We start from the raw sequence: 72,089 nt of genomic DNA, 5'->3' as shown, positions 1-72,089 counted from the left end.
TTTGTTCTATGATGGAGATATTCTTGATGTGCTCAAGTATGTCTTTATTACATGGGCAAGAGTCAATCTTTTCAGATAACTCTTTAGTAATGTCTGCAATAATTTTTGCAGATGCTACTTCCAACTGGGTAATGGTTACGTATTTATTGAATGTTAAGTCCAAGTTTATAATCAGCCCATCTATTTTTTCATTAAGGAGATTGATTGATCTATTGAGCTCGGGTATCGAGGTGATTGATCTATTGAGCTCGGGTATCGAGGTCATCCTATTAGTTGTTTTAACTGATCATGTATATTAGTGATCTTAATGTTGGTTTCCTTAAGAGTGCCCTCAATATTTGCCTTTTTGGCGACTTCTTCAACAAATTGGTTATTTTTTAAAGAGTTTTCTAAAAGAATAGAATGTTTGTCAATAGACTGGGTTAACTTGATAGTTAATTTATTTTGTCTTTCAATAACTTCGAAGAATTTTTCAAAATCTTTTTTATCAAGATTGTTTTTAACCATAAAGGCTAAATCGTTTTTAAATTGGTTAAAAGGTATTTTATTTTTTGAAATATCTGTAGAAATATCTTTTGAAATACCAAGATAATGGCTTATTTTTGAAGTTTTTAAAAGACATCTTGCAATGATTTGGTTGAGATTATTGCAATGATTTACGATTGTTTGAACACCAGCTTTACCAGAAGTAGAGAAAACGTATTCTTTCTTTTCAGTATTATCGTCAAGAGTTTTAATTTTGACTGTTTTACCTTTTTTATAGAAATGAGGAAAATCAATTTTATTATTCATTTATAATGTCAGTGATTTGTTTGATATTCTGGCGTAGACTATCAATTTTTAAAGACATGTTTCTTATTAAGTTATTATCTTTTCTCTCCGAGCTTTCTCCTATGTGGAGTGAATCCATAGAAATTCTTGGTCTAAGAGTTTCTCCTAGAGCTTTTTTATTTCTAGCTATATTTAAAACCCAAGAGTTTTCTTGAGGATTTATGTCGCAGAATTGTTTATCTTTGACATGGCCTATTTCTGAAAAGACATCATCAAGTTCGATGTACTCGTCTTTCTTATAGTCTATGCTATGGTGACTGTTGGTCAGGGCATATCCTATGAGATATGTTATGGTGAAAGGTTTATCACCTGGACTCATTAGGTCACTTCTTTCAAAGTGATGTATAAAAGATAAGGTTTTATCTATATTTGCAGATTTTAAATCCAGAGCAAACTTTGGATAGACTGAAAACATAAACTTTTGGTAAGCAAGGTTTCCCTTTGCAGCACCTAAGATGCAGTCCTGTCTGTCAGTAATTCTGTTGTCAATTAAGGCCATTTTTATGGGAGAATTTATTCCTGCTTGGAATTGGGATTTTAACAAAATTTTTACAGCTCCGATATGGACCATTCTAATTTTTGATCTAATCTCAACTGGAATACTTTTTAAGTTATTATGTATTTGTTCCTTAGTTAAAAGGGGTAGAAAGACAGCTCCTATTGTATCTTTTATGTCTACGGACATTTCTTTAGTACTAACAAAGTAGAAGATTTCATTTTTCCTTTTAAGGGGATTTAGAATACTAAGTTTAGAAGGAACATTTTTGAAAATGTTTTCTTTCTTTATTTTTAAATCAATTTTCTTAACTCGAGAGAGAAGGTCTTGTTTTATTAAAAGATTTGCATGAAAGCCGTCTTCATCTTCAACATAAGTTAAGATTTGTTTTTCTTCTGAATTATTTTCTTCAGTGTTGTTGAAAATTTCATTATTCATTTTAAGAAAAGCTAACAAGTTAAAATATTGTACACATCCACACACCCCAACTGGTATCAGAGCCTTGATAAATATGGCATTACATTATAATAAAACACTTTACAGAGTAAAGTTTGAACATATTCATAATAAAGAGATTGAAATCTCTCAACATAAAAAAATACTTTTTAATAATAAAAAAGACTTGGTGCATATAGATTTCAAAATTCTACAAGCACAAAATAAACCCTTTTGTCCCTAATTGGTGGTTTTCAAGCCCTAAAACCTCAAACTCCATGTGTTATGCTCTATGTTCTGACAGGACTTTAGATCTGGACCTTATGGACATCTTAGAAGTGTAAAGTTTATGTGGTTGAAGTGATTGAGGTCCCTATTGAGTGTATGACCTCATAAAGAGCTTGGAATTGCCTTTTGGAGCTCATAGGGCCATGCATGCACGTAAAGTTTGCAACTTTACGTGATAAGCAAGCCCTAGGATCTTAGATCTATGGTTTGGAACTGTTGCATGTCTCAAATTTGGTCTGTATGGGAGGAGGGTTGAAGGGACTCGGCGAGTTCCAAAGTGGACTCGACGAGTTTTATGAAGATGGTCTTAGACTCGACGAGTTAGATGAACGACTCAGCGATTCCTATGAAAATAGCCTAGAACTCGACGAGTTGTTCTTCAAACTCGGCGATTCATATGAACTGTTACTGAGTTAAGAAGAGTTTAAGTGTAGAAGGTCCAACCCTTCGTAGCTGCACGCAGAGTTAGCAATTTAACATGTAGCAATAGTCCCAGAAACCCAAATCCTCAAGATGGATGCTCTGGTGAGGATTTGGAGGCGAGTAGGAGATCTGCTCGTGGGACTCAACGAGTTGTTCTCGGAATCGGCGAGTCGGATCGCGAGTCGGTCTAATCTTCCCAAGAAGTGAGTTAATGGTGACTCAGTGAGTGGGAAGAGGGACTTGATGAGTTAGTACTGGGATAGTAGGAGAGGGACTCGACGAGTCTGTGCCATGACTCGACGAGTCCAGTCAACTGGAAGTTGACTTTGACCAAGGAGTTGACCTTGGACCAGGGGCAGGTCAGTCATTTGACCTAAGGGTATTTATGAGTGACTAATCTATGTTTATGGATTTATAGCCGGAGGATTACAGGTGCAACAGTCAGATGTCTAGCAAGCAGACTTTCAGCAGCTACTTTTCGAGGTGAGTTACCTTCCAATAGCAGTGGGTCTACGGCCACAATGTCGGCCCATCAGTAGGAGTTGTATGATTAGATGATTGTCTATGTGATATTCATCCGGGTTTGCTACTACCTGATATGTTTATCTACTAGTATGATATGATGCTATGTGCTAGTGACAGTAGGGGAGATAGTCCCCAGAGTATCGGTCGATAGGGCTGAAGGGGTAGTTATGCCCACCCATGCTAGATAGATTATGTGATATGTGTTAGGTGGTAGTAGTAGGGGTGAAATAGTCCCCAGTATCCGGTCAAGAGGACCGAAGGGTAGACTAGCACCCAGATATGCTAGTCAGCATCCGGTCGAGAGGACCGAAGGGGAGGCCAACACCTATATATGCTAGCCAATATCCGGTCGAGAGGACCAAAGGGGTAGGTCGGGCACCCAGATTTGCCTGAAAATATATGTATGTTATGTGGTTGTATGGTATGTGGTACGATGGGGGAACTCACTAAGCTTCGTGCTTACAGTTTTCAGTTTTGGTTTCAGTTACCTCTTCATCGAAGGGGAAGGAGCTGGCACGGTAGCGACACATCATACACACACACTGTTTTCCGCTTTACGAAATTGTTCTGGGATTGGTACTCTGATATTGGGTTGTTTTCATATTTTGGTTTTCCGACACGATGTATGTTATGAAATGGCTTGATTAGACAATGTTTTATTTACAAATGTTTTCCAAAGTATTGATTTTAAAAACGAAATTTTGGGCGTGAAATTTGGGTTGTTACAATATATATATATATATATATATATATATATATATATATATATAGAGAGAGAGAGAGAGAGAGAGAGTTAGGTTCAAATGTTTTCACTATCTATTGTGTGCATGTATGATTAATTCTGGACCAATCATTTTAGTTATTTTAAGAAAGTAATTAATGCATATTAAATGTTGAAGATGTAATTAATATTCATTATATCTTCAACATGTAATATGCATTAATTACTTTCTTAAAATAACTAAAATGATTGGTCTAGAATCAATCATACATGCACACAATAAGATAGTGAAAACAAAATAACCTAACCCTCTCTTTCTCTCTCTCTCTCTCTCTCTCATATATATATATATATATATATATATATATATATATATATATATATATATATACACAGAGAGAGAGAGAGAGAGAAAGAGCTAGGTTCAGGTGTTTAAAGTAATTATTGTGTTATTGTATGCATAAATGTGGTTTAATCAAAATTTAAATCAAAAATAAATAAATAAGGGTAAATAGGTAATTTGATAATTAGTTTCCACAAATAATATCATATAATTATGGTAACCATTGACATCAGAATTTAACCTATATATATTAGAAATCTACATTTTTTGGGTCCTAACATGATTTGGAATAGAAATCTGCCCTCGTTAATCCAAAAACCAAAATCAGAATTTAATTGATTGGAAACTGATTTCAGAATTTGAGGTTTAAGAAAGGAAAATCAAAGCATCAGCGGGTGAAAGATTCGTCGTTGTCTCTGATTCCTCTTCCATAATGCGCATCGGTAACCTTCTCTATCCATATCTTGCTATCTTCCTTAAATCTCCTGTAAGTTTGTTTTCAAGCCTGCAAGCACAAGGAGATGGTTGCGTGAAAAGGAAGAACGGAGTAGGTCTGCGACGATTCCAGACGGCGATTCGGACCAGAAGTGGGTCGATTGATGATGGTTGCGTGAAAATGGGTAGTGGTATTAAAGGACAACGTCTTCACCCCAATCGGATGTCTCCGCCTCCGAAAATTAATCCCGATGCATCGGTTACACCATCAGGTAGTGATCCTGATTCTTCTTTTAATCCGATGGGTTTACGATTTGGGTTTAACGAATCGACACAGACCCCTAGTTTAAACCCTAATTTTGATGATGAATCGTTGGATGATTATACAGTTGAGCAACTCATAGAGAATGAAGAACCAAAGAAACGTTTTTCCGTCGAGGAGATCCAAATCAAATCGTTGCCCTCCTGTAGCAACAACAAAAGCGATGCCGACTGACATAGAAGATGAGATTAGGGACGAGAAGAATCCTCCCCCTCTTGATGAAGACGATATCGCTCTTCTCAAGACTTATGTGAGTTAAACCGCGATTCTTACAAACTAAAGACCTAATAATTGTTCCACTCGATGCCCTTATTTAATTGGATCTTGTTCTTTTTAACTTGTTAAACCATCGAGCAACACTACGGATCGGGTGAAAGATTAGCTTTGTGCGCTGATGAATTGCTGTGATTTAATACAATTTGATTTAAAATCGATTTTTAAATGCCTTCAGCTGTTAGGAACTTAGGATAGTTTGATCTTTATCTTGCATTTTACTAGAGTTCATGGGCATTATAGAGAAACGTTTGAGTTGATAGTTTGTGTTGGTTGAAATGTTTTGTTTATCGCAACTAAATTGATGAAGACTTATGCAGGGATTGGGGCCATATTCCACAAGCATCAAGAAAAATGAAAAAGATGTAAAGGAAATGGCCAAAAGGATCAACGATTTATGTGGAAAGCTTATTTTTGTGAGGTTTCTGACTCAAATAAGCTTGTATGAAGACTCTGCTTTTTTTGCCTGTTTTACTACTTAGAACATTCTTCTTTGTAGACTACCTGTACATATATAGATAATTAGAATTTTCTTTATACAATTCCAATTCAAGTTGAATTTGGGGTTTTTGAGTGATATGGAGATCATTTGTGTTTCTTTCAAATGGTCTGATTGATGCAACAAAGGGACTGATTCATATTTCAATTTATGTTTTTTTTTTTCTGATTTAACACTTCATTTAAGTGGACAGTGCAGGATCTTGACAATGTTGAATTCTGAAAAGGTATCAAGTATGTTTATGTAGATGATTCAATGGATGATATTGGTGAGATTCCAATTCTATTGGAATGAAATCACGTATTCCAATTTTTTTGGAATGGAATCATGAATTCCATTTCTGTTGGAATCACAGAAGTTGATGCTTGAAAAACGGACCACAAAATTGAAACGGACCACATTATTCTTTTAGAATGTATTAGTCGTTGTTAGATTTTGATGTTTTCTTTCCCGTTTTGAAAGTTTTTTTAGTTTTATTCTTTAAAAATAAATGTAATTCTTAACAATTGTTATCCGTATTCTATAAGAAATAATGTATTTTTTGTTTTTATTCTTCAATTGATTGTTCAAGAATTTATAATTCTACAAGCAGTTCTTAAAGTCATGATCAAGAAATAGATTCAAGAATATTTTTATTATTTATTGTTCAAGAATATTTTTATTTTTGAGTAAATAATTAAATAAATAAACATATTTTGTCAGAATGTTCGAATTAAAATAGTTATAATTCGTAAAATCGGATTTCTAAAATTAATAAAATCTATGATCCCTTAAAATATGCAATTTTCCTTTACTAAATCTATATTAATTGACTAAAATACTCTTGTAATTAAATTAGATGATATTTTTCAGTTACATTTAATTGAATAATATATATTAATCAATTTCTTAAAATAAGTAAAATTGATTGGCCCAACAGTTATGCATACAATATATATATATATATATATATATATATATATATATATATATATATATATATATATATATATATATATATATATATATATATATATATATATATATATCATACTATATTTTAAAGGAAGCATTTTTCCTTTCACTACATTGATTTGAAACTCTCATGCATTTTTTTTCTTTCACCACATTCATTTGAAACTCCTATGACTTTTCAATTTCATTCTAATAATAATTATAAGTTGGTTAATCAGGTTAAATAAATATCAAACCTCAAGTGTAATCATATATATATATATATATATATATATATATATATATATATATATATATATATATATATATATATATATATAAAGAGAGATAGATATATAGAGAGAGAGAGAGGAAAGAGTTATATGGAAAACAAAAAAAAAACCCTAAAAAAACTCTAAAAATCATAAAAATGCATAAAAAAAAACCTAGATATCACAAAACTTTTTTTTTTTTGACTTTACACATCAAAAAATTGCAGCTTTTTTTAAAATTTCGCTGAAAATAAAATAAAAAATCATTTTTTTAATAAAAAAAATGTTCAAATTTTTTTTCAGCGATTTTGTGTTAAAAGGTGTGTATTTTTTTGAATTTTTTTTTATGATTTCTAAGTAATTTTTTATGCATTTTTATGATTATATATATATATATATATATATATATATATATATATATACACACACACACACACACACTTGTGGTGTATCCGCGCAAAGCGACGGTTACGAATAGTTTCAGACAGTTATTAATTCACTGCATGATTAAAGGATGCAACGATGAATAGTAAATTTTAACAAATAGTTTTTAGAGATAATTTGTTTTATTTCAACATGTTATTTTGGATTAAAACAAAAATATGTTATGATTGACAATTGTAAAATGGTATAACCGACAAGTATTTGAGAAAATTGATTTTTGAGAAAACATGAAAGAATCGAACATATACATGACTCACCACCTAATGGTCTTTATGCATATTTTGATTTGGATCTGTTTTTTGTTAATATATACATATATAACTTTTATTGTATTTGGGTTTTGTATTTGGAAACAAATTGGTTGCCGGGAAAAAATTATGGTAGCCAACATTATTCGTTGTAGTGAAACAAAAGATATAGTTAAAAATTAAAAAGAGAAGTAAAATATATTAAAAAATAAATTACTATCTTTTAGTAATTAAGTTTTAAAACACTATCATTTGATAGATACATTTTAAAAGTACTATACATCGATATAAAAAAGTTGATTACAAGTAGTTAATTATTCTTTATAAAAATGTCAATATGGTGTCTTATTAGCAACACCATTTTCTTGTTTTTGATCATGCCTCAATTTTGATCTAACTAAGCGGAGGGTGTCTAAAGGTCATTTTCTCACAAAAATTCAACCCCCCCCCCCCCCCCTAAAAAAAATAAAAAATAAAAATAACATATTAAAACTTTTTCAATTATGGATTCTACGTGTTTGTCAAAAATAGATATACAAAAACATACATCACACAAATAAATAAAAATTGACTTTGTTGGAATACACTTAAATAAATAAATAAACTTCCTTGATATTTACATCAACTCACAAAAGAAGGAATAACAACAAAAATATAGTTCATTGCTATATTTGAAAAAAAAAGGAGTGTAGTACTTAAAAATGATATAAAATCAATAATCACAAAACAAATACAAAAAAAAAAAATTGAATTTATAACCTAGCTAGCTGATTCCTTAACTTTTAGGAATCGTAACCTGAAAGAGTAATTGACCACCATTACGAAGTTTCGTAAGATTAATCTAAAAATGCAATTTTCAATTTTATTTTTGGAAAGTTGTTTAGGTTTAGTCCTTAAAGTTAATTTTATATTATTATTTAAAATTTTCAACACCAGTTAACAGTTATCATTAAAAATTCACAATTATCATTATCATCATATTTTCTTACATACATATGGGAAGCTAATACAAATTACAGGTTTCATTTGCAGTTAACTATACAACAAATTATTAAGAATGTATTTCTCAGATGTTAAAAAATCGTTTTCATATTGAATATGATTTTGATTGGTCAAAATTCTATAACTACAATTCTATAAACACATAATATCATACAAGTCATAATAAATCGCTAAAATCATAGTCATATTAAAAATAATACAAGTCAAGTAACACACATGGATAAAAAAATTAAAAATAATAATAATATGTCAAATAAAAATGAGGATTGCATTGAGTTTCAAAAAAGCATTATCCATCAAAATAAAAGTCATAGATTCAGTCCATCTACTCTGTCAAATTTTATTGCTAATATTTCTTTCTTAACTTCCGTTTAACACAAAAACTCTCGATAATTCATAAGATTGATGTCAATTCCCTGAAATAACACATAAGGCACACAAAGATACATTATCAAACAAATGCATAGAATTTATTAGTTTCTTCATAATATTTGATTTAACTAATGGTTAAAACCTATAACTGGGTAGATTATTTTAAAAAGTTCATATATAAAAAAATCAAGTAGAATGCTATAATGATAATATCAATGAAAGTACAACTTTATCTTGCATTTACCCTTTTCCTGTATAACTGTTAAATTTGTTTAACATCATACAATGGGTTAGCCATGATATTAAATTAAATTTGCTCAAATTAAAAAGATTCACCATGTTCCATAGAGCCAAACTCCATATCCAGAATAAAGAGTTTGAACATTTGAAGGTTCGGTCAAAGCTAAATGATTTTGGTTTTGCTGGTATGCAAAATAAAACATCAATAGGAAATGATTTTGGCATGCCATTCACGTCATCTTCTGGTGGTGATACTTTCCAGAAATATACATTCATACAACCAAAAACACATTTTAATTTTAGACCAACCTACTTATTTTTTTTTACTTTATATTGCAACATTTTAATTGTAAAAAAACCATATACCATAAGCCTTGCTGTCCAGCATAACTTATTTTACCAGATGCCGAAGCAATTTTCCTACAAAAACGATAAGATGGTACTAAGAGGGTTATAAATGCACATATTTCTACAAAAATATGAAATTACCTACAGATGCTACATATGAATTGAATATGTAATTACCTGTGGCATATGGAATTACAAGTATAATGCCCTAGTAGCAAAAAAATTAATAGTTAAACCGTTTAATAAGATAAAATGAAATTACAATGATGTAATAGCATTGTAATGCCTGTTTAAAAAATGTTTTTTAGGCCACCTAATTAAAAATGCAATTTAAGCACCACAATCAATGTGCGTTGTCTACATCATAAACAAATACATAGACACTCACACACATACAACATAACACACATTATGTTTGCTACTGTTTGTGTGCGTGTGTGGTTGCAACAGTGATAGTGACATATAAATTAGAAACCAAAATTATAATGCATTTTTAGCAATTTTCAGAATATATTACCAGATCGTGTGTAATAGTAGAAAACAAAGTGAAGTAGTTCAAATTTAATATTTTATAAGCTTAATATACTAAAATACTTTCATCAAATGCTTGAAATATAAAAAAAATGTTGAGTGGAATATTCATATGGTGTATATGAGATAATAGAGACTATTTCAGTTTTTTTTCTTCAGAAAACAATGGAAAAATGACACATATACCCCCTTTAGTAGTTAAACTTAAAAATAGAATATCCATATGCGACCACTTTCACCTTTGCAAAAGACAGTTAAATTGAAAGGATATGTGTGCATAATTCGACCATGTTTTGTATCAGTTATGACATCCCAAGTTTTGAAAATATATCAATATCGAAATTTTTTTCAGAAATGTTTAGTGTTAATATTATCTCACATTGAAATAATATTTTTGGGACCAATTCTACAACAAAATAAATACTCTGTTCTAAAATAAGCATAAATACAAATTTTAAAATAAACGTAAATTTGGGGATGTCACAGTTTAGTATACATAGTATACTGTTTGGGAATCTCACTTTAAACACCTCACCAAATCTAACATGGACATCATCAGGACTTCACAGAACTCCGACCTGATAGCTACTAGATGTCGGGCTCTCAGGGACCTCAGGGCTTCGCCAGATGCTTAAAACTAAGGGAAAATGGGGCTAAGGTTGAAAGAAACTCGAGAGAGGATGTTTGGGTTGGTGTGGAAATCAAATGATCTTTGAACACTATATATAGGTTGTCCATGGGCTCTTCATGTCGTGACACATGGTGTGTCATGTCATGATATGTGGCATTCGTTGGCTGAAGCAGCATGGAGGCTTCTAGAAGCGCACTCCGTGCATACCTATTATGCGCGAGGCGCACTCGGGAAAACTTCAAAAAACCGTATATTCTTCATATGAATTCTGTTTTTGACGTAATTTATATCCACGCGTAGCTATCGACAATATCTACAACTTTCATATAGACTTTGTAGGCTAATTCTCTCTTTATTTTTATTTTTATTATTTTAGAAGGCTTAGAATGCTAATCTCCTTTTAAAATTCATATCTTTTGCATACGACGTGTGTTCTCGTATGTCTTTTTATCGACGTACTCCCTTTAACGAGATCTTCAACTCTCTTTTAGATTGTTTCGACTAACAATCAACCAATCTACAATTCGATTTATGTGCTAAAACTGTTGCGCTGAAACTTCAAAAAATCGTAACTTCCTCATACGAAGTCAGATTTGGACGTTCTCTATATGATCGCTCTCAGTTTTATGGTTATTACGACTTGTGTTTAGATTTCTTACGATAAAACATAATTTATCAAAATTTCACTTTTTACGATACGCAAATCCATGTCGGTTTAATCATGAAACTTAAAGAAGCATAACTCCTTCATACGTAGTCGGATTTCAGCGTTCTTTATATGTACGTAATCATTGTCACATATACTATAACTTTAGTTGATATTATTTATCATAAATAATCTTCTATAAAAAAGTCATTTTTAATGCTTAATATATCTTAATTGACTAGCCTGAATCTGCGAGTGTTACATGATATCGCTCTTCTTCCTTTTCATCATGGATTTTGAGTCTATCTTCATAGGCTTTTAACCTTCCTACCACTTCTTCCAACGACATACTTTCAAGGTCAGAATATTGCTCAATAGAAGTTATAATTAGCAAATACTTCTTTGGAATAGAATTAAGAAACTTGCTAACAGTTACTTCTTTATCAAGACAAGACATGAACGAAGAATTTTCAACTTCTCAGCTATACCACTTATCTTTCCTGAAAATTCATTAATTTTCTCGTCATTCTTCATCTTTAGCCTCTCCAACTCACCCCGTAATGTTTGCAACCTCGCCTTTTGCACTCGTTCAGTACCTAAGTATCGAATCTTAATGGGGTCCCAAACATCTTGTGCATCCTTGTGTTTAGCAACCTACAAAAGAACATCTTCTGGGGGAGTGGCATAAATTATAGCTTTTGTAGTATAGTTCATTTGCTCATCTTCATCTTCTCCAAGTATGGTCTTCCAAAGGTCATGTGCTCTCAACACAGTTTCAACTAAGATTGACCATGAAGTGTTGTTGGTTTCCGTCAGTTTAGGACACTCGAGTGTGACGTTACCTTGCTCACGAACAGTTGATGCAGCTGCATTTTCTGACATTTCTTGCAAAACTTTCGAGTTTCAACACCGGTCCTGATGTCGTTTTTTTCGCCTCTTGCAACCTTATTAATAAACAAAAGGGCTATATATATTGTCTGCAAATACCTAATGGATGCAAAGAAAAACAATCTAGAAACTAACTAACTACTCCTTAAGACTAGGATGATTTAGAGACCAAGTACACCCACGATGCATTTCCATACCTAACCGATGCAAAGAAAAACAATCTAAAAACTAGCTAACTACTCCTTAATTAAGATGATTTAGAGACCAAGTACACCCACAATGCATTTCCAATGAACTGGTCAATTGTCATCTTTATTTAAAATGTAAGTAAATCAAACTAATACTAACTATTAATCCATACCCATATCCTGACTTTACCCATCAAGATTACCCAACATAATCATTAGTTTTTTGTTGATTTCAAGAATATGGAAGTTAGGGTTTGAGTTATACTTTGGAGTATGATGAGAATATTAATGCATATTGGTAGTTGTTGAAAACATGATTATTATTTCTTGTTTGGAAACTGACTTAGCATTTTAATGATAATAAACTAGAGTACTAGACATAAATAACACTTTGATTATTCCATCGTTATAACTTAGTCTTTCATATAATTGATATTGAAGATATTTTGGTATCAATTGGATTTTTATTGAAGATTATTTCGGTGCAGAAGCCCTATGGTTCAACATTAAAACTAGCACTAAAGACACATCAATGACAACAAAATTTAAATCAAGTTTAAAAGTCATACATACCATAAATACAAAATATGAAGATACGAATACTAAGAGCATACTAGGGGTTGAAATTATAAATCAACCAAAAAGAATTGTTTTTTGACTTATGATATGTTTATCTACAAAAGACATCCATGCATTGTCAATATTGACTAAAAAAATTTCAAAAAATAAACTCATCTTACTTTTCTGTTTAATTTATGAAATTAGTTTTAATTTGTATTGGAAGCTTTTAAGTGACCCCGTAGGAAAAAAAAAGTGGTAATTTAGACAAAGTTGTCTATTTTTAGGAATTATATGCAAGTATCTAAAATGGTGTAAAGTGTAGAAATCTGATATATGTCCAGGTATAACCTTAAAAACTTGTCATGATATGAAAGTTACTTGGAAAGAACTTATAAGATGCATAATATCACCTTAAGTAAAGTATGTTGCCTAAATTAAAAAAAAAATGTCAAAGCAGAAACCGGATGAAAAGATATTAACAAAGAAGCACTAATAGAAGAACAATGACACCAGCATATTTAGGACATATTAATTGCAAATTAATATTTTTGATCTTATTTTGGGTTGATCTTTATGATCTTATCCAACAATAAGATCATAGAGATCAACTTGTAATAAGGACACAAACATAATTTGCAATTATCACGTCCTGAATAGGGTTTAGAAACCCATTTTAACTTAATAGTTATATTTCATTCTTATACTCATGTGTCATAATTAATTGTTATTCTAAATACTGCTCATCAACCTCTTTTCATCCAATACATATAATTACAATATGGGTACTTATAACCCAATATGCTCATAATCACACAATCACACCTCAAGTGCAAAGAGGATAAGGGGCTGATGGGGAATACTTACAGATTTACCAAAAAATATCACAAGTTATAATCTTATATTTTACGAAAATTTTCAAACTAATGACGTCTTAATTACAGAAGGGTAGCTGTGACAACCCCAAATCTATTCCCGTTACAAATCCCGTTTTCACTAACGGAACGTGTCACTATACGTTATTTTATGTAATAATTGAGACCGTCAATATCTGAATATCTAAATTTATGCATGGCTTGATATTATCATAAGAAATATAACTCGTATGTGTTAACCCCGTTTAACCTAATAGAGTTGTATTACCTTTCCAACCACTTCACCCTGGTAAAAAGTTTTAACCCAGTTAACTTTAAACATCGGGTAGCCGTGTATCGGGTGCGATACCCGAGACATATGAAATGAGTGTACACAACATTTGAATACTCTTTTACCACACACCCACTCTCTCTCTCTCTACTTTCTCTCTCTAGACTCGAAATCGACCCCGATTCCGCTAATTTCCGACTTCCAAACGTAAGTACTCATCCTCTATTTTAATCTAGTCATGCTTCATTGAATTTAGGGGCCAAAATCATAGAAATCAAGGACCAAAGAGGAGTTTACGGCCTAAGAAGCTCCTTAGGCCGTAAACCCCCAAAATCATGCCAAAGATCAAGTTTTTCCTTCTTCTAAGCTAGTATACTAATTAAGGCATATATCTAGAAGAGTTTGGACACTAAAACACAAGGATTTGATGCTTAAAAAGGAGTTTACGACCCTAGCTTGTGCTTAGGCCATAAACACCTTAAACACCCCAAAAATCTTGGATTTAAGTCCCAAAAACTCATCTAGGGTGTTTAGTATTTTAGCCTTGACACTAGTAAATGTTTAAATACATCAAACAACACCATTTGAGGACAAAATGAGGAGTTTACGGCCTAGCTTAAGCTTGGGCTGTAAACACCCAAAAAGTTGTGTCAAACAAGTCCCTAAACCACTCAAATGCATGTAAGGAATTTAGCTAAGGCCTTTGGAGGTGTGTTGTACCATTAAACTTCACATTTGGAGGCAAAATGAAGAGTTTACGGCCAAGGATGTTCTTGGGCCGTAAACTCCCCAAAAGTTCATGCCAAATTGTCCCAAACCTCATTATAGGGCCTTCTAGGATTTATCTAAGGTGTATGAGACCATGTTGTACCATTAAAACATACATCTTGAAGGATTTATTGGAGTTTACGGCCCAAGAACAAGTCTTGGCCATAAACTCCCCAAAAATGTCACACATTTAGAGTTTAATCCCTCCCTCTTAGTCCAAAACACATACCATTAAATTAAGGAAGTGATATAAGGCCCTAAACATACCTTTTGGAGTGTCACAAGAGTTTACGGCCAAGCCTAGGGGGCTTACGGCCGTAAACTCCCAAAGGATGGCCTTTGGGCCATAAACTCCAAGGGAGTGAGCTCATGGACCCTCCCGTAAATCATTCATGGCCTTGTACCACTCCCGGGAACCCTTTCTAGGCCTTAAAACCCCGAAAACGATGCTAGAATGTCCAAATACTATAATGAAAAGCATAAGATGATTAACTTCTTGTAAAATACATATTTCATATGACATTAGGGTCCTAAAAGGTGCTCAAGTGGTTATTTGGTACCAAACGCTCAATCGACACTTTTACCCGATTTACCCGATTCACCCGATTTCCGCGATTTCAGGTGAGTTCATACCCCTTTAATGAACCTTTCAAATATTTTAAATGTTTTAGGGGGGAGATACAAGTTGCTTATAAATGTTTATGTAAAGTTTTACAGAACGGTTTCCGCGTTACAAGGATTAATCACATGCGATTCACTACCTTTAGTTCAAATCACATGTGATTTGTCCCTATGCCTTATAAACAGGTTTTACTCTTTTCAAACTATTTTTAAACAGTGAGTCAGAGTTTAAATGTTCTTTTGGAAAAATACTTTTATTTAATCAATTTACTTATAAAATGTAACCACTCTGATATATTTATATAAGTAAGACTTGGAGGACTTAGGACCGAAATCTCGCCTTATTTCCTGTTCTTGTTTGATTGTGGGCTTAGGGTAGTAGTTATCCGTCCGAATGTCATTGATTTCTTAGTTATATAATATGTATATCAGTGTGGGATACGAATGTTACTGCTTTCACTTAATACTAAGGTCACTAACATGCCAAGAACCATCCTCACTAAGATAACTATAATAGGTATAGTTACGGTTGCTACAGCTACTACTCGCTAAAGTCATTTCTATCTACACTATATTACTCACTATTACTAGACAATACACTAGTAAGAGAATACACTATGATCAATACTAAAAGATTACTACACTATAACAATAGAGAAAACACTAAACAAACAATAATACACTAACCCACTACGAGATACTCTATTCGCTATCCACTACGCCCGAAGTTTTCCAGCAGGGAGACGACTCTACATGTATAGATCTATACGGGGCAGACGCTATCACATCCCGACTGTTAATTTCAGTCCGCGCCGTTCAGGCCCAGGGATGCCACTACTTCACTATACTGTGCATGACTGGGAAGGTCATGGGATCCTCTATTATCCTCACTATTAGTAATATACAAGGAATACTCTACAACTACTCTAAAATACTACACTAAATGCTAAACTACATCCCGAAGTAAGTAAGTATCTATCACTAAAGGAAGCTTGCACCTCTATCACTGATTTCAGGCTTAACCTATTTTATCACATTTATTATTTGGAGTTTTGCCAATATACTTTACAATAAACTGTTTCAAAGAAATGAAGAATGCATACTTTTCACAGATTGTCACTAAATATGTATTTTCTGGAAAAATATGGGATTTTTCTAAGTTTCTACTACTTATGAATAATGATACATTTTTCGCACCAATGCTTTGTATACAAAAACTCACACTAAACTCTTATGAACTCACCAGCTTTATGCTGATATTCGTTTTCAAAATAACTTGTATCTTCAGGTCAAAGATAGACATGTACAGACGCGGCATTTTTTTTGGAGAAGGTGGAGCACACAAGACCCATCTCTTATTTTTGATTTACTTTTGGGTGATTGTTAAACATTACAAAACACACTTGTAATTAAATTCACTATGTAATGCTATGGTTGTATGTTTCTTGTTTCTACTATTATGCAATTGTGATGATACTGTTCACTACGTCATCCACCCCGAAACGTATTCCGCCGTTATCGGTTTTGGGGTGTGACAGATTGGTGTCAGAGAATTGTTTATAGTGAATCAAGTATATCAACCTATAAAAGATATACGAACTATAAACACTTCGGGACTAAAACACTCTGACCAAGAATATATACTGTTAAGTATCTAAAAGATCTAACTAAGTAGATATATACACACATCACTATAAAACACAAGAATCAGTATTGTCCTAGAACAAAACGAAAGTATTAAGATTGTTGGGCAGCGCAATTGGGTTTAGAGACATATAGTCCCATTCAGGATGATGTAGCCTGATCAACTACGTTTTCCTGAGAGTGACTAGTATGTGCCTAAGTTCGATTGTGATGTTCCAACAAGTCTAAAACTTACCAACAATACCACAATAACGCTAACATAAGAATACTATAGGAGTATTCTGTATCTCTAGATTATACGTATGTGTTAACAAAAAGGGTCGTTACTAGTAGAACAATAGTTGCTAAGTGGATACACCACGATTACATGTGATTAGGGCGCTATAGACTCAGAATCTGCAACCTTTGCTTCATTCCCTGTTCTTGTTTGATTGGGGGTCTGGAGTTAGGGTGGTTTATTCGAAGGACTATCTTGCTTCGGTTACATGTAATCGGTATGCACTATGCAAGTATTGGGTCAACTAGTAATGATTCTTCCTATAAGTACCTTAGAATAGTACGTCTATTAATCTTCTTTTCCCCCTTTCTCGCGTAGATAGCATGGCTGGCTTCCACCTACCCGGTGATTCGTACTTTCCGAACCAGGGCAATGGAGGATGGCTCGAAGAGGAGTCGGACGACGATCACCCTATTCCTTTGGATGATCATCATGCTGAAGGCTTCTCGGATAGCTCGAGCTCCGAGCCAGAAGTCAACAACCAACCTCCTGAAGCCCCGAACCCTAACCCCCGACCGGCATTTCAGGGCCCCACTCCTATGTGGGCAATATCCTTGCGTCGATGGAGCGAGGAACAGGGTCAGCCTTTGCCTTACAATGGAGACCGAAGTTTCTACAACATAAGCGAAGGAGGATCGGCGGATCGGGTTCTGCCCATCATGATCCGAAGGATTGCCAGGAATGTTGAGCAAAGTCAAGCTGCCATTGGTCGAGTTGTAGAAGTGGATGCCAACTCGAACCTCAATACTGTTCGCATCCGCCAACTCGAGGAAGCCATGGACAGGACAAGGAGGACCAACGAGGCTCTGCAGCATCAGCTGGTTGCATCCCGAGCTGAAGTTAGGGAACTCCGAGCACGCCAAAGGACTCATGATCGACACCTTCAAGAAGTTATGCGTCAACTAGCGGATCTGAGGATTCGCCCAACAAGCAACCGTCGCCAGTAGGAGACAACTAGTTACTTCACTCTTTTGTTTAAAGGAATAGCCTTTTATCTCTATGTTCCGTAGGTCTCTTGTCTGTAAACATTCCTAGTTTAAAAGTGCTCTAGCTGAACCCCTAAACTGCCAACATTTTCTCTATGGTATGATGTAAGACCTACTGCTAGGTCAATTTTCATGAATGTGTGTTGCATCATTAATACCAGTATATTGGCAGTTGATTTCTCTATTACTATAACTCTTACCCTGATCTTGGATTATGTTGATTTAAATCCACGAAACACTCTATTCATATTCGCAATAGGCTCTTACTATTGCTATCATTTCTATGATCTTCCAGTAAAGGATGCCTCCACGAAACCGTCTCAGCAGAGGAAGACCCGAAACTCAAACCCCTCCTCCACCACCTCCTCCTCCTCAGTTCGATCCGGTGTTGTTCCAAACGGCTGTGACTGCGGCTGTAACAGCAGCCATGGCCCAAATGAACTCGGGTGATGCGAGCGGTGGGAATTCTAGATTTGGTGAAGTCCACCAACGAGTGCAGGGATGCACTTATAAGGACTTCATGAATTGTAAACCTGCTTTCTTTGATGGTACCGGAGGAATTCTGGCATTGTCCCAATGGTTCGAAAGAACCGAAGCTGTATTCGAGATGTGCTCATGTCCCGAAGAGAGCAAAATCAAGTTCGCTACTGCTACCCTCACTAACAGGGCTTTGTCATGGTGGAATGGCCATGTCAATGCACTCTCCTTGGTCACAGCCAATGCCATGGGCTGGGATACTCTAAAAGATCTTATGAGAGGAGAGTACTGCCCTAGGGGCGAAGTTCAGAAGCTTGAGGAAGAACTCTGGAACCTCAAGATGAAGGGGACCGACATAATGGCTTATACGGCCAGGTTTTGCGACTTGGCGGCTATGTGTCCCAACATGATCCCCTCTGAAAGCAAGAAGATTGAACGTTACATCTGGGGTTTAGTGCCCCCGTATCGAGGAAATGTTCTGGCCTCACGCCCTACCACTTTCGACAGCGCCAAGGAATTGGCCCAGAGTCTGATCAACCACGAAATCTCCTCCACTCCAGCAACAACAACCACAACAACCACTGCACCATCCGGATCATCTGATAGAAAGAGGAAACGATGGGGTAAGAAGAAAGGCAAGAAAACTCAAACCAACTCCAAGGATCAGCAAATTGTGGCGGTCCATGCTGCCACCATCCCAGCCACACCAGCTGCTCCAGCCCCACCGAAGGCTTACAGTGGAAACTTGCCTAAGTGTCCTAAGTGCCCTTTTCACCACAACGGTCCTTGCCATGAATTGTAGTGTTCCAACTGCGGACGAAAGGGCCATACTGTCCGGTTTTGCAAGGCCCCTCCCAAACCTATCACACAGGTTCCTGGTACGGGAGTGACCCCGACTTGTTATGGCTGCGGTGAAGCGGGCCATTTTAAGAAGAACTGTCCGAAGGCTGCAAATGTTGGGGGAACTGGAAGGTTACTTGCTATCGGTCACAATGAAGCGGTAGCCGATCCCACGGTGGTCACGGGTACGTTTCTTCTCAACAACTCTTATGCCTGTGTCTTATTCGATAGTGGTGCAGAAAGAAGCTTCATAAATCAAAACTTTAAACACTTACTCAAACAAACCCCCCAACCACTAAAAGAAACATTCGTCGTAGAAATGGCTAATGGGAAGACAGAAAGCTCTAATGAAATCTATATAGGTTGTACTCTCACGTTAGATGATCACCCCTTTTTAATCGATCTTATACCAGTCTCAATCAAAAATTTCGATGTTATTGTTGGTATGGATTGGCTAAGCCTTCACTACGCCGATATCCTATGCTCCGAGAAAGCCATTCGCCTGAACTTTCTGAATCGAGAGACCCTATTGATATACGGAGATAAGCCAAGTACAAACCTTCATATCATCTCTAGTATCCAGGCTCAGAAATACTTGCGCAAGGAATATCGCGCCTTTCTTGCTCACGTTGTCGACACTAACCAGAAATCGAAAGATCCAAAAGACATTCCTGTAGTATGCGATTTTCCTGATGTCTTTCCGGAGGATCTTCCAGGCCTACCTCCCAAATGACAGGTTGAATTCAGAATCGACCTAATCCCAGGAGCTACCCCCGTAGCTAAGTCGCCCTACCGTCTAGCGCCCGCCGAAATGCAAGAACTATCCGGTCAACTCAACGAACTGCTCAGCAAGGGCTTTATAAGACCGAGCTTCTCACCTTGGGGAGCTCCGGTCTTGTTCGTGAAGAAAAAGGATGGGTCGTTTCGGATGTGCATCGATTATAGGGAACTCAATAAACTCACGATCAAAAATCGCTATCCTCTCCCTCGTATCGACGACCTATTCGACCAACTCCAAGGAGCAAGTTAATTCTCCAAGATTGATCTTAGATCGGGGTATCATCAGTTACGGGTGCTTGAAGAAGATGTTCCAAAGACAGCCTTCCGAACCCGCTACAGGCATTTTGAGTTCGTAGTGATGCCCTTTGGACTGACTAACGCCCCCGCAGTATTCATGGACTTGATGAATAGGGTATGTCGTCCATATCTAGATCAGTTCGTCATCGTCTTTATTGACGACATACTCGTCTACTCTCAAAGCGAGGAAGAGCACAGAAATCATTTACGATTAGTCCTGGAAACCCTGCGATCCGAGAAGTTGTATGCGAAGTTCTCTAAGTGCGAGTTTTGGATCCGGAGAGTTGAATTCTTAGGGCACGTGGTCAGTGAAGACGGAATCCACGTGGACCCCTCCAAAATCAAAGCTATTGAGAACTGGTCAGCACCAAAGACGCCTACGGAAATTCGTCAATTTCTAGGCCTCGCTGGCTACTACCGTCGGTTCATCCAAAATTTCTCTCGGATTGCGAAGCCTCTCACCACGTTAACACAGAAAGGGGTAACATTCGACTGGGAAGAGAAACAGGAGAAGGCATTTCAGACCCTGAAGCGAGCCCTATGCACCGCACCAGTATTATCCCTTCCCGAAGGGACAGAAGATTTCGTCGTATACTGTGATGCATCCAATCAGGGGCTCGGTTGTGTCTTGATGCAACGAGGCAAGGTTATTGCCTATGCCTCAAGACAGCTAAAGAACCATGAAGTGAACTACACTACTCACGACCTCGAGTTAGGAGCGGTCGTCTTCGCACTAAAAATCTGGAGACACTATTTGTATGGGACGAAGAGCGTGGTGTACACTGATCATAAAAGCATCCAACATATACTAAACCAAAAAGAACTCAACATGAGACAGCGTCGATGGGTCGAGTTACTTAACGATTACGACTGTGAAATTAGGTATCATCCGGGGAAAGCTAACGTAGTAGCTGACGCCCTGAGCAGAAAGGAATATTCCGGACGAAGGACCAAGTCGTTGACAATGACTATACATTCACATCTATCCACGCAGATCAAAGAGGCTCAGGTGGAAGCTTTAAAGCCTGGAAACGTGATGGGAGAATCCCTGCGCGGAATGGATAAAAATCTGGAGGTTAAGGGTGACGGAACCTATTACTTTATGGACCGAATCTGGACCCCACGCCATGGAGGTTTCAGAGAGTTGGTTATGAGGGAAGCACACAACACTCATTACTCCATCCACCCGGGTTCAGATAAGATGTATCTGGATCTCAAAAAGCTATACTGGTGGCCGAACATGAAAGCGGAAATCGCTACCTTTGTAAGTAAGTGCCTTACTTGCGCAAAGGTCAAGGTCGAATGTCAAAAGCCATCAGGACTCCTCCAACAACCGGAAATACCAGAATGGAAGTGGGAGCGAATCACAATGGACTTTATCACCAAGCTACCCAAGACAGCAGGTGGATTAGATACCATTTGGGTCATCGTTGACAGGTTGACCAAGTCTGCCCACTTTCTACCCATCAAGGAGACGGACAAGATGGAAAAGCTTACTAGGACTTATATAAGAGAAATAGTGCGATTGCATGGCGTCCCTATATCTATTATATCAGACAGAGATAGTAGATTCACCTCTAGATTTTGGCAATCATTACAAAAGGCACTAGGGACGAGGCTGGACATGAGTACAGCCTACCATCCGCAGACTGACGGGCAAAGTGAGAGGACGATCCAAACATTAGAAGACATGTTGCGAGCTTGTGTGATCGACTTCGGGAAATCGTGGGATACACACTTACCTCTTGTGGAGTTTTCCTACAACAATAGTTATCATACGAGCATCAAGGCAGCTCCATTCGAAGCCCTCTACGGCCGGAAGTGCAAATCCCCTTTGTGCTGGGCCGAGGTGGGAGACACGCAGTTAGCTAAAGGACGAGTTCCTGACAGCGCCCTCACTGGTCCAGAGATCATTCGAGAGACGACCGAGAAGATTGTATAGATACGTGAACGACTAAAAGCCGCTAGGGATCGACAGAAAAGCTACGCCGACAAACGAAGAAAACCCTTGGAATTCCAGGTGGGAGACCGGGTTCTTCTGAAGGTCTCGCCCTGGAAAGGCACGATACGCTTCGGGAAGCGTGGAAAGTTAAACCCAAGGTACATAGGGCCTTTTGAGATTCTTGCTAGAATCGGCCCTGTAGCTTACAAACTAAACTTACCCCGCGAGCTAAGTAACATACATCCTACTTTCCACGTCTCAAACTTGAAGAAATGTCTGTCTGATGAGACTCTCGTGATCCCCCTCGACGAGATCGAGATCAATGAGAGCCTCAACTTCGTGGAAGAACCTGCGGAGGTTTTGGATCGTGAAGTAAAACGGACGAAACAAAGCCGCATCCCAATTGTGAAGGTTCGGTGGAACGCCAAGCGAGGACCGGAATTCACTTGGGAGCGCGAGGATCAAATGAAACTCAAATATCCTCATCTCTTTGCTTAGTAATATTGTAGTAGCGTATCTGTTGTATTCTAAATTTCGGGACGAAATTCCCCTAACGGGGGGATGATGTGACAACCCCAAATCTATTCCCGTTACAAATCCCGTTTTCACTAACGGAACGTGTCACTATACGTTATTTTATGTAATAATTGAGATCGTCAATATCCGAATATCTAAATTTATGCATGGCTTGATATTATCATAAGAAATATAACTCGTATGTGTTAACCCCGTTTAACCTAATAGAGTTGTATTACCTTTCTAACCACTTCACCCGGGTAAAAAGTTTTAACCCAGTTAACTTTAAACATCGGGTAGCCGTGTATCGGGTGCGATACCCGAGACATATGAAATGAGTGTACACAACATTTGAATACTCTTTTACCACACACCCACTCTCTCTCTCTACTTTCTCTCTCTAGACTCGAAATCGACCCCGATTCCGCTAATTTCCGACTTCCAAACGTAAGTACTCATCCTCTATTTTAATCTAGTCATGCTTCATTGAATTTAGGGGCCAAAATCATAGAAATCAAGGACCAAAGAGGAGTTTACGGCCTAAGAAGCTCCTTAGGCCGTAAACCCCCAAAATCATGCCAAAGATCAAGTTTTTCCTTCTTCTAAGCTAGTATACTAATTAAGGCATATATCTAGAAGATTTTGGACACTAAAACACAAGGATTTGATGCTTAAAAAGGAGTTTACGGCCCTAGCTTGTGCTTAGGCCGTAAACACCTTAAACACCCCAAAAATCTTGGATTTAAGTCCCAAAAACTCATCTAGGGTGTTTAGTATTTTAGCCTTGACACTAGTAAATGTTTAAATACATCAAACAACACCATTTGAGGACAAAATGAGGAGTTTACGGCCTAGCTTAATCTTGGGCCGTAAACACCCAAAAAGTTGTGTCAAACAAGTCCCTAAACCACTCAAATGCATGTAAGGAATTTAGCTAAGGCCTTTGGAGGTGTGTTGTACCATTAAACTTCACATTTGGAGGCAAAATGAAGAGTTTACGGCCAAGGATGTTCTTGGGCCGTAAACTCCCCAAAAGTTCATGCCAAATTGTCCCAAAACTCATTATAGGGCCTTCTAGGATTTATCTAAGGTGTATGAGACCATGTTGTACCATTAAAACATACATCTTGAAGGATTTATTGGAGTTTACGGCCCAAGAACAAGTCTTGGCCATAAACTCCCCAAAAATGTCACACATTTAGAGTTTAATCCCTCCCTCTTAGTCCAAAACACATACCATTAAATTAAGGAAGTGATATAAGGCCCTAAACATACCTTTTGGAGTGTCACAAGAGTTTACGGCCAAGCCTAGGGGGCTTACGGCCGTAAACTCCCAAAGGATGGCCTTTGGGCCATAAAATCCAAGGGATTGAGCTCATGGACCCTCCCGTAAATCATTCATGGCCTTGTACCACTCCCGGGAACCCTTTCTAGGCCTTAAAACCCTGAAAACGGTGCTAGAATGTCCAAATACTATAATGAAAAGCATAAGATGATTAACTTCTTGTAAAATACATATTTCATATGACATTAGGGTCCTAAAAGGTGCTCAAGTGGTTATTTGGTACCAAACGCTCAATCGACACTTTTACCCGATTTACCCGATTCACCCGATTTCCGCGATTTCAGGTGAGTTCATACCCCTTTAATGAACCTTTCAAATATTTTAAATGTTTTAGGGGGGAGATACAAGTTGCTTATAAATGTTTATGTAAAGTTTTACAGAACGGTTTCCGCGTTACAAGGATTAATCACAGGCGATTCACTACCTTTAGTTCAAATCACATGTGATTTGTCCCTATGCCTTATAAATGGGTTTTACCCTTTTCAAACTATTTTTAAACAGTGAGTCAGATTTTAAATGTTCTTTTGGAAAAATACTTTTATTTAATCAATTTACTTATAAAATGTAACCACTCTGATATATTTATATAAGTAAGATTTGGAGGACTTAGGACCGATATCTCGCCTTATTTCCTGTTCTTGTTTGATTGTGGGCTTAGGGTAGTAGTTATCCGTCCGACTGTCGTTGATTTCTTAGTTATATAATATGTATATCAGTGTGGGATACGAATGTTACTGCTTTCACTTAATACTAAGGTCACTAACATGCCAAGAACCATCCTCACTAAGATAACTATAATAGGTATAGTTACGGTTGCTACAGCTACTACTCGCTAAAGTCATTTCTATCTACACTATATTACTCACTATTACTAGACAATACACTAGTAAGAGAATACACTATGATCAATACTAAAAGATTACTACACTATAACAATAGAGAAAACACTAAACAAACAATAATACACTAACCCACTACGAGATACTCTATTCGCTATCCACTACGCCCGAAGTTTTCCAGCAGGGAGACGACTCTACATGTATAGATCTATACGGGGCAGACGCTATCACATCCCGACTGTTAATTTCAGTCTGCGCCGTTCAGGCCCAGGGATGCCACTACTTCACTATACTGTGCATGACTGGGAAGGTCATGGGATCCTCTATTATCCTCACTATTAGTAATATACAAGGAATACTCTACAACTACTCTAAAATACTACACTAAATGCTAAACTACATCCCGAAGTAAGTAAGTATCTATCACTAAAGGAAGCTTGCACCTCTATCACTGATTTCAGGCTTAACCTATTCTATCACATTTATTATTTGGAGTTTTGCCAATATACTTTACAATAAATTGTTTCAAAGAAATGAAGAATGCATACTTTTCACAGATTGTCACTAAAAATGTATTTTCTGGAAAAATATGGGATTTTTCTAAGTTTCTACTACTTATGAATAATGATACATTTTTCGCACCAATGCTTTGTATACAAAAACTCACACTAAACTCTTATGAACTCACCAGCTTTATGCTGATATTCGTTTTCAAAATAACTTGTATCTTCAGGTCAAAGATAGACAGGTACAGACGCGGCATTTTTTTTTTGGAGAAGGTGGAGCACACAAGACCCATCTCTTATTTTTGATTTACTTTTGGGTGATTGTTAAACATTACAAAACACACTTGTAATTAAATTCACTATGTAATGCTATGGTTGTATGTTTCTTGTTTCAACTATTATGCAATTGTGATGATACTGTTCACTACGTCATCCACCCCGAAACGTATTTCGCCGTTATCGGTTTTGGGGTGTGACAGTAGCAAATGACACTCGATACATCTAAATTTAACATGGTTTCATCATGTAAACTGTAAACTGTGCAAAGGTGCTCCAAAATATGGAAACCATATATTCATCGAGTGATTAGACTCGGATACAACATGTATATTCATCGAGTGCCTAATTGTTGGGGAAGTTTGTCACAAAGTTTGAGCTTGGTGGAAATTGTTCTCGATTATATACTCAACAGTGATAGAGTTAATGTTGGCTTTTAGCAAAGACAAAACACCTTTTGATACAACAGGTTTCAAGCAGAGCAAGTTTTGGAAGAAAGAGTAACTGACACACAAAAGTGTTTTCTGCATATATCAAAAGTAACGAAAGCTACATAGCATAAAAACAGAAGTAAAACTAAAAAAGAAAACTGCTGCTACCTAGAAAACAGGATTAAGGCTATGAAAACAAACTACCCACTAGCTTGACTAATTCAGCAAAGCAATTACTAAAACATAAAGAAAATAACTAAAGAATAACGGAAGGCTTGCACGTGACTGGTTGACCAAGTTGATATTGTTCTCTTTTAACATTCCCTCTCAACATCAACTTCTACCATACCCATCTTGTCGCCAAACTCAACCAGTTTTGCACTTGATAGACTCTTTGTGAGCAGGTCTGCAACCTGATCAGCAGTGTTTACATATTTAAGGTCAATTTCCCCTTTTAAGACCTTTTCTCTGATAAAATGATAATGAACTTCAATGTGCTTGGTACGTGCATGAAAAGTAGGATTCTGAGCAAGCTTGATTGATGACATATTATCACAAAGCAGCGGAATACTATAATTAACTTCTTGGTTCAAATCCTTTAAAAGTTGCATGAAAAGTAGGATTCTGAGCAAGCTTGATTCCTGAGATGCTACTGCAGCAGCTCTATATTCGGCTTTAGTTGTGGAAAGAGAAACTGTGGGTTGACGCTTGCTACACCAAGATACTATACTGGATCCAAGCATGAAGATATAACCTGTAGTTGACCTTCAAGTGTTCAAATCACCAGCATAATCAACATCACAAAATCCCATCAGCTTACATTCAGATTCCCTCTTAAACTGGATTCCATAATTGAGAGTAGTCTTAATATACCTTAATACCCTTCTAGCAGCCCCAAGGTGGGGGTTTCTTGGACTCTGCATGTAACGACTTAAAACACCAACTACAAATGCAATGTCTGGTCTCGTTAAAGTGAGATATATAAGACTACCCACCAACTTTCTATACATTGTTGCATCATCTAACTCCTTACCCATGTTTGCACACAACTTAGCGTTGTTATCCATGGGTGTTACAGCTCCCTTGCAATCAACCATTTTGAACCTCTTTAATAGATCAGTACAGTACTTATGTTGGTGCAGAATTAAACCATCATCATCATAGTTGATTTCTAACCCCAGAAAGTGTTTCAATTTCCCTAGGTCCTTCATGAAGAACCGAGTGCACAAGTTCTATTTGAGCTGAGCTATCATGTCATCCAAATCACCTGTAATTATTAAGTCATCGACATATACAAGCACCATCACTACTTTGCTTCCAAATTTCTTCACAAACAGGCTAGCATCTGCAGATGTACTTGTGTATCCATTGTGTTCAAGAAATTCACCAATTTTCCCAAACCACGCCCTTGGAGACTGTTTAAGCTCGTACAACGCCTTCTTGAGCTTACATACATAATTAGGATGTTGTTTGCTTTTGAATCCAAGAGGTTGTTCCATGTGAATGACATGGTCCAAGTTTCCATATAGGAATGCATTACTTACATCCATTTGCTAAAGTTTCCATCCCTTGTTGGCTGCCAAAGCCAACAAAACCCTGATTGTAGTTAACTTCGCCACTGGGCTAAAAGTGTCCTCGTAGTCCAGCCCATATTGCTGTGAGAAGCCACGAGCTACCAAACGGGCCTTAAATCTTTCGACTGACCCATCTGCATTACGTTTCACTTTATACACCCATTTACACGAGATGGGTTTCACTTCAGTAGGTTTTGGAACTAGTTCCCACGTCTAGTTCCTCATTAAACCAGCTACTTCTTCTTCCATTGCTATAACCCATTCTCGTTTAGTGGCAGCTTGATCATAAGTTTCTGGTTCACACACATCTTCTTTTACTAAAGCAGCATTGGCATATCTGGGATTAGGTTTTCTAAGTCTTGTAGACTTTCTGACACTTGTGGCTTCATGGTTCTCATTATCATTGTTGATTTCATAGTTAGCATTGTCTTGGATATCTTCATTATCAATAATGACTTCATCATTATTCAGGTGTACTCTTACTTTAGAGGATTCTACTTCATCTCTTAGGGTTTTAGAATCAGGAAGAGCTTTGTGATCAGTTGACCACCATGATGAAGTTTCATCAAATACCACATTCCTTGATACATAGCATCTACCATAGGTAGGGTCACAACACTTCCAACCCTTCCTTTCCTGGTCATAACCCACAAAGATACACCGAACAGCCTTCTTATCCATCTTGTTGCGTAGATGGTTGGGTATGAACACATAACATAGACACCCAAAGACACGAAGATGACTAACATTTGGCTTCAACCGCTTAAGCTTTTCAAAGGGAGACAAATAACCAAGACTTTGTTGAGGAATTCGGTTAATCACATAAGTTGCTGTCTTCATAGCTTTTGCCCAAAACTGACCTGGTACATTCTTGTCATGAATCATGCTTCTACAGATCTCGCCCAGGTGTCTATTCTTTCTTTCGGATACTCCATTCTGTTGCGGAGTGTTTGGACATGTAAGTTGACGCTTGATCTTGTGTACCTTAAGAAAGTCACTGAATTCAGAGGTCAGATATTCCCCACCATTATCTGATCTTAAGCAACCAATATTATACTCAGTCTCTCTTTCAACTTCATTCTTGAATTCTTGAAACTTACAGAACACTTCAGACTTCTCCTTCATGAAATACACCCATACGTATCTTGTATAATCATCTATAAAGGTCACCATGTATTTCAAACCTTTGATAGATGGTTTCTTAACAGGTCCAAATACATCAGAATGTACAAGTTCTAGAGGCAACTTAGACTTGTACTTTGAGTGTTCGAATGGTTGTTGATGAGCCTTTCCAAATTGACACCCGGCACACACTAAACCCTTTTTGACTTCAAGTTGAGGGAGACCTTTCACCATTTGCTTTTTGATCATCAAATCAAGCTTGTCATAGCTAACATGACTCAACTGCATGTGCCAAAGATCCACATTTTCATTCCTTTTTGTCTTCTCTACATAAGTTGTTTCGGCAGACATCACATAAATTGAGTCTGATCTTCGTCCTTTTAGAATTGGCTTTGATGGAGTCACAAATTCTTTATAAATCTTCACATCATCAGGGCCAAACAATACATAGTGGCCAGCAGAAGCAAGTTGAGAGACAAAAAGAAGATTCTTTTTCATACCTGGTACATGGTACACACCTTCAAGTTTTAGTTCCCTGTTATTGTCTTCTGGGCAAAACACAACATTGCCAATGTGAGCAATCGACAACTTTGAATTATCAGCTATCACTATTACTTTACTGCCTTCATAATTTCTGGATTCTTGCAACTTTTCATGCTCTGGTCCAGTCATGTGATTAGAGCATCCAGAATCTACTATCCATTCTTCAAATTTGTTGCCACGACTCTCTACTGTTGCGTTAAATGCCACATCTTCTTGGTGTTGAGCATAAAAAGCTTCTGCATCCCATGTTTCTTCTACTTGAGAAGTTGCAGCATTTCCTTCCTCAATGTTTTCTGAACGACAATCACGTGCCATGTGACCCCTACGCCCACAATTATTACACCTGAAAGGGAATCTTTTGTGGGAACGGTTACTCTTTGTCTTATCTTCAGACGATTCTCCTTTATCAAACTTACGACTCGTCTTTCTTTGTTCATGGTGTTTACTCTTGTCTGAATTCTTTTTAGACTGTGATTTATACTTCCCTTTACTTTTCTCTGCGTAAAGTGCTTCATCATCAGTCCTAACCATGGCACCTCCCATCTGCTTCACTAAGGCTTCCTGTCCTGCCAAGAGATTCTCAAACTCAACTAGTGAGGGTTGAGTTGCCCAACCTTGAATTGCAGTTACAAAGCTTCTAAACTCTGGTTTGAGACCATGTATAATGATCCTTTTTATCCTCGTCTCACTGATTTGAGACTGAGGATCAAGCTCCGTAATTTCTCTACAAGTAGACTTCACCTTGTGGAAGAACTGAGGAGTTGTCATGTCTCGTTGAGACACAGACAAGAGTTCATTCTCGAGTAACTGTAGCTTTGTATCGTTCTTCTTAGAGAATAGGGCTAACAACGTATCCCATGCCTCTTTTGGTGTCGACATATCCCTGATATGCTCGAGTATATCTTCTTCAACGGTTGTCTTTAAGACGAACATTGCCTTGCCTGCCTTGATCTTCCACTTTCGTAGGTTTCCATTGTTATCTTCTGCCTCAGGTTGTTTTGTTTCGGTCCCTTTCACAACTTCCCACAGATCCTGTCCTTGCATATAAGACATGATGCAAGTTGACCATGTGTTATAGTTCTGATTGTTAAGCTTCTTTACTCCACCAACAACTTGTAAATCAGCCATTGACAACGAGGCTCTGATACCACTTTGTTGGCTTTTAGCAAAGACAAAACACCTTTTGATACAACAGGTTTCAAGCAGAGCAAGTTTTGGAAGAAAGAGTAACTGACACACAAAAGTGTTTTTTGCATATATCAAAAGTAACGAAAGCTACATAGCATAAAAACAGAAGTAAAACTGAAAAAGAAAACTGCTGCTACCTAGAAAACAGGAATAAGGCTATGAAAACAAACTACCCACTAGCTTGACTAATTCAGCAAAGCAATTACTAAAACATAAAGAAAAATAACTGATGAATAACGGAAGGCTTGCACGTGACTGGTTGACCAAGTTGATATTGTTCTCTTTTAACAGTTAATCCAATATAGGTGATCGACTATCAAAGATTTATGAAGGTATCACATTGGTTTTTGTTTGGGTGCTCTGGAATTTTGGAAATCACAAGGTGCATTATTCTAAACTAAAAACATACTTGGCTCTGGCGTATGAGATACTAATGAGTATGCCCTCACACCTTTGATTAATGCTTGGAGAAAATGAAGGAAGTAATCTCATATGGTTTGAATGGTGTGGCGACCAATCACAGAATGGATAACTCATAGTAGTATACTAGTATATGATTTCATCTCATGTACTCTTTTGTTTTCTTATTTCTCTTTGTCTTTATCCTATTGTACCCACTACCCGCCATTTTCCTACTAGTTTTATAATTTATGTAAATGTCACTTTTTCAATAAATATTGTTTATATATAAAAATTGACCATACTTTAATTAAAACTTCAAAAGTAAGTAAATAAAATAATAACGAGACCAATTCCGAACTTTATTTCAAAAGTATATGACGTAGGACATTTTTTTTATAAAGTGATATTCTTTATCATTTATATATCTAATTTAATTATTAAAATTTAATATTGAATGCATATTTATATAGATTCTTTTAAGTAACATAACGATTTTGGACGACACACAAATGTAATTATGTTTCTAGTTATGCAGTAATAGTCAAGTGAACGCTCTGGTTTTTAATAAAAAGGGTGCAGAGAGGATCAACTTTTTGATTTTGTAATGTCGTATTCTTTTAATTGAGTGTATAGTAGGAAGTAGGAACCGTAAGATTGCTAAAAACTGAAATGCATGGATACAAAATCCTGTTATGTAATGTTTTTATTTTCTTTTTAGCTAGTGCCTAACTAACTTTAATAATATTCGGTTGTTAAAAAAATAGTTAAACGGGAATCTTTATAGAAATTTTTATATTTTGGAGGTCATTATCGATTAAATCATGAAAATTATTTATTTTTTGAAAATAAAATACAATTAGTTTTGTAGTTGTCTACACATTGAGACTTAATAGTTAAACAAGTCACCAACCCATAAAAGTAAAATACGATGACTTTTTAAAATACATGATTAAAATTGAACGGGTTTTTGTTTCTAAAAAATGTATTTAAAAGACCTTTAACTATTACTTTTATTATTTTTATAATGAATAACACACACCATTTATATTCTTTTGGGGCATTCAGAGCCTAATGTTTAAGGTGCAAAATTTCACACATGATGTTCATTGTTAAAACATTGGTAAGTCTATAATAGAGAAATTAACATTGTAGCACAACAAAGCTTTGATTATGTTCCGGATTGGTCATGAAGTTTTTTTTTGACACAATAAGTATCTAAAATATCAATTTACCTATCAAATATACCATTTTTGGAAAGGAAAATTGTAACATACACGTTTAGAAATCGTGTTTTGTAATGAATAATATTATGAAATATTATGTGATATTGAGTATTGAGTTCTAACAGATAATTTTTACTGGAATTGAAGTAAACCGAAGTAAAAATACGTTTAGAATCACTCGGAAAATACTGGAAGTCTTATGAGATTCCAATCTAATGTCAAATATTGAAATTTAACAAAAATATAAAATTTGAAATAAGTAAAATTTTATGAAAGTTGTAGAGAATCTCGTTAGAAACATTTAGGCGAAAACTTCATCGAAATCCGAGTTATAACGAAGAAGTTATGACTATTTGAAGTTTCGCGACAGAACCGGCATGACGCCGAATGACGTAAAAAGTGAGTTTTCGATAAACTAATTTTTAGTCCTTATGATCTAAATGAAAGTCATAGTATTCGTTAAACCGAGAATTTTCATAAAAAGAACGTCCAAATCTGACTTCGTATGAGGAAGTTATAATTTTTCTAAATTTCGGTATAACAATAGACAACTAAAAACTCGAAATAAAGATCGAGTGATTTTTAGCCAACACAACCTAAACGAGAATCGAAGGTCTCGTCAATAGTGGTACAACGGTAAAAAGACAGAAGAAAACGGACATCGGATGAAGAAGTTATGAATTTTTAACAGACTTTTCTTGTCCCAGCCCGTTAAAAATATAACGTTAAAAATAAAGTCTTTAAAAAAATAAAAAGAAAATATTACTTAGCAAATAAAAAAACAAAATAAAAATTGTATAATGTAAATGTTTTAAAATTATTACAAGTTTTTAATTAGAAGTCTATAAACTTTTAATTTTTATAATACAACGTTTTAAACTAATATTTAACGAAAATATTTTAAAATGTTATAAAAAAATTTAAAACACTTTAAAAATACTGTAAAAGAAAGTTTAGAAATAACTGTATGGAAATTATATTTTTTTTAATGAAAATGTAAAAGAATAAAAGTTAAAACATGTAACAAAAATTTAAAACATTTATAAAATATTTGGTTTAGAAGCACTTGTATTAAAACTATATGAAAGTATAAAAAATTGAAAAATTATAAGTAATGTTTACAACATTGTATTAGAAAAAACTATATGAAAAAATATCATAAAAATGTTGTTAGAAATTATAAAAAATCTGAAGAAATTTATAAAAAAAATATTTACATTTAAACAACTTTCTTTTTTTATATACATTTGACAATTTAACTTGTTAAATATGTTCATATATTATCATTGTCACCTGCTAATGCCATAACAGGTGACGATGATTATATGTGAACACATTTAACAAGTAAAATTATCAAATGTATACAAAAAAAATGTCTAAAAACGTAAACACAACGAAAAAATAATTACCATGACAGTTAATTTTACTTTTCTTTATTGATGATGTTGGTATTGTGATTTCTACTAATTTGCTCCACTGTTCCTTATTTATCATACAATTCTCAATATTAATCATATTTGTTTTTATTACCCACTTAATCTAGGAAAATAGCAACACTACCATGATTTAGAAACTTGTCATATTCTTATATATATATATATATATATATATATATATATATATATATATATATATATATATATATATATATATATATATATATATATATATATATATTAAAGGGGAGCACTTCTTAGGAATAGTGCCTAACCAAGGTTCTAACTAAGGTACTGTTCATCGGGTTCGCTCCTCGACCATGGTAAGGAATATCTGTCCTTCAGTCTTTTGCTCTTATCCAACCTTTTCTTCTCCCATCAAAATCGTCTAGAAGCCCTAACATGTCTTCTCGATCGCGTTTCTGGATCCTTCTCCACCAGTTCATATCCTCCTGATGAAAACGGGTTTCTACCCACCGCCTTATCAATACATGATCTCTCCCAAATCTGAAATCGGCAACGGATCTTCATTGAATGGTTGAAACGGCCTCAGGACGGGAGCGTATTACCGGTGTACCTACACATCTGCTCATTTTCTAGGTTTTCTAATCTGATTTCCACCCTTTTATTCTTTGGCTCCACTCATTTCTTTTGTTTTGATCGGCCAAGAGGGAAGACGAACACAAGACAGAAGTTAGGGAAAAGACAAATGGGGGGTAAACCATGGTCTAACCGGTTCATCGATCTTTTGCATCACCGATTGAGAACTGCCAGCGCCACCTTCTGAGTTCATTGGGTTACTTTACTTATGATTTTGGTTACCTTCTTAAACCGCACATCACTTGATGCGGCTTCTGGTCATAAATCAGATAAGTGTGTAAAGAAATATATTTGATTTCCTTTTCTGTATGTTCTTAAATAAATCTGTCAACTGTTTAGCATCCTATATCTTTCGTTCAGCTGAAGTTCTTTTCAGATGTTGGTAACTTAAAAAGGTACTTACTTAAAGAAGGATTGGATTGTTTTTGTTGTTCAAACTTTTCAGATTTGAGGATGCATATCAGGTGCTTGACGAATTGCTTCAAAGAGTCGGTATCAGCGGCGTCTCCTTCTATTTCTATTCACCGCCGTAGACGTTTAATCGCCGCCCGTTCTCCGATTTGAGATCTTTGATTAATTTGACCAGTTGAGGTGAGATTTTGCTCGATTTTGCATTTACTTTTGTTTTGTAGGCTCATGAATCATGATCGTGACAGCTTTTCCTTATAGCGTTTAGCGCACTTCTTTCTCCTTGCCATACCATCTTAAATTTAGGTTTCTGCAATTTATGTGCATGTCACGAATCGATTGCTTTTGTTTTCTAAATCCTGAGATCGATGATTTGTATATACGTGAATTACTGATATGTATTTTATGGGTCCAGTCTTTTGTTGTTAGGAGTTAGGAGAACACCTGAAATACTAATATCGAAAAGTCAAGTGTGACATGCAAATATTGTGGCCTTAAGTACATAATAAAGATCTAAGCAAATACCAAATGGTATGTAAAGTAGTGATGATAAGATGTTGGTGCTTAAATCAAATGTGATGGCTTTCATCGAAGGTCAAAAAAGGGACTGAAGTGCTTTGTGAAAGTGAAATTTGATTTGCAAATTACTAAATATACAACAAAGGTGAGGTACTATTAAGGAATGACTGGAGTAGATGCAATCAGTTGCCCAACCTTTAAACTTAAAACATCATTGTGTGAGAAAGATGAGCTTTGTTCATACTTGTTTTTTCTTAATCTTTCAATAGAAAAAGGATTGTAGCCTGCAAAAATGATCATTTACAAGTAAATGTTTCTAATCTGTTTAGATGTCGTATTTGCATGTATATATGTTAATTGGATGATGAAAGTTGTTAAATGTATATATGCAACTTGTAGCTTCCTAAAATGATATGATATTGATAGATGACAGAAGAGATGAATATTGTTGATTTTTAGCATGGCAGAAGAGATAGATATCATAGCGAGGTGTTTGGCAGCTTCAAAATTTGACAGTGAGCTACTGTAATTGGGGTGGAAGTAGCAGGGGGATTAGGTATGTAGTCTATTTTTCACATAATGAATTAATGTACATGTACATTTGGGTTATAGATTATGATTGTGTTTGTTGTGTTGTGTAGGGCATTTATGGAGTCGCAGTTGGCAACATTTAAAGGAAGCAATCCTCAGCTACAGGTGGTTACGGAGCTTAACTGTGGTCTATTAAGATTAGATTAGATATTATTTATGAATGAATGCCAATGGATATGAAGATGATTAAATGATATTATTTGGTTAGAGAACAAGAATGAGCGGGTTGTATCTGTGATGAACATGAGTCCAGAAGATGTGCTGCTTTGTGCAACCAGCCTTAGAAATTCACTTGGAAGAAACATGGTGAAGCTCAAGACCAGACATGTCACCAAACACCCCTGCGTGTAAGGAACCTAGACAACAGACTTGCAGATCTGATCTGCATCTGCTGCTACATTTCTTTTATAAAACTACATGTATTAACTCTCATCTCAACTCTCAATTTGACATCATTAACAAAAACTTAACCAGTTACCAGCTTCTCAACTCTATCATTGATGCCTATAAAGCAGACACTATTTGTTTTTAAGAGACAGTTTTGTGTAAGGATGGTGCATGTTTTTACTCAAATGCTATAAATTGACCTCTAACTCTGTGCTCTACAACAACTAGAGGTGTACAAAGCAGACCAAACCGTTGGTTTTCTTTTCCCATTTTTAATAAAAAACCCGAACTGAACCGAACCGACTTTTTAACGCAGTTTCACTTCCAAAAACCAATATTACTTGATGAGGAAAAACCCATGAAGTATTTGATCCGTGGAATCTGGCTCTCCAGTTTCACTTCCAAAAATCAATATTACCCAAATATGAACAAAACGAAAAGTAAAAATTAAATTACACGAATGGTCCCTGTGGTTTGGGGGAATTTATATTTTTGGTCGCTAACTTTTTTTTAACTTAGATGGTCCCTACTGTTTATTTTTGTTGCACGTTTGGTCCTTGTCTTACCTAAAAAGACTATTGTGCCCTTATTAATTTATTTTTTAATTAATTTTCTTATTTATGTATTTATTTTTTTACATATTTAAAAAAAATTAATAGACCACACATATTTGTATCTCCTCGGATGATCCCTACTGTTTATTTTTAATTAAGTTATTTTTTTAACTCGGATGATTCCTATTGTTTATTTTTGTTATGCGCTTGGTCTCTGTCTTACCTAAAAATACTATTTTTCCCTTATTAATTTTTAATTAATTTTCTTATTTATGTATTTATTTTTTATAAGTATATAAACAAGAAAATTAATTAAAAAAATTAATAAGGACACAATAGTCTTTTTAGGTAAGACAGAGACCAAATTCGTAACAAAATTAAACAGTAGAGACCATCCGAGTTAAAAAATTAAATTAATTAAAAAATAAACAGTAGGAATCATCCGAGGAGATATAAATATGTGTGTTCTATTAATTTTTTTAAATATGTAAAAAATAAATACATAATTAAGAAAATTAATTAAAAAATAAATTAATAAGGGCACAATAGTCTTTTTAGGTAATGCAGGGACCAAACGCGCATCAAAAATAAACAGTAGGGATCATCAAAGTTAAAAAAATGAGTAAATTGCAAAAATGGTCCTTGTGGTATGCAAAATTTTGGGGTTTTAGTCCAAACCACGAGTTTTTTGGAACCATAGTCCTTTTGGAGTGGTTTCTATGTGGTTTTGGTCCCTGGACTTAACTCCCGTTAAGTTGGAACTGTTAAGCCCCCTCACGTGCCTCACACGTGAGGGTAATTTCGTCATTTCATGTCAGGGACCATTTTTGCATAAACGGTTTTTTGGATTAATTGACATTTACCCCTCATTTACTTTCCCCAACACTCGTCAACTCCCCAACTCCCTCCTTCTTGCTTCTGCTCCATTGAACCTGCAAAAAACCCTCGTTGCTTATCTAAACAAGATAATCGACACTACACATATAAGGGCATACGTTTAATAGGAAATGGTGTTCGTAATGTGGCATATCAGACCAAAACACGAAGTTGTTGATGTATCAACTGTATATGGTAAGCTGCTCTGTTTTCTTTAACTTTTATACTTTGCATTTTCTTATTGATTTAGAACAAAAAAATGCAAAATTTTAACTTTGTTAATATGTATAATTTTGATTTTTAGCTGGTGCACCCACATGGTTTAGTATTAAGCTTCATCACGGTGGGAAATTTACTAAATTACCTGATATAAAGTACATTGGAGGTGAAGTGCGTTATGTTGATTATGTGGACATTGATGAGTTTTCTGTGCATGAACTTGATGCCATAATGCTTGACCTAGGTTACCCAGACCCACGGAATTCTGAATTCGCTGATGAATCCCCAGTTATATACTACCATTTTAGGATACCCAATGGTGACTTTCAATTTGGTCTTAGAGCTTTAGGGAATGATCAGGATGTGATCAACCTTTCTAAATATATTGCACATAACAAGTTGATTGAGGTGTACACAGAGCATGGAAAGACAAATTTATTGACTTACTTCATGTCACCAAATGCAAAGGGTAAAGTTGTCATTGAGGAATTACCAGAAAATGATGATCAAGGGGCTGAAGTTGAGGGTCAAGTTCATGCAGATTCTTCAATGAAAAATGTGAACCATGGTAATGGTGAGCCTATTGGTGAGTTCATGTCTCTGATTCTTTTTGGGAGTAAGAATGATAGTTTCTCACCAGAGTATAGAAGGGGTAGGGTTGGGAATTCCAAAATAGGTGAAAGTTCTTGTAGCAATAGGCTTAATTTAGATTATATTGATGAGGTTGTTCACATTTCAAAGGAAAAGAATGATGATCTGGATGGTTCAACTAATGTTCAGGAGGCAGCAACTTGTGTTCATATTGATGAGATGGATGGTGTTAGGGAGGCTGCAAATGTTGTTCAAGAGGCATCAACTTTTGATGAAGAAGGCTACAACACCCCCCTGTTAATAATGCTGATGAACAATTGAATGAGTTATTTGATAACCTTATGGAAAATTTGATTGGGAGTGATGATGATAATGCAGAGTATGAAGGGGATGGAGAATCTGAAGAGGGTAATCAAGAGTATGAAGAGGATGATGAATCTCAAGAAAGTGATCCAAATTTTGAAGAGTATGATGAATCTGAAAATAGTGATCCAGAGTATGAAGAAGATGAGAGACAAATAGAAGATGAAGATCATAGGGATGACATAATGGATGTTGACAACAATATACAGGATGTGGATGTGGACATGGGAGATTTCACTCTCAATGTTGAAAGTGATGTGGAAGGTGGGCATGAACCTGAAGATATGGAAGTGATTAACAATGAGGAATTTGAATCTTTGGATGAAGGATCCGACCAAGACAGAGAGAGAAGAGCTCTTATCAAGAATTTGAGAAAAGAAAAAAGGTGCAGTCTTGGGGTAGTACATAAACAATCTTTTTCAGTTGGAGATAAATTTAATAGTAAAAAAGAATTAAAGGAGGCAATTGATTTGCATGCACTAGAATCAAGAAGGAATCTTTTCTTTAAAAAAAATGACAATGTAAGGCTTAGGGCACAGTGTAGAGGTGTTGTACCTGTCACCAATAAAGGCCAAGTGGGTAGTCAAGCTACCACTTCAAAAAGAAAGGGTAAAGAATTAAAGACACAAAAAGTAACATGTGGTTGGTACATTCATGCATCTAGGTCAAATCCTGTATCCGACTGGTTTATAAGGACCTTAAACCAAACTCACACATGTTTGCAAACAAGGAAACTCAGGGCTTGTACTGCTTCTTTAATCAGCAAGAAAATCTTTGATCAAGTTGAGGCGAATCCAGATATACCTTTGAGAGCCATACAAGATCACTTTCAAAAGACCTACCAAGTGGGTGTTAGTATGGACAAGGTGTTCAGGGCAAAGGATAAGGCAAGAAAGCATATAACTGGTGACTACACAAAGCAGTATGAACTGTTGAGGGACTATGTTCTCGAACTTCAAGCCACCAACCCAGACACCACAGTGAAAATAGATGTATGTTCTGAGCCTAACCCTGATTCCCCAACTAGGCAGTTTAGAAGAATTTATGTGTGCTTGGGTCCACTGAAAAAAGGGTTCAAGGCATGCCTTAGGGACTTATTAGGTTTTGATGGTGCCTTCATGAAAGGACCATTCCCTGGGCAAGTCCTTTCAGCAGTTGGTCTTGATCCCAATAATGGAATTTACCCATTAGCATATGGGATTGTTGAGTCTGAAAACACAGAAAGTTGGAAATGGTTTTTAGATAACCTTGGGGATGACTTGGACCTTGGAAGAAACTCAAATTTTACTTTCATAAGTGACAGGCAAAAGGTAAAGTTGGAAGTAGTTTTTATACATTTGGTCATTTAAAGTGTGGTTGTAAGTTAATTCTAATGATTGACAATTAATTTTTGCAGGGTTTACATACTGCAGTTGAGCAAATTTTTCCCAATGCTGAGCATAGATATTGTATCAGACATATTCATGACAATATGAGGAAAAGATGGAGGCAAACAGAGTATAGGGACCACTTATGGAGGTGTGCATCAGCTACCACCATTCCTGAGTTTAAACATTTGATGAAGGAGTTTAGTCAGTATGATAAGGAGGCATGTGAATGGTTGAAGCAAATTCCTCCTAAACATTGGGCAAGGAGTCATTTTTCAGGTAAATCTACATATTCCAATTTGATCCTTATGTCTTTCACTTAGTGAACTGTTTTACTTGTATGTGAATTGTATTAAATGTTTTTTAATGGTAATTTACACACAGGAAGAGCAGTTTCTGATGTGTTGATATCAAACATGTGTGAAGTGTTTAATGGGAAGATAGAGAAAGGAAGGGATAAACCTGTCATTGGATGTTTAGAATTCATAAGGGAGTATCTAATGAAGAGGATATGCAATGTCATGAAGGAAATGAAAAAGGCTAAAGGTCCACTAACACCCACAGCAACAGACATCCTAACTGCAAGAAAAACAGTTGCTTCACAATACATTGCTAGGTGGAATGGGGGAGACAAGTATCAAGTCACAGGAGCTTTGCAGGATCAACATGTGGTTGATGTTAGGAACAAAACATGCACTTGCAGAAAATGGGAATTAATTGGAATTCCATGCAGACATGCAATTGCAACTCTGAATGAGATGAGTAAAGACCCAGAGGCTGACCTTGACATTTACAAATGGGTTCACAAGGTGTATTTTCTAGAGACATGGAAAAAGGCTTATTCTTTTAAGGTGGAGCCAATTAAGGGTAGATCCATGTGGCCCAAAAGTGAATGTCCCACAAAGCTAATCCATCCTCCACATCGCACTCAGGTGGGAAGGCCTAAGAAAAAGAGAAGACAAAGTGAGGGTGAAAGGTTAAGCAAAAAGCAGAAGGCAAGTCAAGGTGATGGAGTGAATGCTGCACAAGAAGGAGGTTCCCAAAAACCAACAAATGATGGAGTGCAGAAGCTATCAAGGAAGCATATCAGTGTTATTTGTAGCAAATGCAAGAACAAGGGACACAACTCTAGGACCTGTAAAGGGCAAGGTGGGAATCAATCCAAGAAGTAATGTGTCATGCATGCATGGAGTTTTTTGTGATTTTGGTTGGTTATGAAAACTTGGTTGTTATATTTACAATATTTTGTTGAAAATTTTTGGTTGGTTGTTATGAAAACTTGGTTGTTATCTTAGGTATGGTAATGTGTCCCTTTTGGTAATGTTTAGAATCTTTGGTTGTTATGTTTAGAAACTTTGGTTGTTATATTACAAATCTTAATGAAATATGCATTTTGGTTATGTACAATTGGTTCTAAATATATATATTTTGGTAACACATTCATACCATTTCTATTCATATGTTAATTCTTATACATTCATACCATTTTGGTAAAACATTCATTACACTTGCATCATAAAATTGTACATATATCATTATCATCATAAGTCACTACAAACTTGATCACATAAAATTACAAAAAAATGACCAAAACACCCTTCAGAGTATACCCCTACACAAACCAAATATAAAAGAATACAATCACAAAGAAAAACCAACTTCCAAACATGTACATTTTCAGCTTCAAATTATCATCCTTCAATGCTCTGACATTTGCCACCAAAATGTTGTTCCTGCATATTAGTCCATTGCATTGATCTTGTAGCATGTTCATACCTCTAACCAACTCATTGCACCGTTCCTGCACTGAATTCAAATTTCTTAGCAGACCAGGTATGATGGCTTTAGACCTAGCACACATTGGGGGATCAAGCCACCCAATAAACCCACAAACGGAATCATTCATAGGGCATGCAAAAAATCTCCTTCCTGGATTCAGAGGGGTCCAAGACGTTTTCACCACAGCAACTTTTCCACAAAAATATAGCACCATTTTTGTTGTAGCAGAGCTCAAGAAGAAGAAGGGTAGAAGAAAAGAGACGTTGGGGAAGAAGATCGCAGGAAGTGGGGGTATTTAAAAGGAATTAATCCAAAAAACCGTTTATGCAAAAATGGTCCCTGACATGAAATGACGAAATTACCCTCACGTGTGAGGCACGTGAGGGGGCTTAACAGTTCCAACTTAACGGGAGTTAAGTCCAGGGACCAAAACCACATAGAAACCACTCCAAAAGGACTATGGTTCCAAAAAACTCGTGGTTTGGACTAAAACCCCAAAATTTTGCATACCACAGGGACCATTTTTGCAATTTACTCTAAAAAAATAAGTTAGGGACCAAAAACACAAATTCCCCCAAACCACAGGGACTATTCGTGTAATTTAATTTTTACTTTTCGTTTTGTTCATATTTGGATATATTTTTTTTGTACACATCTAGGTAATGAATTTGTTGAAAGCGTTCAAATCTAGGATTTAACCTGCTATAGCAGGTCATAATGGTCATATGTAAACACTTTCAACAAGTTTGTTACCTACATGTGTACAAAAAAAATATAGTTACCCATATGTAAACATACTGAAAAGTTAATTACCTTAATAAGTCATATTCTCTATTTAATAAAAACTAATAATTTTTTATTATATTTATTATCATTTAAAAATAGTAGGACAAATCATTGATTTATATGAATTTGAAGTCTACAATGATGAGTTTATCCTATTTGGTGTATTTATGGGTTTAAAATAGAGTTCTATGTGTAGCTGATTTTTGAATGGTGTCACGTTATAGAGTATTATTACAATTGTATGAATTATATCACAGTAATAATCAAATATTAAGAGAGCTAATTATCCCTCTTTATTTCAACACTAAATCATTGAATTTCTATCAAACGCTCTGACATTTTTTTTTTGGGTTTTACGATTTTTTTTTTTTTTAATTTTTCTGCACCGCAATTTTAATAACTTAAATTATATATCTAATAACCTTCGACCGTGACGACGTTACAGATGAACGACACACAACATACTGCCTATTAACTATGCAGATTTATAGTATTAATTATGCAGAACTAAAAATCATAAGTTTTAAACAGTAAATATTTATGTGTATCAAACATTACCGGTCTATATTGAATTTCATAATTTAAATAATCAACCGTATGGTGTAGAATATATTTATTGTAATACGTGGCTCCCGTCAAGAAAAGGAAGCTTTTTATAAGCCACTTGTAACAAACAATACTCATACCTTCATGATCAAATACAAGAATTGATCCAATTTTGCTTTTCGATCAAATTCACGAAACCCCTTTTGAATTTCCCCCTCCATGAATATTTTTTCCTCGTAAAACTAAAAGCGTTTCCTTTTAGCTTCATTCCATTTACCTCCGGTGATAATGTCGTCTGGGTTTTCCGGCGGGTTTCCAGATTTCTTCAATGCGAACGGAGGCGGTGTAAGCAACGTATCCGGAAGATCTATGTCCATGATGAATGTTAACAGAAGTAATTACAACCAGCAAGTGAATTACAGGTCTCCGTTAGCTGGTATTCTCTCCGATTCCTTGTCGCCGGTCGGTGGGTCACGATCTGACTTTGATGGAAAGCGATCGTTGGCAGAATTCCAACAGCAACACCAGCTCCGGCAACAAGCTGCGGTTTACATGAGAAACGTGAAACCAAGGGCGTATAATCAACAGACGGATTTCTTATCTTCGCCGGAAGTTTCTTCGGTTTCTAGTATCTCCTCGTCGTCTGTTTCTAGATACGGTGGTCAGATTCCTCAACAACTCCGGCCAAACTTCAACGGCGTCATGAGTAATTATCAGATTAACGATTACTCTCCTGCAAAACAACTGCCGAAGAATCAAGAAATGGAGACAAAGATGTTGAATCGTTTACAAGAACTAGAGAAAGAGCTTTTGTTAGACGATGACGACGGAGAACACGACGCTGTTTCGGTGATTACAGACACCGAGTGGTCCGAAACGATTCAGAAGTTACTGAATCCTCTTCAGGCACAAAATCCAGATAATACCGTTGCACCTTCTCCAACGACGTCGTCCACGTCATCATCTGCATCGTCGTCAGCGACAGTTTCTCCGAAGCAGTTCATATCAGACGCCGCCGAGGCAATAACAGACGGGAAATCAGAGATTGCGATGGAGCTAATCACGCGCATTAACCAATTTTCCAACGCGCTTGGAACTCCTGAACAACGCTTGGGTTTTCATATGGCGTCTGCTCTCCGATCGCGCGTGAGCGTGAACTCCACGGCGGAGGAACAGTCCTCCCCAGCCACGGAGTTGTACCGAAAAGAGCATATTTTGTCAACGCAATTGCTGTACGACAAATCGCCGTGTTTCAAGATAGCTTTCATGGCGGCGAATAATGTCATCCTGCAAGCTTTATTGGGTTCGGGTAGACCCGAGAGAAGGATCCATGTGGTCGATTTTGATGTTGGTCATGGGCTTCAGTACGTGTACTTACTTCACGAGATTGCCGCGGCGCGTAAGATTGACGGAGTGATTCCCATTTCGTTAAAGCTCACAACTTTTAAAGATTTCGGTAATGGGGGTTCTGAAAGACTGAAGCTTGTTGGTGATGGACTCAGATCACTTTCTAACAAATTGGGTGTTTTGTTTTATTATAATGTTTTGGATTTCAAACTATCCGATCTCAACAAGCAAGGTTTAACGATTGAAAACGAGGAGGTTTTGGCCGTAAATTTCGCTTTCAAGTTGAGTAAGTTGCCGGACGAGAGCGTGACGACTGAGAATCTGAGAGACGAGGTGCTCCGACGGGTGAAAGACTTATCACCGGCGGTGGTGACGGTAGTGGAACAGGAACTGAACGCGAACACCGCTTCCTTCACGGCGCGTGTAAACGACTTGTTTAGTTATTACACCTCCTTTTTAAATTCGTTAGAAGCGACGATTCCAAGGACCAACCCAGAGCGAGTCAAGATTGAGGAGGGACTGAGTCGGAGAATTTTTAACTCGGTTGCGTGCGAAGGGAGGGACCGTGTTGAAAGATGCGAAGTGTTCGGCAAATGGCGGGCCCGGTTGAGAATGGCCGGGTTTGATTCAAAACCAGTGAGTCAACTCACCGCCGAGTCGCTTAAGTCAAAGCTGAATTCATGGACACGTGGCAACCTGGGTTTTACTGTAAAAGAAGATTCCGGTGGGATTAGCTTTGGGTGGATGGGACGGCCACTTACCGTCGTCTCTGCTTGGCATTAGCCTATAGATGGATTAATTAATTAATCGTGTTAAGTGTTAGTTAATGTTGTGTAATCCCACCTAACAAAAACGAATAAACGTGGCACTTGATTATGGGATTAATGTGTATAAAATGAAGCTCCAAGGGTAGGAATATAAATACCAAGTTCTATTCTATTTTTTAGTGCATTGTTATCTTTATCAATTTTAATAGTATACTATTAACTATTTGTAAAACTAATAAAAGAATGAATATTGATGCACATTCGTACCCATTTCATCCGTCCTACGTGCACGTTTTATCACTTACAGTAATGATTTGTTATAATAATTTTATATCTAAAAAATAATTTATTTTAGAGTAAAAGAGATAACGTTCTTATAATATGAACCAAAAGGGAGTACAAGGGTTGTTAGGCACACAACCCCTCTAAATGGCTTGTATTGTATGGTAAAATGTCTTAGGTAAATAAAGGGCTCCATTTTGGTAGGTATTTTAAGAAAGGTTGTAATCATAAGGTCGTGTATGATGAAATATTGAATGATTGTATCCAAAGTTTCGTGATCCACATGAAAGATATACGGTAAGTTTGACAAAAAAAAGTTGATAACTAAAAGCATTTAGCTTTTATTTAGTTTTCATTTACGTAGAATTATTATATAAAAATACTTGTATTTTTATAAAAGAGTAAGGTAGTGTTTGTTTTTTGTCCGCAGATATGCGTGACCTCTTCTGTCTGCGCCGCGCAGACCACGCGTAGACATTAGCCTTCGCAGACTGTTTGTTTTTTTGAAGACTGCAGACCTAAAAATGTCTGCGCGCCCTCTTCTTGGCGCAGACGTGGACCAGAGTCTTCTAACATCTTCAGACATCTTCTAGCCTAAAAAAACATATATATCTTTATTTTTTTCAAGTTTTTTTTTATTTTTTTAAATTTATATTTTTTCCAACTTTATTAATGATGAACAATTTGAAAAAAAAATTACAAAACTTAAAAAAACGTTCGACGATACAAACATTATATTTTTAACAAATTTATAGATAAAAATTTATTATAATAATAGTCGTTGAAGTTGTTTATATAAATATGACAAAAAAATCATAATATATTCTTATATTTTTTGCCAAATTTTGTAAAACATTATTTAATACAATATCGTCAATTTCTCGAGAAAATATTTATGGTACTTTTTTAATGGATTTAATTGAAAAATCAAAGTTTATTTGCATCCATTTATGTATCAAATTTTTTGATCACTAATTATAATGTTACTTATAACTTTGCAACCAAAGTTGTTGGTTTTTATAAAATATATACGTTAATTTATATCATTTTTATTTTTATTTTTTATACAATAATACATAAAAGTTGATATAGATTCGTCGATTATTTATAAAAAAAAAAGTCATAAAAATATTAAAAAATCAATTTGAAGTTTAAAAAAATCAGTTTATTTAGATTTCAGTTTATTTTAATAGCCCGCAGATGTTAAAAAAACAAACAGTCTTCTTTTTTCAAACCGCAGACGTTTGGTCCACCTCTTCTACTGAAGAGGTCTACAGATGTGGTCCGCAGACTGCAGACATTTTGCCTCAGAAAAAACAAACAACACCTAAATCATACGATTCGTTCTTCATGCATGTGTCAAAATCCATATTCAGTCGTTATTTTCAAAAATTAACTTGGATCGTCTTTCAAGTCGTTAGAAGTTGCATGTTTCATCTTCCGTTGGTTTAAATTTGCTAATTTTTTTATTCCCTGTGACGCATAAAAAGACTATTATGTCATTTTTCTTTTATTTTTTATACTTATGATATTTTTAATTATTAAAAATTATTTTAATTGCTTTTCTATTTTGTTGAATAAGAGACCTGACCACGACCAACACCATCGGAAAGCGGAGCACCATCGTCACCCCTCACTTCACTCCATCCATTACCCCCTTCAAAGTTCACATCTTTCACTGAAAATAACCACAAACCACCATCGAACTAGCCACATTTACTATTAACACCACCAACAGCCTCCATCGAAAAACCCACCTGCAAATCTCAAAAAAAAAATTAATCAGGGCAAATCAGGAAGGATGAATTGTGGCATGGTGGCGACGGATACTAACGACTTTGTTTCTACTCCATCGAATCTCAACAAATATCCTCATATTTACTGTCAATACCACCAGCAGGCACCCTCTTCGATCTCCGGTGTGCACTCCATCGTCTTAGATCGGCGCGAACTAGGGTTTCGAACCTTCACCTTCATCTTCTCATATCTAAGATCATTGCCAAGGGTTTAAGTACTTGTTACTCTCGTTCATAGGCTCTAATACGAAGGGAAAATAAACACGGTCATCACCACTACCACGGTTGTCCTTATTCCACAACCAAAGAATCGACGGAAAAAGCGAGATGGTGGTAATGGAGGAGTCATAGGTATCATCGTTGCCTCTTTTAATCCACCAGTCGACAGAGAAACAATAAATGGTAGTGGTGAGCTACGATGGTGATGGCGAGCCGCAGTGGCAATGGCGGTGTTAGTGTTGACCGATTGTGATGTAATGTACAGATGGTGGATGTTGTATCGATGGAGAGGAAGAGGAGTGAGAAAGATAGGAGACTGAGTTAAGGAAAGGGAAGGGGGAAGGGTAGGTTAGGTGTGTGTATGTTTATATATATATATATATATATATATATATATATATATATATATATATATATATATATATATATATATATATATATATATTATTTTCATTTTTCAATCTATAAATGATAAGTAAATAAAATAAAATTGAAAAAAATTATTAAGGGCAAAGTAGTCATTTTAAGTTTGTAGGGATAAACCGAGTGAAAAACAATTATATAAGGGCAGTCCGAGTTAATTTTTGAAAATAGGGCATGAACGCGTCTTTTGCCACCTATAGGAGGGATGATACGCGTAATTAAAATATATAAAACTTTATAAAAGTTAAAAGTTAAAAACTCATAAACAAAAAGTATTGATCATAAACTTTTTGTTATAAAAGTTTTAAGCGTCATAGGTGAATCCATTATTATAACATCCGGATCCTTGAGGTATGAAATTTTAATTAAATGTGAGTTTTAAGGGAGTCACGACGTTACATGGCTATGAGAGATGTGAGTCTCATTTAAGTGTCAAAACATGACACTATAATGGTCACGACGTGACACCCGATCAGGGGCAAACCATAATTTCTGGACTTGGACCCTATTTAAAGGAAGTGAAGGGCTATGGTTTCCATCACCCTTAGCCTCAATCGCTTCCTAAACCTCCTTGAAGAAACCATAATCCTTCTCTTCCATTTTTTGACCTCATCTTGATGTTTTTGGTTGCTTTTGAAGGAAGAAAAAAGGCTTTAGTAGTGTTTTAAGCATCTTGGCAAGCTTTGGGACTTCATTTGGGTATCTTTGGATCTTTTCTAAGCATTCAAGATCCAAACTTTATTCTAGGTTTTTAGATCTAAGTTTTAGTCCCTTTATCTTCAAGTTTCCAACTTTATGGATTCTTGAGGTCCTTTGAGTGTTATATGCCTTGGATATGAAGTGTGCTTTTGTTTTGAACCCATGCATGAGATTCTTTGTGTTGTTTCTCCATTTTTTACTTATTTTGAGCTTTAGGCTTACAATGGATATACATTGTTGAAAAGCATCAATTTTTAGGTAGTATTTGACGTTAGGAAGCCTTATGGAAGGAATGAGTGGATGCCTTAATAGATGGAGATTTGAATCCATTAAGTTTTGGAAAGCTCAGGTCACGACATGATAACTAGGGTTTTTTTGGTTATTTTGGACTGATTATGTCACGACGTGATGGTTAGACAATCACGATGTGATGGTAGCTTGAATAGTGATTGAGTTAGATTGTGATTAAGTTTGTGATTGGACCGAGTTTGTTTTCCCCAGAATGTAACCAAGGGTTGGTCACAATATGAGAGTCAGATGATAGTGATATTGACCGTTGACTTTGACTCTTAATGTTAACTTGTTGACCTAAGTTGAGTTTTGGTAAAATTTATTGTTCTAATGTATAGACTAATGCGGGGACTTTTTTGATTCGATATGTGAGTTGTACCACCTATTTCGAGGCATCAAGTTGTGGTTTATCTGACTTTGGGAGAAATGTGAGTCTTCTCACTATACTACGTAGGTTGTTAGATTGTCTTTGTGACTCTTACATGAAAGATTTTGGTTGGATCACAGCACTTGTATGAAAGATTGTGGTTGGATCACATCAGTTGTATGAAAGATTGTGGTTTGATCACATCCTTTGTTTGTCTTTGTGACTTGCATGGAAGACCATGGTTGGATCATGGTAGAAAGGCTAGGGCTAGGCTGTAGTCTGGAAGTGATTATAAGACTATGGTTGGATCATAGCATTCATATAGAGTTTTAATAGACCCCTAGAGGTGGGCCTACTGATATGTATGGTTATTTTGTATTTTTGGGAACTCACCAAGCTTTGTGCTTACAGTTTTGTGGTTTAAACATTTTCAGGTACTTCCAGTTCCAAAGGGAAGCACTCGGTTTAACTACACAGCATCCCAGATGATTTTCTGCACTGATGATTGTTATTATGATTGTGATATATTTTACTATGAATTATTTTGTAACATATATTGTGTGAATTTGATGATTTAAAAATGAAATTTTTTATTAGTATTTTTGGGATGTTACAATTATATACCACGGTAGGTCTTAGGATCCCACATAAATTTTTTATTTTATTTAATATTTATGTTAAATGTGACTTGAGCATATGAATCACTCTCATGGAGAATTTGAGTTAAATAGAGTACTTGAGGTTCATGGAGCATGTGACAAAGGAATAGATCATCTGAGAAAGGAATGGATCATCAGGCAAAGTAACGAATCAAGTGACAAATGAACAAATCTTTCAAAAGGGTGTAAGGAGCAACTTGGAGCACTTGGAGCAACTCGAAGCAACATGTTGCACCATCCAAGTGGAAGTTGCGCCATCCAGGAACATGTTGCACCAAATAGATTGAAGTTGTGCCAAGAGTATGGATGTTGCGCCATCCATAAGAGTGTCCCACCAATTGGAAGGATCTCGCACCAATCTTGATTGATTTTGCACCAAAGTGAAGAGCTTGCATCACACTGGAAGGATGTTGCACCAACTGAAGAATTTGCACCATCCTTAGGAGCATGTTGCACCAAATGGGAAGGTGTTACACCATCTTGGTTTCTTGATGAGCCATGATATCCCTGATGAGTCACGAAGTCCTCTATGATGCTCAGAAGTTGGCGATGCACAAGGAATTCACCATGTTGTGTCACTATAATGGATGTTGGGCCACTAGTTTTCATGATGCACCACCTGTACATCATGATGATCTACTATGGCATAAGGTGCTCCATCATGTATGTTGCCAATACTCATCTGTTGTATGTCATGGGTGAATATTCCAGAAGCTACTGCATGGAAGAGTATGATTTGTTGACACCTTTCATGGGACAATGGGCTTAGCCCATTAGGGTTTTAGGTCTGATCCATTAAGTATAAATATGGATGCATGCTAAGTCATTTGTGTGTCTTGAATTCTTGAGTGATAAGTGTATCTTTGTGAAATTGTTCTTGTAACCCATGTTTGATAACTATGAAATAAAGAATACTCCCCTCAGGCTCGTTGACGTAGGTCGCCTTGACCAAACCACATAAATATTGTGTCTTTGTGTACTTTTGGTCTTGCTAGTTCTCTGCTTTACTTCCTAACAAGTGGTATCAGAGCTGCAGTTTGTGTTCCTGTGATTAAAGATGTCTACTCACACATTTGATTTGGAGAGGTTAAATGGTTCAAATGACTTCACCTTTTGGAAGGTGAAGATGAGGGCTCTTCTGGTTCAATAAGGATGTGCAACAGTGTCACATAAAAAGGTGGAGATTCTGATGAAGGCACATAGTTCCATTTTGTTGAGTTTAACAGATGAAGTACCGAGGGAGATCGTGGATCAAATAACTGCTTATGGGCTCTAAGGGAAACTTTATGACAAGTACCAAAACAACTCTTTAACGAACAGGTTGTATCAGAAGCAAAGGTTGTACACTCTCAGAATGTCTGAAAGTACCCAAGTGAAAAATCATCTGGATAATTTCAATCGCATCATCGTGGATCTACAAGGGGTTGATGGGAAGATTGAAGATGAGGATCAGACGCTAATTATCTTATGTTTTCTTCCAAACTCATGAGATTTTTGTTGATACCATGATTTGTGGTAGGAAAAATATCACTATGAATGATGTGAAGGATTTATGATCTCCAAGGAACTAAAAAGAAAAAAGTTTTAGTTGGTGAAGAGGTGTCCAACTCTGGTTTGTTCGTAGGAAGAGGAAGGACAAAAGATATGAAAGGGGGAAACAGAGGGAGATCACGTTCAAAATCGAAGTCTAAAGGTTCATCAAATGTGAAATGTTATAACTGCAAGGAGAATGGCCACTTCAAGAAAAATTATCCACATCTAAAGAATGGAAAGTTCAAGAGTGAATCAAGCAGCAATAACATTGTTGTTGTAGTTCAGGAGAGTTCTGATGAATGGGACAATGGTGAGGTATTGATTGTAAGTACATCAAGTTCTGCAGATGCTTGGGTCTTGGATTCTGGAGCATCCTATCACATGACATACAATCATGACTGGTTCGACTCCTTCAAATAGTGTAATGGAACAATCAAGATGTGTAATGAATGGGTGAGAAGTATCAAGGGTAGTTGCACTATGAAGATCAAGATGCATGATGGTATGGTCAGAAAGTTAGATTGCTGGTACGTTCCAGAACTTCGGAAGAATCTAACTTCTCTTGGAAATTTGGCTAAGAATGGGATGAGGTACGTTGGTGAAGGTGACTGGGTTGTAGTCACCAAAGGTGCTTTAGTAATAATGAATGGAAATATGAATTTTGAAGGGATCTACATCTTGGAAGGCAGTACGGTTGTGGGAATGGTGGCTATCTCCTAATCCTTGAATGAAGGTAATGACAAGACAAAGTTGTGGCATCATAGGTTAGGAAAGATCAGTGAGAAGGGCATGTCAGTTCTAAACAAACAAGGATTATTTGGTGGAGAGGTTACTGGAAAAATCAAGTTTTGTGAAGCTTGTATCAAGGGAAAGCTTCGCAAAGTGAAGTTCGGTATCGGTCAACACATAAGTAAAGAAATCTTGGAATATGTTCACTCAAATCTGTAGGGCCCTGCACTAGTGAAGTCTCAATGTGGAAGCTCATACTTTGTGAAGTTCATTTATGATTATTCAAGGAAGGTTTGGTTGTATTTTCATAAGAACAAAGATGAGTTGTTTGGGAAGTTCAAGGAGTGGAAGACCATGGTTGAGAAAAGCACTAGAAAAAAAGTCAAGACTATGTGGACTGATAATGGGTTGGAGCTATGTAATGTTCCATTTAATAACTTCTATAAGATAAAATGTATAGTGAGGCACCACACTGTACAGCACACATCACATCAAAATGGAGTGGTAGAAAGGATGAACTAAACACTCATGCAGCGTGCAAGATGCATGTGAATATGGTGAACATATCACCATCAACTACAATAGACTTGAAGACTCCTCAAGAGGTATGGTCCGAAAAACCCTCTGACTATTTTGGTTTACGTATATTTGGATGCCATATGTATTATCATATAAATGATGATAAACTTGAGCCAAGTGAAATGAAGTGCATATTTCTAGAATATGCAATATAAGTAAAAGGTTATCGACTGTAGAGTATAGAAGAAGGAAGAACTCCTAAATTTATCATGAGCAGAGATGTAACATTTGATGACTCTGCCATGGGTAACCAGAGATGAGGTGATACGTGTAAAGCAGGAAACAAAGATCAGGACGCTAGCCATGAGGTGGAGTTTGCAACTTAAACTCCAGACATAGTTGTGATAAGTGAAAAAGAGCAAGGCGATGATGTCGTACCCCAGTCCTTTGGGGGGAGGTTAGTCACAAGGTCATGGGGCGGACCGAGGTGGTCCTTCAGAATACAGAGATGATCCAGCAGATCAGGTAGAGATTGCAAACTGCTTAGAGTCGGCAGAAGAGCTATGCCGACCGGCGCCGATCTAAGTTGGAGTTTCAGGCCGGTGGCATGGTGTTGCTAAAGGTATCACCTTGGAAAGGTTTGATTTGCTTCAGGAAGAGGAGAAAGTTAGGTCCCCGGTTTATTGGTTCGTTCCGGGTTATTCCTAGGGTTGGCAAGGTTGCTTATAGAATGGTACTTCTGGAGGAACTCAGTCAGATTCATATCACGTTCCATGTTTTGCAGCTATAAAAGTGCTTAGTGGATGAGGATGCAGTGGTATCATGGGATGATGTTCAGGTCGATGAGCGCTTGAACTATGTCGAGAGGCCGGTAGCTATTCTGGAAAGGAAGGTAAAGGTTTTGCGTAGCAAGGAAGTACCTTTGGTAAAGGTACAATGGCAGCATTAGAGGGGATCTGAGTGGAACTGGGAGCCAAAGGCTGAGATGGGGGAGCATTATCCGGATTTGTTCACCGTAGCAGGTTTCGAGGATGAAGCCTAGTCCAAGTGGGGGAGAATTGTAACATCCCGACTTCCAGGTATTAGAATTTTCTTCTTTGGTGTGATTTTCTTTTCAACTCGGCGTGTTGAAGTACTTTAAGCCACGTGTTTTATTGTACCAACTCGGCGAGTTGGCGGCTGACTATGAAACCCTAAATTTTACGGGTTTTCACCCTATTTAATCTCCTTTAACTCCCTAGGGTTGATCCTTTATCAGCCTCCAAACCCTTTTTGCGGCCCTAGTGAACCCTAATCACCCTTCCCTCTCATTTTGTGAGCTAGTGGGGCATTTTTTGAGCAAAAGGAGAAGAAGTAAGAAGAAGGAAGCAAGGATCTAGCAAGAAAGGCTCTCATCTTCAGTTTGGCACTCTTTTGGACATTTGTAAGTGTCCAAGATCCGATTTTTACTCCTTTATGTAGCTAGATCTCGAGTTTTGTCCCGTTTTCTCCTTTTTCTTGGATGTTGCTATGGATGGATTTCGTAAAGGTTGCAACTTGCAACTTTATGAATCTCCAGTTCAAGGTGACCTTATAGTGGTTTGGATCTGGTCTTTAGCCAAGTCTTGATGCCATGCATGGAGTTTAGGTCATATTTTCCCTTTTTGACCTATTTTGGGTTCAAGACATGCATTGGACATGCATGTCCATAAAGCACCAACCTTTGGGACGTTTTTGAGGCTAGAACCACTTCTGGAAAAGTTAGGTTTCAGATCTCAATGATTTTGGGCTTAATTGTTAAGCCCTTGAGTTTTCAAGCCTTATGGTGGGGGTTTTTGAGCTCTAGGAGTAGCCCCAAAGGATAAAGTTGGAAGCTTTATTCTTTTAGACAACATTTGAGTTTAGATCTGAGCCTTAGGCTATGTTTGGTGTACTAGCTGAAAAGCTAGCTGTTAAATAAAAAGCTAACTGATAGCTGAAAAGCTAGCTGATAAAAATAACGTTTGGTAAAACTAGATGAAAAGCTAGCTGAAATATATAAAATTACATAAAAGGACATGTAAGAGTATGTGTTTCTATAATTAATTAAGGGGTGTATTTGGAAAATTTTAGAAAAGCTCCTAAAAAGCTAGTCTAAGTAGCTTTTCAAAAAGCTAGCTTATAAGCTAGCTTAAAAGCTACTTTTTGGCTTACCAAACACGACAACATATAAAAGCTCGAAAAATAAGGTAGCTTATTAGCTAGCTGTAGCGCGCCAAACACAGCCTTAGAGTCCCTGGAATCGAAGAAATCAGTTGAATATGTTAAGTTGGGAAAACTTGGCGAGTTTGTTGGTATTGGAAAGCCTAGCACCAAAAGGATGATGCCTCTAATGGCTCACACCCAAAACCAAAAACCCTAGAATGAGGAGACATGAGATATGAGGGATTGTTCTAGAATTGCCTCATTTGTTCAATTATTGAACAATTACAATTCACCACTTGCATCTTTAATTAATTCTACTTAATCCTTAATTACTTTTTAGACTAATTCTGATTAATAATTAATCAATTATAATTAACTTCGCATTAATTTATCAATAATATAAATTAACAAATCAGTTATATAACTATCGATCTCATATTAATTTATTAATCACATGAAAAATCAACAAATCAACTATCTATTTCCAGTTTATATGTTAATCATATGATATATTAAAAAATTAATTTCCTATAATTTCAATTAGTTTGTTAATCGTATAATAATCTAATAAATTATACTTCTCTCTCCTACTATCATTTCTAGTTATTTCTAGTCATGAAGGCAGCCCAAAAAGGACTTTTCTTTTAACTACAAGAGTACACCAATTTAGTTATGAGCTTATACACCTTAATCCAATAGTCTCCCAGTTGGATAAGTCTATAACTACAATTGCAAGTATAACGTTGAAGTAAACATCGAAGAGTGCTTTCTAAACCACTGCCGAACTCTGATTCAAATCAAATGCTTTCCCTACTATAAGTAATCAACTATTCCTTCATTCTACAAGATACCGTATGAATAGTCATTGATTAAATTATCAACCTCATGTTCATTTATTTTGTTTCCCGATTTCCCGATTTGTGATTAAATTCAGACTTCAAAAGTGAACACACCAATTCAGTCCGGACCAGACATGGTTCGTATAAATCAACTCAAATCACCGAGGGGCCCAAATATATTGTTTTTCCTATTACGGAAAAGGAACGAATAAACTTCGACTATATAATCATACATTTTACTCACCAAATCATGCATGACATTACACTTTATAACACCTAGTTACGAGATGTGTTGGAGTAAACCAATTCACAACTGATTTGCAAAATATGATTTGTATATCTCTATTTGAAGAATAGTAGATGTTATCGTCTTACAATTACTTGTGATTGAATCCATGAAGTAATCTATAAGTCTGGGTTTATCTAATACTTAAAATCCCTATTTCCATGTACTCATGAATATTGCGGCAGTCTGTATGAAATGTCTAATCCATATAGACAATCTACAATCGATTCATGACAGTATTAATTCACTACTTACTTCCAAAACAATGAACGACTGTGGAATTTTGAATAATATTTAAATTACTCAAGGAAGTGAAACATGCAAATTGAAACACAATAATAAATTAATTAACTATAGTATCATATCATACCCATTGTATATAAATAAATCTCTATTATTTAATCACCATAACAACTACAAATTTATTCATTGTATAATGTTTCGAGTAATCAACTAACCACTTGAATTAAACAACATCAGTCAAGCCATGTTATAAACATGCATACTATGTCTCTCTATGGTTATTCTTTGTGAACAGATCAACTGGACATTACTCTAATGACGCTCATTTCACAATTCCAAATTCTTATCGTTAGTTAAGATGTAGTGCAATTTCATCTTTACATGTACTGGCATTCTATGATGTTAAGGTTCTAAAGTCACAGAGACTGAGCATTCGATATTACAAAATGTTCCACTGGAACTTGTTACTAGAAACAATTCCATGGTTATGAAGTCTCAAATTCAAGGTACACTCCTTAGACACTTCTCTTGCATTAATGCTTCCAACTCACATGTAGATTTAACAACCATCTCCCATTATGGAAACATTTCCATATTCTCATATGACTATAAACTCTAATCAAGAGTAATATCAATCCAAAATGTGTCACTGCGGTCCTTCCCTATAATATCATACTTCTAACTATCCACAACCAACCAGTCTTCGGTAAAACCTCAAAATGTTCTTGACAGTTGTTTAACAACTTTAGTCACAAAAAGATCTAATCCTTTTCACACAATGCTAAAGGCATTTGAAAATTTAGAATAAATGAATATTATAGCACATGTGATCGATCTTATATCCGAAGCATATGAGACTCGATTCATTATGTTCTACATAAAGACTTGATATATGTTCAATCTCTTGCTATAATATTTGCTTATATCGAATCTCATATGTTGAAACATTTCAACATGATATTCATATATGTCTTTGACTAAGTTATATTAAACCATTTGATCTAGACCTTTAGACTCGATATAAAGTATGAATGTCGTCTCCCTTAAGTTCATTATAGTGATACAATTCCCAAACTTTTCAAATTGCAAATTCGAGATATTATTCCCTGCGGATAGTATTGACAACATATAATACCAACATAACAATTATGCTCCCACTATCGTTGACATGTACCCAAAAATCAACTAGACTTCTTGAAATCAATACCCTTTAACTTTCATACAAAAGTGCATATTTCTATTACATTATGCTTGTCAAGTCTCTGATTAGACTTCTTAAGCTTATGCACCTTAGTTGGATAATGTGTGTTGTTTAAACCCTTAAAGAACTGATAAACATATATCTCGAAAGTTTAAACAATTCCTTGCCATTCCTTACGATTTGAAATATGAAGAGGGATGTCATAATCATATTGTGAATTTGATAATGCAATTAACACAACAATATCCATATTGAACTTTATGAGATCTTTAAAATATATTAGCAAAAGTATTTTCTCATAAACATTTTTATGAATTAGAGTGAAACCTTTGCCACTTAGATTTCAATGTGAATACGTTCCTATCCATGTGAATCTTTCATTTCTGACCTACACTCATAAGACAAGGTTTAGGAAAAACAAAATTCACACTCAGTTTTCCTTCATGGATTCAACTTCATTTTCCTTTATCTCTTGCCTTTTGGCAGCTCAAGGGCCTACCAGTGCTTCCATGTTGTTAGCAAATCACCCATATTGATTAGTGTACTTTTACTGGCCAACGTGCTTTGCTTTTGCAGTTAAATAAAGAGCATAGAACTCATAAGCATTACCAACTCCACTAGAAGTGTACATGTGATATCCCTAATTTCACGGCCAGAAAAGACCGATCTCTTTATGCTTTGTTTTAAAATCAGAGTTATCTTTTAAAGAAAGCAGTTGCGGAATTTGTCCCAAAAACAAAATATGATAACCATTTATCAAAATATTTCTCAAAAAGAATGTATTTTTATTAAATAATAAAACCTCGGGATGTCATGTTCCGATACAGACCAAAAGATTAAACAATATAAAATAGACCTTACAATAGTTATTTTACAACTACTGATCTATAATCCAAAATCTCTCGTCAAGTCCTCCAACTTTTACTCTTGTGCCATTACTTGTAATGCAAAGAAAACTGAGTGGGTCAGGCTTGGGAGCCTGGTGAGCATATAGGGTTTTCAACCCACAATAATATATTTATTATATTCAACCATCAAACAATCAACCCAATAACCCATCCCCATTATCTTCTTTATTTCTTAAGGTTTTGCCCTAAGAATCGATTATACTTTCTTCATTCATTCCTAAGGATTTACCTAAGGAACTGGCACAAAGTCCATTTGCTACCACGGTTTATACAACAGGCACTACGTCTCATAGTCACCAGGGTTCTTACAATTGTCACTACGTCTCATAGTCACCAAGGTTTACACAATAGGCACTACGTCTCATAGTCACCTGGGTTTACACAAAAGGCACGAAGTCACATTGTCACCAAGGTTTATCAAATAGGCACGAAGTTGCATCGTCACCAAGGCTTACTCAATAGGCATGAAGTCGCATCGTTACCAAGGTTTATCAAATAGGCACGAAGTCGCATCGTCACCAAGGCTTACTTAATAGGCACGGAGTCGCATCGTCACCAACTATTCCATCTACCCATGTTCTACCCAATATTTTTGTAGATATAAATACAAGCACAATTTAAATCATTTAAAACCCGTATAAAAACATCAATTCCAAGCCCATCTCAAATAGACAAATAATATATAACACATAGCAAGTATTTCATAGCTAATACTTTATATTTATGTGTTAGAAGAGAGTAACCACACACTCACACATATAAACAACAATATATGTACACATAGCACATATTTTATAAAATACTTCATATCTATGTGTAAGATGAAAGTGACTATACATTCACTTGATTAGAAGATGATCGGACAACACTACGACTTGTAGAAGTAGTATTCTTCGGTAGATCTGGAAGATCTTCACAAAAACCAGGCTCCTCGTGGGCAGGGCTTCGGCTCGGGAATCTCACTTCTTGAGATCCTCGGGGCTTCGGAACTTGCTTCGGGGCTCGGGAATGATACCGGGGCTTCGGGATATAATTGGCACGCAAAAAGATGCAAAACTTAGAGAGAAAGGAAGAAAATTAGCATGGGAAATGGCTGAAATCGGGTTCTATTTATAGGCTGCTGGGTCTGGGATTACGCTGGGCGTAATTTTGGTTACGCTGGGCGTACGCTTCGGATAAGCTTTGGTATGCGTGCCACGATCTTCAAAAATTCATAACTTTCTCATACGAACTCTGATTTCGACGTTCTTTATATCCACGCGAAGGTGAGATTATGCTCTACAACTTTCATTTAGACTTCGTCGGCTAATTTTGACTTCATTTTTATTATATTATTTTTAGTGGGCTGGGACAGGAAAACTTCGTTATAAAATCATAACTTCTTCATCCGACGTCCGTTTTCGCCTGTCTTTTTACCGTTGCACTAATAATGACGAGATCTTCGATTCTCATTTAGATTGTTTCGGCTAAAAACCGCTCGATCTCAATTCGAGTATTCAGGCTGCATACCGCTAAGTCGAAACTTAGAAAAATCATAACTTCCTCATACGAAGTCAGATTTGGACATTCTTTTTATGCACACTCACGGTTTAACGAACTCTACAACTTTCGTTTAGATCACTAAGGCTAAATATCGCTCTAACGTAAATTCACTTTTTACGTCATTTAGTGTCGTGCCGACTCTGTCGCGAAACTTCGACAGGTCATAACTTCTTCGTTATAACTCGGATTTCGGCGTTCTTTATATGTACGGAATCCTTGTAACATATACTATAACTTAGTTTAGATTATTTATTATAAATAACCTTTTATTGAAAAGTCATTTTCGATCCCTATTATCTCTAAATTGACTAGCCTGGATCTGCGGGCGTTACAGTACAGAAATAAGAATATGTCGGCTGAAACCACAATAGATTTTCAACCTCAGGTTGCACGCTGGTGACAACTAAAAGGTTTACTGTCGGTTGAGTCTTGTAACTCTCAAGATCAATATGACTCCCACTAACTTCTCTACATATAAGTTTCTTTATCAATGAACATTCCTTGACGAGCTAAAACAAATATTCAAAAGTTCGTGCGAATTCCCGACAAGAAAACACTTCATAGAATATGACTATGTTTATCTTTTGTTTCTCGATCAATAAACAAACATCACAACTCCAATTCTAATGTGATAGAATAAGGAAAACATTCTTACTCTACATATTACAAGGTGTTATCAACCTTATTAGTTTGAAATGAGTTCCAAGATATGATTTGTAGTAACTAGATCATAGCTCTAAAACTTTATTGAAACAAAGTATAACTCATCTCTGATCGAACCATTTCCATTAATGTTTGATTCCTCTTCCCAGCCATACAAATGCACTAAGATGTTATTTTAGGATTAATTATGATACACTTCCATAATTACTAATATGATCATGATACTAAAGCACTCTCCTTTCCTTTCAGATTGGAGAATATTTTATCTTTATGCCTAATAGATTCTTCTATTCGTTATGCTACTCTTTGAACTTTTCAAATAAATAAGAATTCCGCTTAATCTTATAAACATAATCATATTTGTTGAAGCATCAGTAAATCATGATGAATATAGTTATCATCCTTTGTATGGATCTGAAGATTTACTAGATCATTTAGCCCTTCACTTGCTTCACATAAACATGTGACCAGTGAAATGGTCATAATTTTCCAATGAACAAGATCCTGATGCATCATGCAATTCAAATTGTATGACTCCAATTTTCTATCCAATTGCAACTTAGTGATGAGATTCCTTTTTCACTTGGTCAAAAACGATAATGCCACAAGCATGTTCTAGAAGAATTATATCCACCATTAATACTGCTATTATTAGAAACATAACTAACCCTTTCATAAATTCCATTGCAAGGAAATACAAATAAGGCAACTTCATAAACCAAAACTTCATTTTATTTCTAAAAAGAAATTTGGAACTTGTACTTACAATGCATAAAATGAAAAAGTATATTTCTACACATCTAAAAAGAGTAATCGCAATCTATTAAAACTATCATAACTCCTTAGTAGTAGCTCTAAATTCTGACCATCGAACCATGCGACAAAAGTCCATTTCCCACGATCAGATTTAGCTTACTTTATTCAAGCTTCCTTATTTCTTTTGGATCATGCAATACCATAAAAATGTGATCATCACATTATGTATCGAGTTAGATAATAGATGTACCTGAAGTAGAGTTACATGAATTAACTTTACCATCTTCAAGATCCTTTAGGTATTTTGAGCAGCTTCGCTTCCAATGTCCCTTTAATTGGCAATAGAAACAAATGGACTCATTGGGTCAACATGCAGAGTGATCTTAGAATGACCTTTTCTCTTTACCATACGATCACATGGTTGGACCTTGGACGGTCCCTTTCAATTGGAAAGAGAAATCTTTTCTTGATCATCAATGTTACCATTATCAATGTCCATGGAAACCTTAGGATTACGTGACATCTCTAATTTCAAGATCCAGAAAAGACTGATTTGTTTATGCTTATTCAGAATCAGAGTATCCTTTTTGAGGAATAATATTGCAAAATTTGTTTCCAAAAACATGTTAATGATATTATCAAAGCATTTTCGAATAAATGTATTTTATTTATATTAAAACGTTGGGATGTCATCCTGCATACAGAAACATAATCATAACGAAATATTACAAGACTTACAGTAAGTAAACTAGTGGTCTAATACTCCTTGAATCTCTTAGCATAATGTATCTGTTAAATAAATACATGTGATACAACAAACTGAGTTGGTCAGGTTGGGAAACCTGGTGAGTTGTAACAGCCCGGAATCTCAGGTATTGTTAAATTATGTTTTTGGGGTGATTTAAGAGGGGACTCGGCGAGTTGGAGCCTAGACTCGCCGAGTAGGATCGCAGACTTGGTCGCGGGATCGCGACTGGACTCGACGAGTCCAGATATGGACTCGGCGAGTCTACGCTGTTTAGCGAAAACCCTAACCGTTCAGGTTTGGGACGTATAAAAAGGACTCATTGGCCGTCATTGTTCATTTTAGCCTTCTGAGAAGAACCCTAAATCGATTGTGTGCATCTGGAGCAAGGATTATAGGCCATTGTTGGTTATAGAAGAGTTGTTGTGCAAGGAAGAGAAGGGATTGGCTAAAGGAACAGCAAGGGAGTCACATTCTGAGGATTGGGGACACAGAGAATACATCATCCAGGTAAGAATTCGAGTAAACTCTGCTATGTTGATGTGATTATGGAATTAGGGTTGTGGAACCCTTTTTGTGAATAGATTGAATGTTACCCTAGTCCCCTAATCGATTGTAACCCTGTATTGGGACCTTTGGAGGTCCAGAATGTCCCATGTCTGTGCATTTCGGGAATTGATGAAGGTTTTGGATTGGAATCCTTATGCCTTAGGTCAAAATGTAAATTATGAATCATATGGTGTATCATGAGCACTGAAATGAGGACTTTACGTGATGGATCAGCCTAGGAAGGCCAGACCTAGGAATGGTCGAAGCAGTTCTGACCTTAGGATGCAGTTTGAGCGGTTGCATGGCATGGACTCGCTGAGTTCGATGAACAGACTCGGCGAGTAGCTTGAAGATTAACTGGGACTCGTCGAGTTATTCTTCAGACTCGGCGAGTTGAGTCGGGGTGGCCCCGCGATTCTTCCAGGAGTAACTCGTCGGGTCAAGGAGGATACTCGACGAGTAGATAGGGAATCTCAGAGAGTTGGAGGACGTCTAGACTCGCCAAGTCGCCATGGCACTCGCCGAGTCCGGTCGAGTTGACCGTTGACCGTTGACCGTTGACCATAGTTGACCTAAGTCTTACTTCTCAGGGATAGTCACACTTAGAAGATATAAGTGTTAATGAGAGATATGTGATGTTATAGGGAGGTTGTAGCTCGTCGGATTGTGCACGAGTGATTTCAGGATTTGCTAGCTTTCAACATTCACGAGGTGAGTCTTCTCACTATACTGTACCCGGAAGGGTTTGACTGTGTGACCGGAAGGTCAAATATGATATGTGATATGTATGCTATATGTGGTAAGCTGTTTGTTATATGTGCTATGTATGTTATGGGCCGGAAGGCGATTATATTATGGGCCGGAAGGCAATATGTTATGGGCCGGAAGGCAATATGTTGTGTGATGGACCGGAAGGTCGGCGTGGGGAGGACCGGAAGGTTTACCCAGCAGGGACGGAAGTCCCCTGAGACACATGGACCGATAGGTCAGGGCCTGGAAAGGCGTATGTGCGTAAGTTGTATATTGGGGAACTCACTAAGCATTTATGCTTACAGTTGTTATGCATGTGTTTCAGGTACTAGCGAGGACCGTGGGAAGGCGACGGCGTGATCGATACACACTTAAGGATGTTTTATGATCTTGGGATTTAGACAATTTGTACTTGACATGACACTTAAATTATTTATGCCTTGTTTTGAATGGAAATACTTTATTTTTAAAATGAAAAATTTGTTTGAAAAATTTGCGTTGTTACAATTGGTATCAGAGCCTTGGTTTGAGGGATTCGGGTGCACCTTCGGGCGTAACTGAACTCAAACCGAGGATTTGAGGAAAACTTTTACAAATAAAGGCATAAACTTTTATGAATGATTTTGTGGTGAACAAGAAAGAAGCAGTGTGTACGATCAGTCAGCGCCCGAACGGTAAAGATCCCCAAAATACCTTACAATATTATATGATATGAATTGTTATGCATGCTAGAAGACTAGGTATTCATGATAGGACTAGAGTGGCCTGATTTGTGATGCCTTAGTCTAGGGAAGTTTGCCGATATGAGATGCTTTGCTAGGGTGCGGGTAGATAGTGCATAACAGAAGTAGAGTACTCACTATCCGGGGTTTGGGGAGGAAGATTTGGGATGAATGCTGATGCGGTGTGGTCGGTAGTATTGGGCCCGTACTACCGAAGACACCGGGTCAGTGGGAGACCCAAGTAAGAATCCCTGGATATCGGAGATTGAGTAGGGTTGCGTTATCGAGTGCGATTACACTCGATGGAGTCTCTGATAGTTTTATGTTGTATTTCAAAGACATCATGGTTAGACCACGCCACGGAGCGAGTTCGAGCGGTGTGAGTGACGAGGAGATTCGGCAGATGATTCATGAGGAGGTAGCGGCGGCGATCCGGGCTGAGATCCCGGAGATGTTTGGGTCTATTAAGACCACCCTGATGGAGACGTTTGATGAGCGGTACGCTGCATTGACTGAGGCTGCAACCGCTGCAGCTACCGCAGCTGTGGCCGCTGCTAGGCCACAGGGGGGTGACTCGTTGCTGTTCCGAGAGTTCAGCAACACGAAGCCACCAGAGTTCGATGGGACGCAGGATCCGATTGTTGCGATGAGGTGGATCGCGAATATAGAGGTGTGCTTCTACACTTGTTCATGCCCGGAGCACCTGAGGGTACGGTTCGCTTTGAACCAGCTCCGTCTGGGAGCGAAGGACTGGTGGAAGTTCGTGACGACGAACTTCACTTTGGCAGAGATTACAGCAGTGACATGGGAGGGGTTTACTGCTATGTTCAGGGACGAGTACGTTCCCCCGGTGGAGAGGGAACGATTGGTTCAGGAGTTCTTAACCCTCAAGCAGGGTACTGATTCGGTTGCGGCGATCACGCAGAAGTTTCATGAGAGGGCGATGTTCTGCCCCGAGTTGGTGTCCACTGATCAGGCTCGGATGAGCCGGTACTTGGGAGTGTTGAGGAGGGATATCCGGGAGTTTGTGTCAAACTCCACCTACCATACTTTTGCTGAGCTTCAGGCGAATGCCGGGAAGCGCGAGATCGAGTTGGAGAACCAGGTCAGGGAGGAGGCCGAGTCTCAGCGGGTGGACCGGTGACCGGCTCAGTCCCAGCCGGCAGCCAAGCGGATAAAGTCCGCCGATTCGAGGACAGGAGGTTCGAAGGGCCGCACTTGCGGAAAGTGCGGCAAGGGTCATGATGGGGCATGTCGATCTGGTGCTTGCTACAAGTGTGGCAAGGAGGGGCACATTGCTAGGGAGTGCCCCAAGGGGTTTACGGTTTTCTTTCATTGCAACCAGATAGGCCATAGGAAGGTCGAGTGCCCTCAGCTTCTTCAGGGATCTGCACTTGCTGCCAGAGCTACTGCGACTCGACCGGTGAAGGTCGAGGCCCCGAGGGCTCGGGGGAGAGCCTTTCAGCTGACTGCGGAGGAGGTCTGCGCTGCGCCCGATGTTGTGGCAGGTATGCTGTAATTCATGTATTTATTTTTAATGTCAAGACGTTATGCTTATGTTATTATATGCGTAGGTACTTTCCTTGTGAACTCTGTGTCTGCCTTAGTGTTATTTGACTCGGGTGCGAGTAGATCCTTTGTATCTTTAGCCTTTAGTCAGCATATCAGCGTTAGTCGTGAGTCGTTGAGTCGGCCTCTGAGGGTTTCTATAGCTGACGAGAGAGTGATTTGTGCCACGGAGGTTCTCCGGGGATGCGTGTTAGAGATTTTCGGGGTCGAATTCCCGATTGACCTGATTCCTATTGCGATGGGTGATGTCTGTGTCATCGTGTGCATGGACTGGTTGAGCCGATTCGGCGCTGTCATCGACTGTGAGCGTCAGCTGGTGACTATACGAGACCATAGTGGGGGAGTTCTTTCGGTGTACGGCGAGGGTACCCGTTCGGGATCAACTTTTTGTTCGGCCGCTAGGGCGAGGCAGTGTCTACAGCAGGGTTGTAAGGGTTTTGTGGCGTATGTGATGGATACGCGGGAGGTTTCCGAGAGACCGAAGTCAGTTGAGGAGGTCCCTGTGGTGCGTGAGTTTCCAGATGTTTTCCCCGAGGAGCTGCCGGGAGTACCTCCTGTGAGGCAAGTAGAGTTTGGTATCGATCTAGTTTCGGGGGCCGCGCCTATTGCTAAGGTGTCTTATCGTCTTGCACCTCCAGAGATGCAAGAGTTGTCCTCGCAGCTCCAGGAGTTGCTGGGGAAGGGATTCATTCGGCCGAGCAGCTCGCCATGGGGAGCACCTATTATGTTCGTCAAGAAGAAGGATGGTTCACACCGGATGTGCATTGATTACCGGGAGTTGAACAAGTTGACGGACAAGAACCGTTACCCGTTACCGAGGATCGATGATTTATTCGATCAGTTGCAGGGAGCATTTTGGTTTTCCAAGATCGATCTGAGGTCAGGGTACCATCAGGTGAGAGTGCGAGATGAGGATGTCCAGAAGACAGCGTTTAGGACGCGATATGGGCATTATGAGTTTGTGGTGATGCCTTTCGGGCTCACCAATGCCCCGGCTGTGTTCATGGATCTCATGAACAGGGTATGCAGGCCGATGTTGGATCGGTCAGTGATTGTATTTATCGACGACATTCTGGTGTATTCGAGATCTAGAGAGCAGCATGAGGAGCATTTGAGGGAGGTCCTTGAGGTATTTAGGTCGGAGAAGCTTTATGCAAAGTTCTCCAAATGTGACTTCTGGTTGCGGGAGGTCCAATTTCTAGGACATGTTGTTAATCAGAAAGGGATATTGGTCGATCCGGCCAAGGTTGAGGCGGTGATGAGTTGGGAGGTGCCGAAGTCACCCTCTGAGATCAGGAGCTTCCTTGGGTTGGCAGGGTATTATCGGAGATTCATTAAGGATTTCTCCAAGATCGCAGTGCCGCTCACCAGATTGACCCGGAAGGGTGTTGCATTCTCATGGGGGCCCGAGCAGCAGACCTCCTTTGAGACACTTCGCCAGAGGTTGTGCGAAGCCCCGGTATTAGCTCTCCCGGAAGGGATGGAAGATTTTGTAGTATATTGCGACGCATCGATTTCGGGACTGGGTGCAGTGTTGATGCAGAGGGGTCATGTGATAGCTTATGCGTCGAGGCAGCTGAAGCCTCATGAGGCGAGATATCCCACGCATGATTTAGAGTTTGGGGCAGTAGTGTTCGCTCTCGAGATTTGGCGTCACTACCTGTATGGGGTTCGATGTACGATATACACGGACCATAAGAGCTTGAAGTATTTGATGGATCAGCCCAACCTAAATATGCGACAGAGGAGGTGGTTAGATGTGGTCAAGGATTATGATTGTGAGATCCTGTACCACCCAGGCAAGGCTAATGTGGTAGCCGACGCGTTGAGCCGCAGGGCGGAGAGCAATCCATTGCGAGATGTATGCTTGAGACTGACTGTGATGACTCCAGTATTGGATGCTATTCGTGGGGCACAGGCCGAGGCTGTACGACCAGAGATACAGAAGAAAGAGCGGGTCGTTGGGTTAATTTTAGAGTTCGTTAAGGATGGACGAGGGCTTCTGACGTTTCAGGGTCGGATATGGGTACCATTCGTGGGCGGTACGCGTATTACTTTGATGGAAGAGGCTCATAGATCGAAATTCTCGATCCATCCCGGTGCTACGAAGATGTATTTGGATTTGAGGAAAGAGTATTGGTGGCCCGGTATGAAGAGGGACGTTGCATGGTTCGTTGAGAGGTGCTTGACCTGCCGTAGGGTTAAGGCCGAGCACCAGAGACCGCATGGCAAGTTACAACCATTGGAGATCCCCGAGTGGAAGTGGGAACAGATCACTATGGATTTCATCACCAAATTGCCGAGGACTGCCAGGGGAGTTGATGCAATTTGGGTGATTGTGGATAGGTTGACGAAGAGTGCACACTTCCTTGCCATCAGCGAGAGTTCTTCAGCGGAGAAGTTGGCGGAGATATATGTGAGAGAAGTGGTATCTCGGCATGGAGTGTCGATCTCGATTGTTTCAGACCGTGATGTGCGCTTCACTTCCAGGTTCTGGAAGAAATTTCATGAGGAGCTGGGTACTAAATTGCATTTTAGTACCGCATACCATCCCCAGACAGACGGTCAGAGCGAGCGGACGATTCAGACGCTGGAGGACATGCTTCGAGCGTGTGTGTTAGACTTCGGGGGTAGCTGGGATGCATATTTGCCCTTAGCAGAGTTTTCCTACAACAACAGCCACCATTCGAGCATTGGTATGCCACCTTTTGAGCTGTTGTATGGTAGGAGGTGTCGGACCCCCATTTGCTGGGGAGAGGTGGGACAGAGAGTGATGGGCAGCACAGAGATCGTGCTTCAGACGACAGAGCAGATTCAACAAGTTAGACAGAGATTATTGACCGCCCAGAGCCGACAGAAGAGTTATGCAGACAGGCGCCGATCCGAGCTTGAGTTTCAAGTCGGCGACTTCGTTCTCCTGAAGGTCTCTCCTTGGAAAGGAGTGATTCGATTCAGGAAGAGGGGCAAGTTGGGGCCCCGATATATTGGGCCATTTCGTGTGATTGCAAGGATAGGGCGGGTAGCCTATCGGTTGGAGTTGCCAGCGGAGTTGGGACAGATCCACAACACTTTTCATGTGTCGCAATTGAGAAAGTGCATAGCCGATGAGTCGGCAGTGGTTCCATTGGAGGATATTCAGGTGGATGCGAGCCTGAATTATGCTGAGAGACCAGTGGCCATCAGGGATCGGAAGATCAAGGTTCTGAGGAACAAGGAGGTACCTCTGGTGTTGGTTCAGTGGCAACACCGTAAGGGATCGGAAATGACTTGGGAGCCAGAACGTGAGATGCGGGAGCAGCATCCGGAACTATTTTCAGAGTGAGACTTCGAGGGCGAAGTCTAATCCTAGTGGGGGAGAGTTGTAACAGCCCGGAATCTCAGGTATTGTTAAATTATGTTTTTGGGGTGATTTAAGAGGGGACTCTGCGAGTTGGAGCCTAGACTCGCCGAGTAGGATCGCAGACTTGGTCGCGGGATCGTGACTGGACTCGACGAGTCCAGATATGGACTCGGCGAGTCTACGCTGTTTAGCGAAAACCCTAACCGTTCAGGTTTGGGACGTATAAAAAGGACTCATTGGCCGTCATTGTTCATTTTAGCCTGCTGAGAAGAACCCTAAATCGATTGTGTGCATCTGGAGCAAGGATTATAGGCCATTGTTGGTTATAGAAGAGTTGTTGTGCAAGGAAGAGAAGGGATTGGCTAAAGGAACAGCAAGGGAGTCACATTCTGAGGATTGGGGACACAGAGAATACATCATCCAGGTAAGAATTCGAGTAAACTCTGCTATGTTGATGTGATTATGGAATTAGGGTTGTGGAACCCTTTTTGTGAATAGATTGAATGTTACCCTAGTCCCCTAATCGATTGTAACCTTGTATTGGGACCTTTGGAGGTCCAGAATGTCCCATGTCTGTGCATTTCGGGAATTGATGAAGGTTTTGGATTGGAATCCTTATGCCTTAGGTCAAAATGTAAATTATGAATCATATGGTGTATCATGAGCACTGAAATGAGGACTTTACGTGATGGATCAGCCTAGGAAGGCCAGACCTAGGAATGGTCGAAGCAGTTCTGACCTTAGGATGCAGAGATTACAGCAGTGACATGGGAGGGGTTTACTGCTATGTTCAGGGACGAGTACGTTCCCCCGGTGGAGAGGGAACGATTGGTTCAGGAGTTCTTAACCCTCAAGCAGGGTACTGATTCGGTTGCGGCGATCACGCGGAAGTTTCATGAGAGGGCGATGTTCTGCCCCGAGCTGGTGTCCACTGATCAGGCTCGGATGAGCCGGTACTTGGGAGTGTTGAGGAGGGATATCCGGGAGTTTGTGTCAAACTCCACCTACCATACTTTTGCTGAGCTTCAGGCGAATGCCAGGAAGCGCGAGATCGAGTTGGAGACCCAGGTCAGGGAGGAGGCAGAGTCTAAGCGGGTGGACCGGCGACCGGCTCAGTCCCAGCCGGCAGCCAAGCGGATAAAGTCCGCCGATTCGAGGACAGGAGGTTCGAAGGGCCGCACTTGCGGAAAGTGCGGCAAGGGTCATGATGGGGCATGTCGATCTGGTGCTTGCTACAAGTGTGGCAAGGAGGGGCACATTGCTAGGGAGTGCCCCAAGGGGTTTACGGTTTGCTTTCATTGCAACCAGATAGGCCATAGGAAGGCCGAGTGCCCTCAGCTTCTTCAGGGATCTGCACCAGCTGCCAGAGCTACTGCGACTCGACCGGTGAAGGCCGAGGCCCCGAGGGCTCGGGGGAGAGCCCTTCAGCTGACTGCGGAGGAGGTCCGCGTTGCGTCCGATGTTGTGGCAGGTATGCTGTAATTCATGTATTTATTTTTAATGTCGAGACGTTATGCTTATGTTATTATATGCGTAGGTACTTTCCTTGTGAACTCTGTGCCTGCCTTAGTGTTATTTGACTCGGGTGCGAGTAGATCCTTTGTATCTTTAGCCTTTAGTCAGCATATCAGCGTTAGTCGTGAGTCGTTGAGTCGGCCTCTGAGGGTTTCTATAGCTAACGAGAGAGTGATTTGTGCCACGGAGGTTCTCCGGGGATGCGTGTTAGAGATTTTCGGGGTCGAATTCCCGATTGACCTGATTCCTATTGCGATGGGTGATGTCTGTGTCATCGTGGGCATGGACTGGTTGAGCCGATTCGGCGCTGTCATCGACTGTGAGCGTCAGCTGGTGACTATACGAGACCATAGTGGGGGAGTTCTTTCGGTGTACGGCGAGGGTACCCGTTCGGGATCAGCTTTTTGTTCGGCCGCTAGGGCGAGGCAGTGTCTACAGCAGGGCTGTAAGGGTTTTGTGGCGTATGTGATGGATACGCGGGAGGTTTCCGAGAGACCGAAGTCAGTTGAGGAGGTCCCTGTGGTGCGTGAGTTTCCAGATGTTTTCCCCGAGGAGCTGCCGGGAGTACCTCCTGTGAGGCAAGTAGAGTTTGGTATCGATCTAGTTCCGGGGGCCGCGCCTATTGCTAAGGTGCCTTATCGTCTTGCACCTCCAGAGATGCAAGAGTTGTCCTCGCAGCTCCAGGAGTTGCTGGGGAAGGGATTCATTCGGCCGAGCAGCTCGCCATGGGGAGCACCTATTATGTTCGTCAAGAAGAAGGATGGTTCACACCGGATGTGCATTGATTACCGGGAGTTGAACAAGTTGACGGTCAAGAACCGTTACCCGTTACCGAGGATCGATGATTTATTCGATCAGTTGCAGGGAGCATTTTGGTTTTCCAAGATCGATCTGAGGTCAGGGTACCATCAGGTGAGAGTGCGGGATGAGGATGTCCAGAAGACAGCGTTTAGGACGCGATATGGGCATTATGAGTTTGTGGTGATGCCTTTCGGGCTCACCAATGCCCC

The 72,089-nt window shown here is 37.9% G+C and overlaps 2 protein-coding genes and 1 pseudogene across 2 annotated transcripts; all 3 read left to right on the top strand.

Moving 5' to 3' along the window:
- Window positions 1-35,927: 35,927 nt before the first annotated feature.
- LOC145090168 (large ribosomal subunit protein mL43-like) lies at window positions 35,928-36,570 on the top strand (annotated as a pseudogene).
- Window positions 36,571-39,867: 3,297 nt separating this feature from the next.
- On the top strand, window positions 39,868-41,931 carry LOC145090867 (protein FAR1-RELATED SEQUENCE 12-like). Its single transcript, XM_079028913.1, has 3 exons — window positions 39,868-40,489; window positions 40,576-40,825; window positions 40,931-41,931. Exons 1-3 carry the CDS (start codon window positions 40,037-40,039, stop codon window positions 41,716-41,718), a joined length of 1,491 nt encoding a protein of 496 aa, XP_078885039.1. The 5' UTR covers window positions 39,868-40,036; the 3' UTR covers window positions 41,719-41,931.
- A 1,803-nt stretch (window positions 41,932-43,734) lies between these two features.
- On the top strand, window positions 43,735-45,950 carry LOC145088848 (scarecrow-like protein 8). Its single transcript, XM_079027280.1, has one exon. The coding sequence runs from the start codon at window positions 43,946-43,948 to the stop codon at window positions 45,785-45,787; it is 1,842 nt and encodes a 613-aa protein (XP_078883406.1). The 5' UTR covers window positions 43,735-43,945; the 3' UTR covers window positions 45,788-45,950.
- The last annotated feature ends 26,139 nt before the right edge of the window (window positions 45,951-72,089 follow it).

Source organism: Lactuca serriola, chromosome 2, assembly GCF_051521515.1.
Source record: "Lactuca serriola cultivar US96UC23 chromosome 2, Lser_US96UC23_V15, whole genome shotgun sequence".
NCBI lineage: Eukaryota > Viridiplantae > Streptophyta > Magnoliopsida > Asterales > Asteraceae > Lactuca > Lactuca serriola.
Note: the sequence above shows the minus strand (reverse complement) of the source record. Positions and strands in the feature narration are given on the sequence as shown.

Bases quoted from the DNA above. Each gene is read 5' to 3' on its own strand.
- LOC145088848 (XM_079027280.1), top strand. From the start codon at position 43,946: ATGTCGTCTGGGTTTTCCGGCGGGTTTCCAGATTTCTTCAATGCGAAC.
- LOC145090867 (XM_079028913.1), top strand. From the start codon at position 40,037: ATGGACAAGGTGTTCAGGGCAAAGGATAAGGCAAGAAAGCATATAACT. The intron at 40,490-40,575 runs GTAAAGTTGGAA...TAATTTTTGCAG, and splicing joins TCATAAGTGACAGGCAAAAG to GGTTTACATACTGCAGTTGA. The intron at 40,826-40,930 runs GTAAATCTACAT...ATTTACACACAG, and splicing joins GGCAAGGAGTCATTTTTCAG to GAAGAGCAGTTTCTGATGTG.